General features: G+C 46.6%; 1 long non-coding RNA gene across 1 annotated transcript; it reads left to right on the top strand.

The window, feature by feature from the left end:
- The first annotated feature begins 16,947 nt into the window (after positions 1 to 16,947).
- Positions 16,948 to 47,397, top strand: LOC131403098 (uncharacterized). Its single transcript, XR_009219222.1, has 3 exons — positions 16,948 to 17,732; positions 20,275 to 20,574; positions 46,961 to 47,397. It is a non-coding gene; the product is annotated as an uncharacterized LOC131403098 (long non-coding RNA).
- Positions 47,398 to 72,089: the final 24,692 nt, after the last annotated feature.

Here is a 72,089-nt window from a genome sequence, read left to right as displayed (position 1 = left end):
TCATGTAGTTAATGGTCCTAGTAGAGTCCCCAGCCTGTAGTAGGCATGCTATAAATGGTAGATCTTAGGGGCTGGCCCCGTGGCACAGCGGTTAAGTACGAGCGCTCTGCTGCTGGCGGCCCGAGTTCGGATCCCAGGCGCGCACTGATGCACTGCTTGTCAGGCCATGCTGTGGCGGTGTCCCATATAAAGTGGAGGGAGATGGGCACGGATGTTAGCCCAGGGCCGGTCTTCCTCAGCAAAAAGAGGAGGATTGGCATGGATGTTAGCTCAGGGCTGATCTCCCTCACAAAAAGAAAAAATAAAATCACATGTTCAAAATGAGTGGACATAGGTGGATAAGACCAGCAGCTCCCTGCCTTGGAAACCTCAGAAAAGAGTGAGGCATAGAGAGAACCATGTTTCAAGGAAATTCCAGAAAAGTTCTGTGAAAATCGTGCTGTGGGAGCACCTGCATCGTTTCTGGCCTGGAGATCAAGGACAGGTTCCTGGAGGAGGTCAGGAGGGGTCCTCAAGGACGCCTGGGGTTGTAGACGGGAGGAGCTGGTGGCCAGTCCTGCTAAGGGATAATGGCCTGAGAGCTCCTGCAGGGGCTGGTGAGTTTGCTGGCAGTAGAACCGTGAGAGAGAGGAGGAGAGAGACAGCAGAGAAGGCGAGCTGGGGCAGAGCAGGGAAGGCATCAGAGGCCGGGATACAGGGCCTGGATTTTATGCCGTAGCCTCCGGAATGGCCAGGGACTTTCAAGGCCCAGGTCAGGAAGGTATGGGAACAAGGCTGAGGGCAGATGAGAAGGGAGGGAGTGAAGGAGGCCTGAGTCCCCTCCTGCTTGGCCCGGCCATATGAGCTCCTTAGATGTTTGTCACCTACGTGGGGAAGCTCTTGCAGGGACGACAGGGCCCACGCATGACATGGGAGAGGAGGCTGGGAGGCTGCTGGACCCGTAGCCCTGGGTGACCAGAACGTAACAGGCTGGAGAGCGGGGAACCACACGGTGCCCTCCTCCTCCTCTCTTCACCAGAGCTTCGTGGAGCTGAGAAATTAATGGGGGACACTCCTGAATGTAACTGAGTGGACAACTCTGCTCAGTTGGTTTAAGGGAAAAAAGTGTGTGTATACATATACACGTGTTTATATTTTTTAGTTACATTTTCATTATTGATTTTATTTTGACTATAAAGTGTACAATAATAAATAGTAAGTATGTTGGTATATACCAATAAGTATATATAAAGTCTGTGTAGTATATATAAAATCAGTTAATAATTTGTCCAAAATTGTGTTACTAAAATAAGAGGATTTGTTTTTGAAGTAAGAAAAATAATTACCATTCTCCTGCTAAAGTAAAATCTTAACTGAGGAAGGTGGTGATCGATATTTTCTATTATTTCTATAACATTTAGGAGATAAGAATTCTACTTTTAAAAAAGTTTTTATTGTAAAATCAACACATGCTTGTTGGGAAAAAAATTCACAGTACAGATTTGAAAGTCGTAAAACTTAAGCCCCTTTCTTCCTGCCCATTCTCGCTTGTGGACGAGAGCAGGGCTGGTTTTCAGGTGTGTTCGTCGGATATGTTCTGTGCACACACAAACATCTATGACACAGATAAACGTGCCTAGTGGATGCGTTGAGCGTGCTGTTCCTAAACTTGCTTTTTATACTTGACATTGTTTTGTGGGCATCTTTTGGGAACAACTCAATTAATTCCACAAACATTTAACGCGCTCCTGCCAGGTGCTGGGGATGTGGAGGTGATGGGGGTGCTGTGTAATAGTGACGTCTCGTTTTATAAAGCTTTACACTTATGAAATGCTTTCACTTGGTCTCTGCTTACAAACATCTTCATATATGGTTGGGGAGGCAGGTAACGTGTCCCGTGGGGCCCAGCGAGGTGTCTGCATGAGACGTTAAGCCACCAGGTCCCCTGGGCAGCAGATGGGGAGATGTGCTCTGGTGGGGCGTGTGGGGAGCGCTCCGAGGAGGTGACATTTGCACCTGTAGGGAAGCGTAGAGACAAGTCTTACACTCAGAGTCTTGGCTGTCTGCAGCACCATGCTCTTCAACCGGTCTGTCCCACTCCTCCGACGCACACCTTTTTATTTGACTGTCAGGATAGTCTCATGACTTGGGTCAGGCTGGGCAGATGAGTCTTCCCTGCGGGACAGATCAGAGAAGGGCCACTTCCCGAGGTCAGACAGCTTGGGACCGCCGAGAGGGTGCCCCTCTTTCAGCCCCTGCCTTGTCTCCAGCTGGCCCCTGCGTGTCGAGTTCACATGATGTACTGCAAGAGCAAAGGCCCTCAAGTCAGGACACCAGGCTTCCATCCCAGCTCCCCTAGCTCGCTGAGCCTCGGGCGGGTCATTCTGCCTCCTTGAGCTCCCTGTCCTGTCTGTAAAGTGGGACTAGTAATTAGACCTCTCTCACCGGGTTATTGAGATGAAATCAGGTAATAGGTGTGAAAGTGCATCTTAACTACAGAGCGAAGGGGTTGATTTGAAGAGAAGGGGTTTGAAGGGGTTGATTTGTGGTTAGTGCACCTGTGACCACAGGAGACCCTGCCGAGCCCTGCCCTGCACCCGGGGGAGCTGGGAGCCTTTGCACTGTTGCTCCTCCTGTGTCGGGCCTTCTTTTCCGAGAGAGAGGGCGGCCTGTTGCTTTGTCCCTTCTGGTAGAGGTTGGCGGAGACTATGCCGTCTTCTCCAGCCAGTCCAAGGAGTTCGCTTTGATATTTCAGCCTCTGAAAACACCTGCTGTCAGAACTCTACAATTGATTTCAATTAACTCGGAATGTTTTCAATGAGGTAACTCTGATAATAACTTTGGTAATCCCACGATGCCTCATTAGAGCTCTGGGCCACGACGATTCGCCTCTGATTTAGCAAGTTTTTCCTCCAATGCCTTTGTCTGCTCAGGAACCAAATCCTGGGCTCGCTGCTGCCTTGATTTCACTTGTGGGAACCAGTGCTAACTGTGGCCGCTGCCTGGCCTGCCCACCCGCTGAAGCGTGCCGCTGGGCTGGAGGAGGAGGCTTTCCTCTTCCGCACTGGGGCTCTCGCCAGGGAGCAGTGTTTTGGGCACGCTCTGGTCCCACGCTGGGGGCTTAAGGAGGCCCCTTTGGGGGTGTCTGTGGGCGCTGCCTCCGAGGCCCTTGCCCCAGACACAGAGGGACTTTGGAGAAGAGGCAGGTGCCCAGAGGAAGGTGCAGTGTGGCCACACCATTCGTCTTCCCGACTCTGTTTGGAATTCAGTGTTTAAGGAAATAGGAGTCTGGATTCGATTTTCCTTCCAGAAGAGGGCTGCTAAGAAGGCTTTTAACTTTTGTCTCCGAGAGGCATGTGAGAAAGAGCTTAAGCGTGGGCTTTAAAACTGGGCAGACTGAGCTCTAAGCCCAGCTCCATCCTTCAAGAAGGGCCGGTCCACGTTCAGTGGCTGTAAGCTGGGAATGACGGTGCACCGCACATCAGAGAACGGAGTGCAGGCGGGTGGCAAGTGCCCAAGAAATGGCGTGAAAGAGGTGCTGGGAGGATTAGATGAGATGGTGTCTTAGGTTCTGTGTCCATAGTAAGTGCTCAGCAAGTGGGACTGGGACGTCATCTTCTGGTCCTCCAGGAGTCACAGCTTTCCCATCTGATGCTAACCCTGAGGCAGGCCCCCTTCTAGTGCTCTCTGTGGACCAACTCATTCGCTGTTCACTCAGCCCTTTGGGGAAGGCCTGCTCTTAATTTCCATTTTATTCAGGAGGAGGCGGAAGCCCAGAGAGGTTGACTCTTGCTGACGTCACACAGCTGGCGAGGGGAGGAGCTGGGATCCAGTTCTGGGACCTTGTGGCTTCATGATCTTAACCCCTCCGCTGGAGGGTGTGGGAGAGACGACAACACTTTGTGCCACAAATATGAAAAGTTTGGTGTGTCTTGTAACTCCAGGGCGTGCGTTCAGATAACAGTAAAGGGAGTTAGTGCGAGAGGTGACCGCCACCGGCGAATTAGCCAGTCCGTGATGAGTGGAAATTTTACTCTGCGGTAAAAGGTCCCAGAACTCTGGAGGGAGCCTGGTCTGCATCCAGTCTCTGTGTCTCCCAGGAGGCTGCCTGCTGGCTGGGACCAGGGTGGCGCGTGTGTGGCGGGCCAGGACCAGGGAGGGGTCCCTGCAGCGCGGAAGCCGAGCCAGGGCCAGTCGGGAGGGTTGGACGGACCCAAAGCGGCTTCTCCTCCCGCCCCTCCTCCCGAGGCCCCCTCAGCCCCGCCTGGGCCTGAGCCCCTCTGGCTCTGCTGCCCTGTGTTTCTTATTATTATTCCTGTTATTATTTTACACTTTAAGGCATCTTCTTATTTGGAAATGGCCTCTGTTCTCCAAAGGAACAAATATGCCTCCTTAAGGTTTCTTGTTGGCAGTTACTTATTGTTGGGTGGTGGCGGTTGCAGAGCGTGGTGAGAAGCTGCGATGTGGCTTTGTTGTGGTGATGACCTCTGACTGCGGGCCGCGGGGCGGCCGGGCGGGCTCAGGTGGGCTGCGCTTTACACATACATACGTATATGTATTTTTATTTTATTTATTGATTTTTTTGCTTGGCACCTGTGTTGATCTTACTAAAACACAGCAGAAAGAAGTACGTCCATGGGGGATTTTAATTTTTTGTCCCAGGGTGAGTGGGTCTTCAGCCCCCAAGTAAGATTAGAGAGCGGGTTGGCTGGGTCCTTATCTCAGAGCAGGGATGATGCTGCCTCCCAAGCGAGGTTGTCCTGAGGATTAATGAGGACGCGTGTGTCCCGAGTTGGCGGGCTAGTGGTTAAGATCCCGTGCTCTCACTGCTGCGGCCCAGGTTCGTGTCCCACCCAGGGAACCATACCCCCTGTCTGTTGGTTGTCATACTGTGGCGGCTGTGTGTTGCTGTGATGCTGAAAGCTACGCCACCAGGATTTCAAATACCAGCGGGGTCACCCGTGGTGGACAGGTGTCAGCGGAGCTTCCAGACTAGGCAGACTAGGAAGAAGGACCTGGCCACCTGCTTCCAAAAAGGCTGGCCGTGAAAACCCCATGAATAGCAGTGGAGCGTTGTCTGGTAGAGCTCCGGAAGGTGAGAGGACGGTGCAGAAACCCAGGCAGGGTTCTGCTCTGCTGTCCACAGGGTCACTAGGAGTCGGAATCCACTCAGCGGCTCTAACAACGTGTCCCAAGTGCCAGTTGGAATTCCCGACAGGCAGCAGGGCAGTTGAATTCGAGGAGAGCTGTATCAATATTACTTTACTAACAGCAATGTGAGAAGGAGAAAGCTGGTGGTGCCCCAAAGATGTTATTGCCATGGAGAAGTAGGCTGGCAAGTGTGGCTTTTTGTCGGGGCAGAAACCTCTGGGTTGCTTTTTGTCTCCATAAACTGGCGTGTCCACAGCTGGGATTGGGTCTTAAACTTGGGATTCAGTGGAAATTGAGAGCACAGATGCCCCAGACGTGGCCTGATGGCTTCAGCATAGGATGTGAGAGCCAGGGCACCTCTGCCTACCCCCAGTCTTACATGTGGGAAGCTCAGGCCCTAGGTGGGGGTGGCATCCAGAAATGAGAAGTGGCCCTGGGGACCCTGGTCTTCCTGACCACCACACTGCAGCCACACAAGAAGCCTGTTTTTGTTTAAGCAATTAAATTCTATTCACTGGAGTTTTCTCTCGAAAGCTGCTTGCCCAAGAGGGCATCCCCTGTGTGAGATGTGCTGGGGTCCTGCACAAGATGTCCTTGTGACAACAGGGCCACCAAGAAAGGACCCTGGGGCAGACACCCTAGTGGTTTTCAGGACGGGTGTTAAACTTTCAGAGCAGGTGACTTCCGATTTGCACAGGTGAGGGACAGGCAGCTTTGGCAGGGCACAGCACATTCCACAACTGTCCATTTTATGAAACTTACCGAATCAGATTGACAGCAGATCTCCAGGTGCAGGTAAACTTCAGAAGGAGTACCTGTAGGGGCTGTTTGTCACTCAGCCCACTGTGCACATTTCTGCTTTCAGAGTCTCACTTCAGGGTAGAGTCACCCCCAAAATAGAAAAGGGGCTGAAAGATGGTCTTGGGGGGGCATTTTTAGGGGAAATAATGACTTCTTTTTGATCTCTTGAGTGGAGGCAGCAGAAAGTTACTTGACATGGCAGATGGGGGTCTGCTGGGGCCTCCCTGGGGGATGCCAGCAGGCTGTCCATGGGTGATGCTGTAATCAATTCGAGGAGAGGCTTTTTGCCCCAGGAAAGAGAAGGCAGAGATGGGGCAGGAGAGAGGGGAAGAGAGGGAGCTGTGTTTCTCTTTGATGTCATTCAGGCGGAAAGCCAATCTGCACATGTAAATGAACTTGAAAATGCAATTAAAAATATATACATATTGGAGACTGTGATCCAGGATTTAATGTGAGATGCAGGTTACAAATGACAAGCAGCCTTGTCTTTAATCAGCGATACCAGCTCCTCTCTGTGATTAAGGTGTCCCGGTGGTGATAAACGCACCACGGATAGACGCCGGAATTATTTCTTAAACTATGGTTTGATAGCCCCACTGACTGCAGACTTTGCTTTGCCCACGTCACCAACGTCCTTCTGCCAGCTGCCACTGCTGAGGGGACACGTGCTTAAGAAGGTCCTTCCAAGGGCTTGGCAGGAGAAGTGACAAAACAGTTACCCGTGTCATCGTGGACAGAGATCAAAGGGGGGCTGGACATTGTTACGGCCACAAGCACTGGGAACTGGGCAGAAGTGGGTGCCTTGCAGGGAGGTCGCAAGGAACCAGAGGTGGCCGGTGTCTTAAAGCAGGAGTTAGGACGTGGGGGACCGGGATATTCAGCATAGGGGTCTGGAAGGGAACAGGGCGGCAGAGCTCTCTGTGTCTCAAGTCGCTTTGCATATTCTCGGGGTGTGCCCACCGGCCTGGACAGCTTGAGTGTGTCCAGAAGAGGGCGCTCAGCGGTGAGAACACTGGCAGTCACCACTCATTAGAGAATGATGTTCAGCACCTGCCTACTATGTGCCATCGCTGTGCTGGGCGCTGGGGACACAGCGGTGGATGGAATAGGCCCTGGAGATGTGCTCACCGTCTCAGAGGGGGAGACAGGTCATAGAGGAGAAACATAATAAATGAATTATGGAGTAGGTTAGGAGGTGACGAGTGCTCTGGCAGTAAGTAGAGCCCGGTAAGAAGTGTGTGTATGTGTGTGTGTGTGCGTGTGTGTGTGTGTGTGTGTAGGGCAGGTGGCTATTTTAAATAGGGTGGTCGACAGGGGCCTCATTGAGAAGGCAGCATTGGAGCAAAGGCCTGCAGAAGTTGGAGGAGTGAGCCTTGTAGCTCTCTGCAGAAAGAGTGTTCTAGGCAGAGGGAACAGCCCATGCAAAGGCCCTAAGGTGGGATGTGCCTGCTGTTTCCAATGGAGGCCGGTGTGGCTGGGAGTGAGTGAGTGACAGGTGAATGTGAGGAAGGAGATCAGAGAGCTGGGGGGACGGGATGGGGGCTGTCTTCTCCAGCATGACTGACCCCTGCCTTTAAATCGCCGACTGGCTGTAATGTATTTTGACTAGAAACTGGAAGTCACCAGAAGGCCGATTTCAGCTCCAAGTCGGGAGGAATTCCCTGAGAGCAAGAGCTGTTCGGGGATAGAATTGGTTGTTCTGGGGCCGGCCCGGTGGTGCAGCGGTTAAGTGCGCGTGCTCAGCTGCGGCGGCCCAGGGTTCACTGGTTCGGATCCCAGGCGCGCACTGACACACTGCTTGTCAAGCCATGCTGTGTCGGCGTCCCATATAAAGTGGAGAAAGATGGGCATGGGTGCTAGCCCAGAGCCAGTCTTCCTCAGCAAAAAGAGAGGAGGATTGGCAGATGTTAGCACAGGGCTGATCTTCCTCACAAAATAAATAAATAAATAAATAAAATTAAAACTTCTCAAAAAAAAAAAGAAAAGAATTGGTTGTTCTGAGACCTCTGTCTGCCAAACCACCCCCTAATCAGCAAAAGGGGAAGCAGCAGTTGGGGGGGAGACCAGGCTGGTCCTCCCTATGCTGAGACCCTGGAGTTCAGAAATGCGGAGACTCATCAAGGATCCCGTACTGCCTCGTTACAGTCTGTGATGCTCTAACATAGAATCACAAACTCCGATGCTGCGGGGCCTGCAGGGCCGGCGAGTGGTCCTGCCGAGGGCCGGCCCGCTGAGAGACGGAGCCCCACAGCGGGGCAGCAGGCCCAGCACCACCCTTGTCATCACGTGTCGGGGGCCCTGGGCAACTTGCTCCTTTGACTTTTCAAGAGAAGCCAGAAACCCATGCTAGTGTGAAATCTCCTGAAGTTTCCATGTGGGCTGTGCATTAATGCTTTTTCTAAATTCTGCTGGCCTAGGGAACACTCCTGCAGGCCGGGTCACTCCTGTCTCCTCCGGGGCCCGTCCTCTGATCCCCCTTCCCAGGTCCATCCCCCGTGCCCTCCACACCTGGCTGCCCCCTCTGCATCGTCCAGGCCCAGCTGGGGCGGGCAGTTGCGCTGACCTCGCCCACAGGGACTGGCGTCCCTCCTCCCAGCTTGCGCCCCTTCCCAGTTCCATCACGCTGGGTTGTAATCTAGTAATTTCCTGCCTCCTTCACCTCTGTGTCCCGCACTCACCATCTCGTGTGGTGCCCCATACAGAGCGCCAGATGCAGAGCTACGGGGTGGGTAGCTGATGGTGAGCCCTGAGATCGGCGATTCTGCCGTCCTAGAGACCTCGGCCGCCTCTTAGGGGAAAGTCACTCACACGGCTAGAGGCCCATGAGGTTCTTGAAGAGCCTTCGTCTCTCATTTAGATAAGTAAGTGGAACTCAAATGTATTTCTGTAAATGAAACGGTCCCACAGCCACTCCCGCCCCCGCCCAAGTCGATGCCTTGTTGAAGCTGTTTTATTAACGAGTTCTGCTGAGTGGGCTTCAATGGGGGTCGCCACTGTCATGTTGTGGATCTAATTATAAACACGAGGGACGGTACCAAATAAGCAGGCTTTAGAGGGAGAAGAGTCTGGCAGCTTGGTTTAAAGTGTCCTTTAATGAACTTCTTTGGCACTTGTATCTTAGCAACACATTTTATTACATCCTGGTGCAGCTGGACTCGCGCACAGTAATTTATCCCCCCCAGCTCCCCGCTCTGTCTCTCTTTGGTGAGTGGAGGGAGGAATGTACCGACCCGCTCTCCCAAGGCTGCGTTCGCATCCCTTCTGCTTTGTTTAGTTGATGAAAAAGGCAGACACGGGGTTGGGAGCGGGGACTTTGCCAGTGCAGAGGGCACTGTGGCCCTGGCCTGAGAGGAGGGCGGCCCTCCTGAGGCTGGGCTGCCACGAGTTGGGCTGCCGGCACTGCGAGCTGCCTTGCACATGTGCTGATTCTCTCCCCAGCGCTCCCTGGCTTTGGGTATTTTTATCTGGACTTCTTTCCTGTAATGACACTAATTTGGATGCAGTGGAAGTGGGGACGTTTGCAAATCTTTCATTGCAGTCAACAGCCTGTAAGTGGGGGTGGGGGAGTGTTCTAGATGAAGTGGACGTGGGGAGAGGGCAGTAGAGGAGAGGAAAGAGGGCCGGGGCACTGGGCCGAGGTGGCCTCCCAGCCTGGCTCTGCTGCTCATGAGCTCAGGGACCCCGGCCAGTTACTCACCTTCCCTGAGCCTTAGCTCTCGTCTGCTGTGTACGTTTCCTGTGGCTGCTGTTAACAGGTCACTGCAAACTGGGCAGCTTGAAGCAACAGAAATGTACTCTCTCACTGTTCGGAGGCTGGAAGTCTGAAATCAAGGTGTGGGCAGGGCTGCGTTCCCTCCAGGGGCTCCAGGGGAGGATCCTGCCTGCCTCTTCCAGCTTCCCGTGGCCCCAGGCATCCCTTGGTTTGTGGCCACATCACTCCAGTCTCTGCCCCTGTCTTCACACGGCTGTCTTCCCTCTGCCTGTCTCTTCTTATAAGGACCCCAGTCATTGGATTTAGGGCCCACCCTAATCCAGTATGATCTCAACTAATTACATCTGCAAAGACCCAATTTCCAAATAAGGTCACATTCTGAGTTTTCAGATGGATGTGAGTTTTGGAGGGACACTGTTCAGCCGCCTCCACCTGTCAGTTGACGCTAGTCACGCCTGCCTTGGGGTATGGTTGGGGGTCGGATGCTCGATGCTGACCCAGCGCCAGGCGCACCTCCGGCTCCATCGGTGTCTGCCTTCCTGCCCCTTCCCTGCCGCCGAGAGCTGAGACGGAGGAACTGCTAAATCTGGGCTCCATCGTGAGCAGGACAGCCGTACTTTCTGAACATACTACCTGGCAGTTGGTCTGAATATTTGAAATCAGGACCACTCCGGAAGATCTGGGGTGCCTCATTTATTGAATTTGATGTTAATTTGCATATGCAGTTTTGAAAACCAGTCGCCGATGGTTTCATCCTGGTTGGTTGTCATTCAGGAGCCGGGAGAGGGTGCTTTAGAACAAATAGACAGCAAGTAGGAATGTGCACCTGCTGGGCAGCCTGCAGCTTCTGTTTACCCTGCAGGAAGATGAAGAACCTCTAGGCTGGAAGTCGAGGCCCACTCTTACTGGCTGCCACCTCCCAGAAGATTCATGACTTTGCACAAGTTGCTCATCTCCAGGGGCCTCAATTTTCACATCTGTAAAATGGCTATAATGAAAGACCCTGCCTCTGCAGCCTGCAACGGGAATTAAATGCCTTCTGTGGAAGCACATTTGTAAACTGCAGGTTGCTCTGTGTGTGTGTTGTTTTAGAATTGCTGTCCAGTGGCTATGGCCTGTCCTCCTGGCTGACCAGGAGGCTGGAGTCCGTGCTTAAGTCTCAGGAGCCACATCCTCTCTGGGCTGCTGTAGACTCTTGTGGATGAGAGGATGGAGCCCGCACTTCCTGGTGACAGGTGAGAGTGAGCCGGGGCCCCCACTGCCTTCACTTCCAACAGTAACTTCGAGTCCTACTCCTGTCCCCATTTACAGAGGAGGACACTGAGGCTCACAGGGGTCAGTTACTTGTCCACAGGCTTAGCTCTGGTGCTGAAATGTGAACCTGGTTACCCTGGGTCCCAAGCCCCTGCACTGTGTGTGTGTCAGACTGGCCGCCAGCAGAGACGGAACCCCCAGCCTGCCCAGACAGCTAGTCCCTGCCAGCCCCAGCTGGCACGTGTCTGTGGCGTTTGCGGTTCACCCAGGTCCTCCCTGTGCCTGATGCCGTGCAGCCCTCAGCGTCTCAGGGAGTGGTGGGGGGTGCTGCAGGTGTCCCCATGGGACTGAGTGTGAGGAAACAGAATACCTGCCACGTGCCCAGGGCCCTGCTGGCTAAGTCTTTGATCTTTCTGTGTCAGTTTCTGCATCTGTAAAATGGGAACGAGACTCTGCTGTCTACTTCACAAGGTAATTACGAGGGGGCGTCCGGCCTGCGGGCTTGGAGAGCTGCACAGTGGGCGACAGGGATCAAGTGAGTGGCCAGGCGGGGGTCCAGAGAGACTGCCCACGGGGCCAGGGTCAGTTCACCCTCTTCCTCCTTCCCCACCCCCACCATGTTACCACTTATTTTGCACCTTCTGTGTGCCCAGTTTACACGCATGTGTGGGCCCTGATAACCCTTGGAGCAGAGCTGGGATCCCTGCTGCCGGAACAGGAAGCGGGGCCCGGAGCTCTTGAGTAGGAGGTGGGGGCTCACAGCGCAGAGCCTGGCTCAGACGGAGCTGGGTTTGAACCCTGGCTCTGCCTCTCACGTCCACATTCAGAGGTTCAGTTCGTCGTGTGCAGAGCACGCCTGACAGCGACTCCTGTCTCCTGGGAGGGCTCCGGGGTTCAGTGGGATGACGTGCTCGGTAACCGCCCGCTGTGTCGGTGCCGGCGGCAGAGCAGGACCGGAGGGCAGAGCTGGTAGGAGGGTCGCGGGGCTGCTGTCCCTCCCGCTCCCGGAACGCGGGCTGGGGCTCCGGTCAGGCAGCCCTCAGACCGCCCGGAGAGGCTCACTCCGAGGGGCGCCCCGGCCTGCGCTTAGAGCGGCCTCTCTCCGTTGGGGGGAGCCTTATCCTGCCGCCAGCTCCTGCCACCTGCGGCCACAAAGAAGCAAAGGAAGAGCGCGGCCCTGCGTCAGCGTTCTCGTCCTGTTATGGCTTGACCCCTGCTCGTTACCGCACGTGGAGTTGAAAAGTCCTGAGGGCTAGAAGGTGTCCGTGGCCAGCTGGTGGATAAACAGAACCCAGAATCCTCCTCACGAAGTGGGTGGGGAAGGGGCTGTGTATGCTTTGTGCTCTGGCGGGAAGACCCGCGAGATTCCCCGCAGTTCACGGCCGCCCTGTGGGGAGTGGGCTTTTCTCCAAGTAGCGTCTTGAATGCCGTGATGTACTGGTCAGCTTTGCTGTGGTAACAAACAGGCTCTGTGCTCGCCACGTGCCTTCCCGTCGGGGCCTTCAGACCTCGGGCTGTGGCCTCTGTGGCTCTTGCTCCCTTTCCTTTGGCCAGAGCAGGTCACGTTGCCACGCCTGACAGCAGAGAGGCCCTGAGGGTACATATCACAGGGCGGGGATGGCATCCCCCCAAGTTGTGTAGCTGGTCAACAGACAAGCCGCCTGCCCTGGTGGCCCCTTTGCACACGCACTTCCCGTTACCCCTGTGAAGTCCTGGAGCCGAGGCCGCGAGGCGGCAGGAGGAGCTGGACGCGGGTGGCCTCTGGGTGGACGCAGCTGGGTCCACGTCCTCCCTCTACAAGCTCTTTGTCCCATGGGAGCCTTTCCCGCCTTGTTCCCTGTGCCCCAGTTGTGGCGGGGTCCCCTGCTCCTCAGATGCCCAGCCCTCCCTGCTCCAGGCCTGTGTGCTCTCCCAGCTCCCAAGTTGGGCTCGCCCATCGGCTTGGGGTTTAACCGTCCGTCCTTCAGGTCGCACCTCCCTGACACCCCACGGCCCTGGGCCCCTGTTTTGTGCCCTCGGTACCTGACTGCTCTGGTACCCACTGCTCTGATAGTTACTGTTGAGTGGGGGCTGCGTGAGGTGGGGCCGGGCCTACCCCTCACCCTTCCCTGATAACTATCCCGGCTCGCCGGCTCTCGGCACACATGGGAACTGGACAGGCTGGCCTGGCCTGCGGGGGACACGGCTGCATGTCGTTTGTAATGGAGTCCTTTTCCTCTGGGGCTGGGAGCATTTCAAGTGGCTTTTTCATCGATGGCTCCCGTTTAGATGCACGGTAAATATTTGTTGGGAGACCAGTTGGTCATTCGGCCAGTATTCATGGAGTGACTGGCGTATGCTGGGCGCTGGGCGCCTGTGGCCGAGGCTTGTGATGGGCCTGCGAGGTGCAGAAGAGGAGGTGGCCCGGATTTACCATCATCGTCACCATCATTATTGTCAATAAAAGTCATCTTCACCGCCCAGAGGTGCTTGTAGGTCCTCTGAACCCCACCCCCTCCCTGCCTATTCACCTGGTCTGTGCCATGTGGCAGACCTGGGGGATGTGGATGTGAAGACACAGCCTGAGGGTGAGAATGAGAGAGAGAACCGAGAGCCGTCAGCAGCCGCGTCCCCTCATGGGCGCTCTGGTGGGAGCCTCTGGGTGACGGTGGCAGCTCCAGAGAGGGAGCACCTAGGTCCCTCTGGGAAGCAGTATGATGTGATTTCCTCATTTTATAGATGAGGAAACTGAGGGTAGAGAGACTGAGCGACCTGCCCAAGGCCCACAGCCCGTGTGGGGCCGCACCAGGATTCCAGAAGCATCTGCTTGACTCCAGGAGGCACTGTTATCCCCACTTTACAAATGAAGAAACTGAGGCCCTGAGAGGTCAAGTAACTTTCCCAAGGCACCCAGCTCCTGAGTGGCGGCACTCAGATCCCCACCAGGTCTCTTGACTCCAAAGCTTTCCCTTTCCCCCCGGGTGCGCTGGCTCCCAGGGACCCTGGAAAGTCCCCGCGGCCAGGGGAAGCAAGAACTTGCTGCGCAGTCCTGATCTTGCTTGGCTGGTGTGCTCTGGTGTTTGTACTGCCCTCTCTCCTCCTGATGCCCCCTCCCCTCCGAGTTCACAGCCAAGATGCACTCCTGAAGGACCCACCCCTCACGTGATAGCCACTGTCTCGGTATTCACTACGTGTGTGCAGTTTGAGGGAAAAACGAGGAGCTGGACTGGTGAGGCTTTGGTTTTGGGTCCGAGTCTGGGGCCTGCTCTGACTTTCCGGGCGCCCTCTGGTCCATTTTGAGGGATTGGACGAGACCCGAGGGGAAGCCCGGACCTCGGCCCGTGCGGCAGGTGGGCGATCGCCCGAGAGCTTGGAGACACCGTCAGACACGCTGTGTCTGCTCAGGGTCGGGCAGGCCAGAGGCCGGGGTTTCCTCAGATGCGGGTTCTCGGCCGAGAGGACCCGGTTCCGGGGCCTGTGGGCCGAGCCGGCCGTTGAGTTTCCTCACCGGCTGTGAGGTCCTCCTCAGCACGAGCACCAGCCATGCTTGGAATGGCCTCGGTCGCAGGACTGAGCCATGAGCTTGGCTCTACTGCAGAGTCTCAATTCCTTCTTTTATAAATTTTTATTTTAATCGTATTTTTATGCAATACACATGCATAAAGTTTACCCCCTTAACCGTTTTTAGGGCTCTGAGAATGTGCCCTTGTTCGGCCCTGTCCCCACTGTCCTCCCCACCAGTTCCTTCCGGAGCATTCCCTCTGTCCCGGCATGCACAGCAGTGGTGTCCTTACCTGCAGTGTGGCTTCCGGTGGCTGTCCAAACGCTTGCAGAATTCCCGCCTGGAAGGGGCGTTAATGGTGCTTCCTAAGACCGCAGAGGAAGGGAGTGACGCGAGCTGAATTTTGGCTTAACCTACAGAACTTCCTAAGAGTCAGGTATGCGTGGAGAGAACCGACTGCCCCAGAGGTCACGAGCTCCATCGCTTGACCTGGTCGAGAGCGAGGGACGCTGGAGAAGAGGTGTTCGTGTGAGACCAGGCCCAGCGGGCTCCCCACCCCCCGACTAGGAGCCGGGCCTTTACCACTGCCAAGCAGTCCATCTTGTTACCCCGCCAACAGCTTCATTTAGAAACCCGTTTCTTAAGTTACTCAGTTGACAGGTTTACTAAGTGCTTTTTTGGAGGATACCAAAGAAAGTGAAGATGAGAGTCCTTGGCAACCCCTTTCCCCTCTACACCCAGCTGACCCCCTTGGCCAGCACAGAAGAACCAGTGAGGGCGGCCACTGTCACCTCCTGTGTCCCCAAGTGAGTCCTCCTGCTTACATGCCTGGATGAGGCCAGCAGAGCTAAGAGTCAGGCCTGGTCGGGAGGCCAAATTTCAGGGTCCCTGAGGCTCTGTAGGGAACTGCCCCTTCGTGGGTTTCCTGATCCCCCGTCCCCGGTGGAGAGGGCAGCAGCCATCTCTACCCATCTGGACGCCAGGCCCCCAGCCCATTCTCAGCTTCTTCTTGGTCTCTCCCATGGCTGTGGCTGTAGGAGCCTCCGCCTTCTTCTCCAAGGGGAGGGACTGCCCCCTCCCCAAAGAAGGTCTTGGGGACATAATGAGATGTGACTGGACCCTCTGTGGGAAGTTTTCCTCTGTCATCTTTGTCGTTTTGTGTTCTGTTCATTTCACGTCACCAAAGAATGAACCAGTCGCACACAGTAGGTTTTCAGACGCCCGAATCCCTTCCCCTTTCACGTGTGTCGAGCGCCTGTGACGCACCAGGTTGCCAGGTCTGGGAAGTGATCAGACTGCTTTTTCTTTTACCCGTTTCAGAGAATTTTTGTAAAATGCATGTCAGGCTTTTTTGCCTTCTCGGCTTAGCCCTTTCTGTGCACCAAGGCTGAAATTCTGAGTGTTGATGCTGGAATTGTGCCCTGGCCTGGAACACAGCCCAGCTGCATTTCTCCGGACAGTGTGGTGAGGCTGTCCCCGCCAGTCATGGGCGGGACCCTCGTGACAGCCCTGAGGCGTGGGCAGGCCGGGCTCTGAATCCCAATTCAGGCCCCACGTTGGCTGTCGCAGCTTTCCTACGGAGGCATACGAGCTCGCCCCCGATGGTCAGTCAGTGGACTTGACCTGTTTTCTTCTTGTCAACACAGCATAGATTTATTAAATAATATTGATTAGAATTTTATATTATGGTAAAATATACATAACGTAAAATCTACCACCTTAAGAGTATAATTCAGTGAGGTTAAGTCCATTCACAGTGTTGTGCAACTGTCACCACCATCCACCCCAAACTGAAACTCTCCCCATTAAACACAGCTCCCATCCCCCTCCCCCAGCCCCTGGTGACCACCGTTCTACTTTCTGTCTCTCTGACTCCTCTCGGGACCTTGTGTAAGTGGAATCCTACAGTATTTGTCCTTTTCTGTCTGACTGCTTTCACTTAGCATAATGTCCTCAAGGTGCATCTGTGTTGTAGCATGTGTCAGTGCTTCGTTCCTTTTTAAGGCTAAATGGTACTCCATTGTATGGGTAGACCACCTTTTGTTTATCCACTCATCAGTCGATGGACATTGGAGTTGTTTCCACCTTTTCGCTATTGTGAGTCATGCTGCTCTGAGTGTGGGTGTACAGGTATCTGAGTCCCTCCTTTCCGTTATTTTGGGAGCAATACCCAGAACTGGAATTGCTGGATTGGACTTTTGCTTTTCATCCTGGACAAACCCACGGCAGAGAGGATAGGCCTCAAGGGTTGCCTGGGTCATCTGTGGGGAGCTAGTCTAGGGGTGGCCACCTTCCATCAAGCCTGCGTCCTGTGACCCAGGGATCCATAGTTTTGACATCACCACCTTCTAGGGAACTTGCGTGTCTCCTGGCTGGCTTCCCCGGCCTCTGGCAGATCTCCGCCCTGGGGACATGGGCATGGGTGGAAGTGGCCACCAGCAGAAGCGTCCATGAAGCCTGTTGGCTCTTCAGTGTGCACTTTACGAAGGGGCGTGGACGTGTTCTAAAGGATTTCTCCCACTAGAGATGTGTGTTGACATTAAAAATGTAGCCCGGTTGTGCTGGTTTGTGCAGACTTTATATTATGTGATTTTTTTCCTTTTTTTTCTCTTATGATGATTAGCCAATGCAGGTGTGGGACCGAGTCCCCCGAGTCTTCTTGTTCATTAACAACAGCTAACATTTGTGCAGCAGTGTTTCGGTGTATCAGGCACTGCCACGTACCTTAACCCCTTGGAACGTCACATTTTACAGGTGGAAAAGCCGAGGTCTGAGGGCTGGTGGGCCTCATCCGAGGCACCGTGAGAAAAACCCAGAGGTCGAGGGCCGAGTGGAGTTGGGAGGCCGCTTCTGAGAGCCTTTATTACCTGCTCCCATGCCACAGCTGCATCTCACTCACTCCTCGAGCCAGGGGTTTGGGAAAGGCATTATTGAAAGGTTCCCCAAAGTCTGCTAATTAAGTGGTTCTTTAACTGTGATGCTACTGCTAACTTCAACAATGGAGTCTTTTCCTAGTTTGCAGAAATGTGCAACTTGTAGCAATCGACAGAACTTTTTCAGTTAAATTCTTTTTCTGGCATTAATAATTCTTAAACTTTCGGTATTTGGGCTCTAGCAGAGGACAGAATGTCATAAGGAGCAGACAAAAATTCGCAGACAAAAATTTACAGTTCGTCAACGATTATTTGGAAGACGAGGGAGGACTTCTGAGAGTGGCCTTGTTTCTTATTTTTGCACGTGGATAAGTGCAGTTATATTTTCCATAGTCAAGTTTTTCCTTGATTGTATCATGGGATTGAATTCGTCAGTAGTTCATGGTGTTCTGCAACAATGCCTCTAGGATCTGCTTCCTGGGTAAGTTTGACAAATGCCTACTGAATCCTCCAGGAATTCCCGCTTCATCATTCCCACTGGTTGAGTCCTTTTTCTGACAGGGAACTCACTACCTCCAAAGCAAGTCCATCCCAGGCCTGGACAACTGATCTTAGAGTGGCCCACCTTATTTTGAGGTCCGTCAGTTCCCATCCTTCCATTCATCTCTCTACCCACTGGGGGAGACCTTTATGATGCATGGACCACTAGATGATGGAGTACGTGTGTGAGTTTTGGGGGGGGGGGTCCAAATTAAGAATTAATTAAGAATTAAGAACTAACCGTAAGCCTCAATGCCTGCCCTCAAGGAGCTCCTCATCACCATGGGGAGCAGTTATATAGCAGCCTGGGGACAGCCGTGATGACCAGAGATGGCAGCCATCAGTGCTGCAGGAGGTCAGAGCACAGGGTGGTTCTTGCTGTAAACCCTGACCCTGCACAGCTCTCCATGTGACCTTGAGCATGTTATTGACTATCCTTAAGCCTCCATTTGCTCACCTGTGAGGGGAGATAATGCAAGCACTTGCCTCGTAGAACTGGGAGTATGAGGTAGAATGATGGCCGTTCGGAGCCTGGCACAGGGCCTGGCGCACGGCGAGGGCTCAGGAGAAGTGAGTTCTCATTGTGTCTTGAGACCAGGCCATTTTCTTCCAGCGATGAGCTTCCCAGACATCCATCTCCCGGGTGGCCCGCTGGCCTCAGCTCTCACCTCTGCCCCCAGCTCACCACAATCATCTGGCTAATTTCACCTCCTAAATATTTCCCTCACTTTTTCCTGCCTCAGCTACTCCAGTTCCCACTCAGCAGCTCTTGCTTGGAATATTCTAGCAGCCTCCTAACTGCTCTTTCTGCCTCCAGTGTCTGTCTTCCATGCTGTTACCAAGGTTGTTTTTTAAAGTTTATCCCTTACTTTAATTCTCTGTGCTTAAAAACTGTCTCCCACTCCCCGCTGCCCACAGCAGTACCTTCCAGCTCTTCCTTAGGCTCAGATAGAGCTGCTCTGCTTCAAGCTGGGGTTGGGGCCTGGAGCCCCACCATGCAGACTGCCCTCAGGCCCGACTCCAGAACACCGGCAAGTGGGAGACACCTGGGCCTGCAGGGGACACAGTCTGGAAGCCAGGGACTTGAGGAAGAAGATTCAAAAAATTCTTTGTAATGGATAGACAGGGCCTTTCATTTTCTGGCCACAGGTCACTTCTTCAGCCTCATCTCCTGACATGAAACTATTGACCATTTTGCAGACAGACTAGATGCCTGTGGGTCACTGAGCCTTCTTCACTCAGGGCAGCTCTCCTGGCTGGGCACCCTTTTCTCTTTAACAAGGTCCTGTGCATTCCCCAAGACCCAGATCATCTCCTTACCCTCAAGAAACGCATCTCTGGATTCGTCTGGATTGGATCATAGTGGTGGTAGTGATGGTGGTGGTGGTGGTGGTAAGGATGGTGGTGATGATAGTGGTAAAGGTGATGGTGAGGATGTTGATACTGGTGATGATGATGGTGACAAAGGTGATTGGTGATGGTGAGAATGGTGATGTGGTAATACTGGTGATGGTGATGATACTGGTGACGATAAAGGTGATGGTGATGATGGTGATGGTGATAATGCTGACGTCAGTGATGACGATGGCAAGTACCACTTATTGACTACTTTCTACGGTATGTGTGTTTTCTAAGTTATGTTACTAACTATCACAACACCTCTCCACTCCCACTACGGCCTGGAGGAAACAGAGGTACCAGGAGCTAGCACCTGTCAGTCATGGCTTTGCTACTTTGTGGCAGATCAGACTCCTCAGTAACAAGGAGATAATGAAGGGTGTTACCTGTCTGCCTCTTGGGTGCACACAGTTACGTTTTAATTAGTGAACTGTGGGTGTGGGTGTGCCTTAGAAACTGCAAATGTGCTGGAAATGTTTTTGCTGTTACCTTGTGTCCCTGAAGACAAGATGCTTGTGTGTGTGTGTCAAGGAAAAGCAAAAAGCTTTAAAAGTTCTAAAGTCACTGAGGTTGACACCCAAGCAGCAGAGTCCCTTGTGCACCTAGGATGCCCTCCTGGGAACCCCGTACACAGTTAATAACAAGATGATGTTTCTGGAAACAGAAAATGTTTCCAACATTACTTTGAAAGACTGTGAAGCTCAGACAGTATCTTCCTGGGCAAGTAGATCTTGTGTTGCAGTTATTTTTGTGACATCTGCTCTCACTGAGTAGGTATGGAAACCCCAGGTCAGCTCCTTGGAAGTTGTCTGTTCTTCTTCGGGTCTGAGCCTGCAGTTCTGTTGGCTGCCAGCAGGTCACACTGAGGTTCTGGAAGGAAATCACAGGAATAGAAAAGAATACACAATTTTTCTTGAAAATTAAAATTTTAAATGGAAAAGAACAAGATAAACAATCCTGCCACCCTACAAATGGAATTGATAAATTATGGAGCAAGATTTAAGTACAAATCAGCATACATGTCAAGTACTTTCATTGACATAATTGCTACTTATCATACTTAATGTGTATTTTTTAACTCTCAGGTGGCCCTTTACTTTCAACTACAGTGTTTGCAGGCTTTGCAAAGACTCAGGCCCTGACTGGACCTTCGCTCAGCGTCCCCCAGAGCCTGTCTCTTGCCCGTCTGCATCTGAATCTCCCGGGAGCTCCATTTGCCAGCAGGTGCCTGGTGCCGCCCCATACTTGCGGAATGAGAAGCTCCACCACTGGGCCCAGGAGTGTGTGTGACATGCTCCCCACAAGATCCTGGAGCCCTTGAAGTGTGAGAACCAGGGCTCTGGGTGAGGATGACCCTTTCCCTGGCCGCCTGAGAAAAGGGAAAGGTGTGGACAGCATGATTCTTCAGCGTTTATTGGATCTTTTCCTCTTTTGTGATGATGATGGTGGTGGTTATCGTGGTGATAGAGATGATGGTGGTGATGATGGTGATTATTGTGATATTGATGATGGTGATGATGATGGTAGTGGTGATGATGGTGATTATTGTGATGTTGATGGTGGTGGTGGTGGTGATGTTGGTGATGATAGTGATTATTGTGATATTGATGATGGTAATGATGATGGTGGTGGTGATGGTGATTATTGTGATAATGGTGATGATGATTATGGTGGTGGTGGTGATTTTTGTAAGGATGGTGGTGGCAATGGTTGTCATACCTTGCTGACTTCAGGGAAAGATTGAGGAGATTGGGGTGTGGAAGAGGGGCCCAGCTCCAGGTCCTCAGATTACTCACCTCACACACTTGGGTAAGGTGTGGAAACGTTCTGAACCTCATTTTCCTCACCTGCAAAATGGAAGTAATAATATCTCCATAAGCTATAAGACCTGTGCAAATATTGGTGGTTTTATTATTAAAACTCAGAACTACATTCGATTTTAATTAAGTCTTATGTAAAGGGATAAAAGGGGAAAGAGGGCTAACCGTTCGTCAGTAGTCTGTGATGTTAGACTGTTTTCACTTATATTTTATGACATTGGTATTTAGACGTTTCTGTTTGTCTGCTTTGGTCTTGCTAAGTTGAATTTTAAAGCGTATTTCTTCAAAAATTTTTTTAGAAACAGAAAGTGCAAAAGATAATCTGACAGGCCTCCTTACCTGCCCTGTGGTGGGGTGTTCAGGAATAGGCCTGGGTCCGGTGTCCCACGCCCCGGCTGGTCCAGGCTTGTCTGCTGATGTCTGGGTGGCCCCTCCTCAGTCTTTGCTGCAGTTTCCACGCAGGGGCCCTTGACACTCCTGTGCTGCCGGTGAGCCCCCTGAGCCAGGTGGCCTGGACGGCTGGACCTCCCTGAGAGCCACCAGCCCAGGCTGACAGGCGAAAGGAGCCCAGCTCTTTTTCCCATTTTAGGTTATTGAATACATTTCTCCCCGATTTTGCCTTTGCTTAATGCAGATCAGATGTTATCTTGTCTACTGGAGCAGCGTTTCATCGTTCCGCTGACTTTGATCTCGTCGTCGTGTTTAGACCTCTCCCCTTGCTGGCGTCTCCTCTTAGCCCCGGATGCCTCCTTCCTGACATAGAGTCTGCTGCTCCTGTAATACATACTCACCCCTAATGAGCTACTTAAAAAATAAGCATTGATTTCTAGATAAAAATCACAATTAATTTAAATACCCTCTGTAAACCTTGTTACAAATAATTGCCAAAAACACACAAAGTCTGAAATTAATTAAAATCGACAGCCTCCTTTGATGTGGGATGTGCTTCTCGTTTTTTAGTTATGGATGTGAGCTGTGTGGATATTGCTCGGGCAGAAGCAGTGGCTGCGAGAAGCCAGGTGGGGAGAATTTGCTGGAAGACCCGCTGAGTTGCCCGGCAGGAGGGGGAAGAACAGGGGGTTGTAGTTGTCCAGACCTGGCTGGCAGCCCTCCGTACTCTTACAGTGGTTGGATGACCCTCTGAACCTCAGGTTCCTCATCTGTGCAATGGGTTCAGTCATACCAGCTGCACAGGGTCTCTGGAAGGTGATGGCGAGGATGATGTTCAGAGTCAATGCTCATGCTTTTCCTCGCCCTTCCTTCCTCCCCTGTCTCCCTGCCCCAGACCAGCCTCGGAAGGCTTACCCTGCACATCTGTTGTTGCAGTCTTATTGTTTCATTCATTCACTCACTTCTGCCATGAGATAAACAGAAGCGTGGCAGGAATCAGAAATTGCAGGGACACTGGACAGTTTCTCTCATCTGGGCAAAAACACTGGGGCTGAGAGTGGGGAGGTGACTTTATCTGGGCCAATCCTAGAAGAACCGGGCAAGAACCCGGGGTTCCCAACCCCTAGCTGGCGCCATTTTTGCCCCACCATACTCCTGTCCTCTCGGCAGGTAGGGTGATCGGGGTTGGCATTTGCCGAGGCAGAGGGAGCCCCCTAAGGGCCACAGCTCTGCTCCTGGTGTAACAGAAGCCCCTTTCTCAGCAGTGGGGAGGATGTGTAGGGGCGAGGAAGTTCTTCAGCAGGATTGCTATAGTAACCGATGCATTTATATGAAGTTACATTCATGGTCAACCTTTTGTCAGTTTCTCTTCCACGATGCTCAGAATCACTCAGCGTGTCCTTGAGCAGAGCACCCCGTAGGCTTCTATTCCCTCATTGGTGCCTGTGCAGCTATTATGTGGGGCCACGGAGGAGCCAGGGCCCCCTCCGCCCCCCCACTTCTGAAGGAGCACAGGTGCAGGGCCAGACCTACCAGGGACCGTCCTTAGGTGCTGCTCTTCACTGATCACAAATGCTGGGCAGTTACTCGGCATCTCTTAGCACCCTGGTTTCCTCATCTGCAGGCAGGGGAGTCACATACACCTCATTGTTAGGCTGTTGGTTCCTTTGTCCATTGAGCCGGGGGTTTCCTGAGCACCTGCCGTGTGCCAGGCCCTGGGGGAGGGCTGGGCAAACAGACCACAGCGCAGGGTCCCTGCCCTTGACAAGCTCATGGCCAGGGAACAGATCAGATGAGGGCACCCCAACCTGATGAGTGAAAGGAAGGGCTCAGAGGTCTGAGGGGACCTGAGAAGGAGCCACCAGTCCAGCCGGGGGCTGCAGGAGACAGTGTCCGTGAGAGGTGACACAGGAAAAGTACAGACTTAGTGATGGCGGGTTCTTGCCTCCCCCCTCTCCCCCTCCTCCCCCCCCCACCCCCTTCCTCCCAGTCCCCAGTATTACCCCTCTGTCTCCCCCTGTCTTTGGAAGCTTTGGACAGTAAAGGCCGGTTCCTCACCAGATTCCTTGGTCCCAGAGACAAATAAATGGCAACCTCCACCCCCCCCCCCGCCCCCATGTCCCTGCAGATGGCGGCTACAGAGAACAGAGAACAAAGCTTGGGAGTTATTTATTTCTCACTTTGCAGAAATGTTTATTTGAAAGCAGCACGGTAAGGTGGGATGGTTTGATTTGATTAGCAAGTCTAAATGTATTAGCGGGGAGACAGAAACGCTTTTACAATTAGCGGTAATTAGCTGCGCTGATGACTCTGGGTGGCCTTGCGGGGTGACAGATGTGCTTCCTGGTCCCCGTTAGGCTGGGAGGGCACTTTCCCCTTGTGAAGGGCCTCTTGTTCCCTGGGGGCGTGGGACCCCAGCCCCGTCGCTTCACAGAGACGCGTGTGCCGGACCCGCTTGTGTTGTGTAAAGTGACTTTGTGGTTTTCTGGGGGGGGCAGTGGGCCTGACTTTTGGGGAGCCGGCGTCCTCTAGGCTGCCCTGATTTGGCACCACCGATGACAGCAGCAGTGGATTCCTTTGTACCCTGCTTATCTCTTTATGGGTCCCTTTATCACAGCCCAGCCCTCCAACCCCCGTCCCTCAGGTCTCCCTGTGGGCTCTCTCTCCAAGACTGGGCCTCTGCCGGGTCCAGGCCCAGCTGGCTGCTGCGTGGACGCCCTCGGGTATGTTTGTGGGTGTTGCCGGATGCCTGGTAACACTGTCAGGTGTGGCGTGGACTCAGACACTGGGACTATGTGACCGCCTCTTACCAAGTCAGTTTATCTCAGTGTGTATTGCAGGGACTTTGAGCAAGGGTCGGGGGGTGGGTGGAAGGGAGACACCCATGTCTCTCCTGTCCCCCAGGAGTTCCCGGTCTTCCGATGGGGGCACCAGACACGCAGACATCCTGCAGAAGGAAGCCAAGTGCTTCCCGTGGGGTGATGAGGATGTTTTGGAACTTGATAGAGGTGGTGGTTGCCCCAACTTTGTAAATGTACTCAATGCCACTGAATTGTTCTCTTTAGAATGGTTATTTTTATGTTATGTGAATTTCATCTCAATTAAAAAAAAAAGAAGCAAAGTGCTGAGATATTTTGGAAATGCTGTAGACTGGGCACATCTCAGAGGCTTTAGTGGGATGAAGTTTCTGAAAAACTGAGCTGATAAATGGAGATGATCATGGAATCTGAGTCTGGCTCTGAGGTGGGAAAGAGCCAGAGGGGTGAGGAGAGGAGGGGCGTGTGCAGTGAGTGCCAGGGGCACAGTGAAGCCCCAGGCCCGGGAGGTGTAGCACGTCCTTTGGGCAAGAGTGAGGAAGAGGCTGGAAAGACAAGTGGGCAGAAGGGAAACCATGTTTCCTTTCTGCCTCTGGCTGCCCTCCAGGGGCTGCAGGAAGGGGGCAGTGTGTGCATCTTTATGGCTGGAAGGAGGCTGCCCTGCAGCCCCACTGCCCCACCTGCCCTAAGGTGCCACCCCCGGCTGTCGTGCCCGTTAGAGACCACGGCAGCCTCTGGAGCGTGTCTGCCTTTTCCGTGGCTTCACGGGTGGACCTGGCCTCAGCTGCAGTGTCTGCCAGGGCTGCTTGGAGAGGCAGCCCTCAGACGGCAACTCCTCGCTGTCCCCCACAACCCCAAACGGTCAGGAGGATGCCCTGGCCTCTGGATCTGTGCCAGGCTGGGACCAGGCACTGTGGGTGCAGCAGAGGGAGACGGACATGGTCTGCCCACAGGGGGCTGTCAGTCTGGAACTGCCCGAGGCTGCGTGGTGGGGGTGTCTGAGGGAGCTGGAAAGGGATACAGCTTGAGGAGATGCTTTCTGAACTCAAAGTGCAATTAGAGTGTAAGGGATTATTTTTATCAGGGCTGGGGGGTGGCAAGGAAAATGTTTAGCTGTGAGCTGGGAAAACGTGCACTCCTGCAAAGAGAGGACTCTAGGTGGGTGGGCCTCACTCAGGGCCTCCGAGCAGAGACCACACAGGACACTGGCCTGTCCAGTCCCCCAAAGGAGACGTGTTTGGTTCCTTGGAATGAAACCATGGTCCAGAGTCTTCCCAGGGCATGATGGGCAGACAGGCCTTCCTAGAAAGGGAAAAGAAGAGTCCATCGACATGTGAAAAGATGCCCAGCCCTACCCGTGTCAGGGAAATGCCAGCGAAAACCACAGCGAGCTTCCATTTCCTCCTCATTAGATTACACTAACTGAGGGAGCTGCCGGTGCCCAGGGCTGGTGAGCATGTGGACCAGCCAGAACTCTTATGAAGTGCTCGTGGGCCAGAAATTGGAGAATTTGGAAAACAATTTAGAGTTACCTAGTAAAGCTGAAGATAGATACACGTATCCTGTGACCCCAGAATCCCACTTGTAGGTATATACCTTAGAGAAGTTCTTACACAGGTGTACTAGGAGACCTGCACATTCCCAGCAGCTGAAATAAAACAAAACAAACAAAATGGTGAGGACTGAGATGTCTACTGACGGTAAATAGATAAATAGGTTCATGCGTGCACAGTACAGCTGTGAAAGGGGTGAGCCAGGCCACATGAACCCGAGGAACGTGTCATTGAGTCCAAATAGGAAGTTGCAGAGGAATACTTTGGTATGACGCCATTTATATAAAGTTAAAAAACATGCAAAACAAAACAGTATATTTTTTGATAAACATATTTGGTAAACTATAAAGAAAAGTCAGGGAAGGATAAATATGAAATAGTAGTTACCTGTGCGTGGGAGGGGATGAGGAGGGTGTGCAGGGGTATTTCAAAGCTTAGTTCATTTTCTTAAGCTGGGTGCTATGTATACGGATGGTATTGTTTTTCTTTAAATGTTACACATATTTTATTGTTTCTAATATCTCTTCGGTACTTAATAAAACACATGTACATTTTTAAAGTGAACCTGCATGTATGGGGCATCCTGCCTCAAACCCGCAGAGAGATTCTGGGCTTTAGAGCAGGCAGACAGAGGGGTCAGGGCTGTCCTTGGCCATACACTCTCCGGGGACAGGGCACCTTCCAGCTTCCCAGAGGAAGAAAGTTGTGTGACGTTTGGAAACAAGACAGAACGGTCAACAGTACATGAAACCAGCTGTGTAAATTGTAAGACATAAGTCATAAATTTGCTTTTTTCCCCCTAAAGTAGCGAAAAGGCCACATTTTTAATTTTGTTTCTAACCGAGATACATTCTGGAAATGAAGCAAAACCGATTAGCGCCCTCTCTTGGGCAAGGCGGGGTGGAGCCCTGGCGTCCTGGGCGGGAGGAGCGGCTGGGCCGCGTTGGGTCAGCACCGCGGAGAGCGCCTGCGCTGCCTCATTCTCTGGTGTGGGTGGGCGCGCCTCGGTGAATGGGGCAGCTTTGGGGAAGGAGGGTGACTCTGGAGACCTGGGTTGGGATCCTGCCTCCTGCACGTCTCAGCCGTGTGGCCGTGGGCAAGTCTCTTAGGGACCTGGAGCCTCAGTTCCCTCTTGTTTTCCTTGGAGGAGATGAGGCAGGGAAGGTGCTGCCATGGCACCCAGCACGGGCTCCGTGCTCTGAAGATGGTCGTCCTGGCTAGCAAACCCATTGTGCTGTCGGAGGGGAAGGGGCTCCTTTACACAGCACAAGTGGGTCCGGCACACGTGTCTCTGTGACGTGCCTCATTGGCCAACAGGGTGGTCAAGGGGGCTGGGGTGAGCAGGTCATGGCGGGAAGGGCCAGACCAGTCCTGCTTGTTGGAGCCATGTGACATCTGAGTGGTGACCAGTGTCACTAGGCTCTTCACACACTTTCTAGGCTGGCATAGGGGGTAAGGGGACAGGAGCCCCCTGTGGCTCTGTGAGGTCCCTGCCCGTCTACCACCTGCGCTTCTGCTCAGGACCAGCCTCAAGGTGGCCAGAGCGGGAGTGAGGCCAGGCAGGTGCCACACGTCCTCAGGCACATCCCAGTGGTGAGGCCGGTGGAGGGAGCAGAGGTGTCTCAGCCAGGAGCTTGGAACCTTGACCCTCAGTCCCTGGAGAGAAGGTGACTTGATGCACGTGAGGGGGTAGAGGGATGGTGGTGGTGGCCTCTAGAAGGTTCTCTGCTCTTTTCTCTTTTCTCAGTAAAAGGAGAAGCAAGGCCCTCAGGTGAGAGAGCAGGTGGAGGAGGCATGAAGAGAGAGGAGAAGGTGGGAGTCATTGGCCAGGAGAGCTGGCCAGGCTGTGCTCCATGCTGGAGGAAAAGCAAAGACTGAAGACTGAGGATTCTCTCAGCTTTAAATTCCAGGGCGTTTGCTTCTAATCACAACACCCATTTGTTAATTCATGTTTCTTTTTGACTTATTTATCCGCCAGTTGGGTACTGAGCAGTATTATATGATCTAAAAACTCTGAATAACAGAACGTTAGACCGTTAATTGAAACAAATTGGTTGGCATCTTCATCTCCCTGTACCACCCTGGTCTTATTAAATCTAAATCATATTCGCACTCAGCAGCTCTGATTTGAACTGTAAAGCCAGCAGGGGTGGAAGGAGACTTGCTGTTTGAAGAGCTGTCTTTCTCCTCCAGTCTAGGGCTTGATTTGACATACGCTGTTCAGCATCAGGCTGCGTCCATGAGGGCTGGTGAGGTGGTGACCAGCTGTGGGCACAGTGCATTTGTCTGGCGTTAAAACTCCGCATAAGCTGCGTGGATGAAGGAGTTGGTGCTGTGTGGCATCAGGACACTTGGGGATGTAGGTTGTGTACATGAAAATGCAAGCGTGGGTCACACTGGGGCACGTTTGTGCAGACCCCTATGTCCTTACAGACGTATGTGTTTACAGCATCGCACAGCAACACTCCAGGGCCAAGAATGGAACTGATGTTTCACTCCTGTCTGTTGTCAAGACTGCTGTGGCCCCAGCCCAGAGCTTACAGTGCTTCTGAGCAAGGAGGAGGGGTCAACCTAGTCCAGAGGTCTCGAGACACCCGCTCCCAAGCTCCAAACTTGGATAGCACATCAGTGTCTGAAACATGTGGACCTAGGATGGTTTCTAGTAATTCTTCTGGCTTACTCCTGCTAATCCTGTAAGAGCTGACTTGACAGCTCCTCCTCTGAGAAGTCTGCCCTGACTTCACGGTGCTGGACTAGGTCTTCTTCAGCTGGTAGCACAACTCTGGGAGCAGGGGCCAGACAGTCCCCTCCCGTGGTGCCCCCACCCACCTCCCATGGTGCCCTACAAAAGCTGGGAAAACAGTAGGTGCTCGATATATGTTCGTTGTATTTCAAAATGGTTACTTTCCCCCTCCCCTCAACCAAGCAGCAGAGGGGTTTTCTCCAGTCTTTATTGTGAGAACTTGATGGGGTTCCTGGAGGTAACACTCACAGAAGTGTGCGGGTCCATCCCTCTTAGATTGGGCCCCTTGGAGTTTTTTGTGTGTGTGTGTGTGTGAGGAAGATCAGCCCTGAGCTACTAATCCTCTTTTTGCTGAGGAAGACCAGCTCTGAGCTAACATCTGTTGCCAATCCTCTTCCTTTTTTACCCCCAAAGCCCTAGCAGATAGCCGTATGTCATAGTTGCACATCCCTCCAGTTGCGTATGTGGGACGCGGCCTGAGCATGGCCGGAGAAGCGGCGCGTCAGTGCGTGCCCGGGATCCGAACCTGGGCCACCTGCAGTGGAGCGCGCGCACCCAACCGCCAAGCCACGGGGCCGGCCCCCCTTGGAGTTTTTAACTCTCAAGCTCATCTACACTCAGCCTCCAGCAGTTTGTTGAAGTTCTCGATTAAGTGTTTCTACCAGTTCCTGGTTCCAGCAGCTTCTGTTCGCAGTAAGCCGTGATGCTCTGTAGCCGCCTGTCTCCCAGGCAGCCTCCTGCCTCCCCTCCCTTGCCCTGCCTAGTTACCAGGCCTGTGTGAGGGCCCGAGTTATCTGGCAGCAAAGACACAGTCCCTGCTGTGTAAGGAGCTCCCTATCTCAGAGAGCAAACACACACACAGCTCAGTGCACCCTGCTTTGGGGAGGGAAAGGGCCATATTGGTCCCAGGAGGTGGTCAGCCCCACCAGGGCCAGGCACGCAGGAAGTGCTACTTCAGTGTTTGTAGAATGACTGAGTGAGAGTTTGTGATTGCCAACTCTGTATCTGACTCTGCCCCGAGTCCCCCTGAGCTGACCCATGCAGAGAGTTTGGACTCAACAGTGTGGGCCACCGCCCTCTTCTTCCATCCACTCGGGAAGTCATCTCAGCCAAGACTGGGTTCCAGACTTCTTTGGCTTTTCAAGGTTTCCCTCCCTTAACAAATAATGAAAATGCACAATAGGCCAAAATGCCCAAATGCATAACTCATTATGCATTTTCCCAAAGTGAAAAAAAATAAAAAAAAGAAAAAGAGTTCTCCTTAATCACCTTTCATATTTTCATTAACAACATCAAAGCTACTAGGTCTGGAAAAACCAATCTGAGTCATCGTCATCTCGAAGAAGTTGATGAGGAAAGCAGAGGAATTTGAATTTCAAAGCCAAGCCTTTATCTCTCGTTAATGTTTTCTGCTGTGAGGGCTCCCCCAAGACCCAGCCGTGTCATCCATTAGAGGAGTGCGTGAATCTGAACAAACGTGGCATCCTTGCTCACTTTAAAGCATTCAGGGCCGACAGTGTGGGCAGCCCCACCGTGAGCCCACGTGACCCCTTCTCTCTCCCGCCCCGCCTGACTCGGGGGTTCCAGTGCCGGGCTGCTCAGCCTCTCTGAGCCTGCTTCCTTGTTCGTTTGTCAGCGGCTGTGGGGCACCTGTTGCCTGCCCAGCCCTGCGCTGGACCAGGTGGGGTGTGAGGTGTAAGATGGGACACGCCCTCAGTGGGCTCTCTGCCCAGCGGGGAGACACACCCAACCCCGCGTGGGAAGGGTCAGCACAGGCTCGAGTCAGGGCACACAGTGACGCAGAGGACAGCGTCTCCTGGGTGCGTGGGCTCCTGGAGTCTGGTCTGCGTTCTCCAAGGTGCAGGACAGCGTGGGGAGGACAGGGCCACCCGAGGCCAGGCCTGAGGACACCGGAAGTTCTGGAGTCAGTGGAGCTGTGTTGGGTCCTTGGGACGTCTGCAGGCACCTGGGGACACGACTGGGAAACACACATAAAGGCCTTTGCCCCCATTTTCCTGGCTCCGCAGCGTTGCCACGCTGGTGTGTAGGGAGCCTCGGGGGCGCGTTCCTCTGCTGCCAGCCCTGATTGGCCCTGAAAGAGGCTGAAATCCTGCACAGAGTGGGGCTGTTTACCAGGCACTGTTATCACCTGGAACTGGCAGAAAGAATTCAGGGGAGGATGGAGAAATCCCGAGGATGCCTCGCCGGATGAGGGGTGCAGCCGGACTTCAGAGGCACCACCTCGAACAGGCTCTGCTGGCGTGTCCGGGATGGTCGAGGGTGACTCTCTGTGTCCAGAGCTGTGAAGTGAGGGACTCCCTGCAGGGGCATTAGAAACCCCTCCAAGTCCGGGCGGGCCCTGGGGGCAGGGAGGGGACGTTTGGAGGGGAGGCAGGGCCCAGATCCAGAGGCCCGAGTTCCAGGATAAGGAGCGGTTGCTTCAGAGCAGCCAGGGACTTTGACCACACAGGTGCCCAGCCCCCCTTTGCCCGCTGAGCCCACAGCTCTAGGGAGGGCCCGAGAGTCAGGCCTGGGAGCTCTGCTGTTGCAGGTGGCAGCAGTGCAGAGGCCGTGGTCTGCGCAGTGAGAGGTGGCCTGTAGGTATGGCTGGGGTCACGCTCGCCTTCGTGCCGTACTGGGTTGGCTTAAAGGGTGGGCCCTGGGGGGCCACCGGCGGTTGTGCAACAGCAGATCTGGAGGGGTGGGTGCGGGGCTGCCGTCCTGCACACTTGGCCCTGCCCGGCCCAGCCCTCAGCGGACCCAGGTGCTGCCTTTGGTGTTACAGCTCTGGGTGACCAGCGTCTGCCCAGCGGCTTTGCAGAGTGGACTGGGAATTGCTGGGAAAATAGTGTGCAGAAAAGGATTCCCCCACCTTTCTCCGCAGGGCAGGTCACGTGGCCAGCCCAGCGTCAAGGGGAAACACCGCAAAGTCACATTGCCCAGGGGCGTGGATACGGGACAGTCAGGACTTGCAACTGGTTTTGCCGTCTCAGGACTCTTTCACTCTTTCTCCCTGGAAGTAAACGTGGCCTTGGGCTGGGCGCACAGCCTCTCTGGGCTCTGGTTTCACCAGGTGTCAAGTGCTGGGATGGGGGTGTGATCTCTGGGCCTTTCCAGAGCTCTCCTCCTGTGGTCTCATGAGATGACCGTGCTGCCGGAGGACATGAGGATGACAGAGCAGTGACCCTGAAGGCCCTCCAGGCACGTGGAGAAATGAGGCAGGGTTCAGAGCTCAGCTCCGACACTTAGTAGCTGGATGTCCTTGGGCCAGTTACTTAACCTCTCTGTGCCTCTGTTTCCTCATCTGTAAAATGGGCACAGTATGGGCCCTGATGGGACTGTGGTGATTGAATGAGCTGGTGGAAATCCAGCACTTAGCGCTCTGCCTGGCGTATGGTAAGCCCCGACAAACGGGAGACTTTGTTATTCTCATTAAGCACAAGCTGGCTGCCTGGCCTTTCACACACCTGATCCCCTGTAGTCCTCAAACAGCTGTGTTTCAGTTGGTGGGTAGAGGCCAGGGGGTGAACCCCAGGCCCTCCTGACTCCACAGCTCATGTGCCTCTCCCGCCTCTGACTAGGAGCAGGCGCTGCGGGAAGGGGGGAATGTACGGTGTAAGAACCCCACAGTTGTTTGTGGGGGACCTAAGGTATAAGAACCCACGCTTGTCTGTGCGGCCGACTGCGGGGTATCCTTTGTGATGGAAACGCCCTTTGTTCTCCTGGTAACTGATGTGAGCAGGGCCAGGCCACGTGCCTATCAAGCGGCGACCACGTTGCTCTGCTCCTGTGTCAATTAGCCGTGTGAAGCCAGGGGTGACTCCAGCCACAGGACGTGTTCCTGTCCTTCAGGGCAGTGGGTGTAGGGAGTCCAGGAGCTGAGCATCTTGTAGTGCCAGAAAGTAACAAACAAACAAAATCACAGCACTAGGGACATGTCAAAGGGACAAGGGAGCCTCTCAGAGAGTGCCCGTGGCCACGCTGGGGCCATTTGAGCAGCAAAATGTAGTATTGGATTATAACCCAAAGCATAAAATAAATATCGATCAGTCCCTACTGATTTAAATAAATAAGGGAGAAGAGACAAGTACCCTACTCAGAATTCCAAATAAATTATGTGACGAGGACACTCTGCCCTCGAGGAGGTGGGCTGTCACTCCCACGCCTGAAGTGTGGGCTGTGCGTGGTGACGTCCTCTCAGAGAGGACAGTGTGGCCGGCGGAGAGGAGTGAGTTCACAGTGAGAAGACTGACACACACCTCAGCCTGGTGACCCAGGTCCGCACCACAGGGATCAGTCATGTTGATAGCACGGGCCCTGAGAGGAGGTGACGAGAAGGGCACCTCATCTCTGTGGTCTTCCTCCCAAACCTGTGACCCCGGTCCAAGCCCAAGTAAAACGTGAGGCACATCCCAGTTGAGGGACGTTCTACAAAACCCCTGACCGGCACGTTTCAGAACGGTCAAGGGAAGTCTGAGAAGCTGTCCAGCCCAGAGGAGCTAAGGAGACGTGACGATGAGATGTGACGTGGGATCCTGGATGGGATCCTGGACCAGAATAAGGGCATCAGGTAAAAGCTGAGGAAATCTGAACAGAATGTGGACTTTAGTTAACAATATGTCAATGGCAACGTGTCGGTGTTGGTCCCTTAGTGGAGACAAGTGTACCGTGTTGACGTGAGATGTTAACAGGAGGGACGCGGGGGGTGGGGCATATGGGAACTCTGCTGTCTTGGCAACTTTTCTGTAAATTTAAAACTATTCTCAAATTAAAAGTTTATTTTAAAAAATTAAAATTAAGTAAAAAGGATTCAGGAGCTAGCAACCGTGCTGCTCTTGATGGCGGCCCGAGCCGCCGTCCCCTGAGCAAGGGGATGCTCACTTCAGGGGACTCGGTGACCAGAAAAAGTCCCCGATTCAGCCTACACGGCTCTCCACGGGGAAGCAGAGGGGCACTCGTGTTTCATTGGGAATGCACGGAGACGTGGTCACCTCTGCTTCGTATTTTTCTGTGTGCGCGCAGGAACGTTGTGATGTGGGGAGGGGGGACACGTGGAGCCTCGTGGAGACTGTTAGGAGGGAGAGGCTGGCCTCGCTTTGTAAAGCACTAGTCTGAGAGAGGGCGCCACGCCCGCGCCTGTGCAGCAAAGCCACCTGTCCTCACGTGGCCTCGTGCACCTCCCCGGTTCAGAGCTGTCTCCCGTCACCCTTTTATGTGGTCTTCACAGCTTTGCTCGTGGGTCCGGCGGGCGGTACGTCTGCTCCTGTGCTGGGCCCTCACGCTCACACGGAAGCTGGCAGGGTGGGCAGCCTGCCCTGTGCTGTCCGCAGCTTGCGTGCCCCCCACCGGGGGGTACATGATGGAAGCATCCGGCTCAGAGGCCCAGGACCCGCCCATCTCCTGAAACCCACCTTTACTCTTTCTGACAGTCTTTCTGCACTGTCATTTGCCCTCAACACCACAACCCACCACAGTAAGTTCCTACAACTTCATGGTCATTAAGATACAAACTTACGCATCACCCACTGCTCTTCAGTATCTGCAAAATAAAACTCAAATGCTGACATTCCAAAGCCTCCCTTGGGGCATTCCAGAGCACAGAGAGATTCAGCCCATCTCTCCTGTGTCCGGTGCCCAGCCTTCCCGTGTGGACACAGGCACCACCCAGAGCTAAATGAGTCCTTATTCTAGAAAGAATGGGCAAAGACATCTTTGGGGAAGATGAGTTTTAGGATAGTTGGGGGAAACCGAGGAGCAGAGGATCGAATCCAAACTTGCTTCTTTGGACTCCCACTTCAGGGCCCTGTTATAAGTCTGACTTCCTCAGGCTCGTAGGTGGTTTAAAGCAGCGTTTGGACTTGTATGAGCAGTGTTGGCGGAGTGTACCAGACATTTTCTGCCTTAAGGAAGCAAAGAACATGGCTTGACTTCTTAGGAGAATTACTGCTTTTAACGACTTCTGCCAGGAACAACAAACATCAGCTCAGGGCTTGGGATTGAAGCCAAGTTGCTGTGATGACAACAGGTGAAGGAGATAATGTACAATGTGAGTGCCAATGGCTAGTGTTGCTCAGGTGTGCAAGTGAGCAGCTGAGGAGCATCCTAGCGTCTGGTCCCTCTTGGGACCTTGTCTGGGTCAGCACTGAGCCAGGGGCAGCACTCAGCCCGGTGTCTTTCTGAGAAGGCAGATGGGGCGTGCTTCCTAGATACCATCCAGGATGAGGGATGCTGCTCTCTGCACCCAGCGGTCCAGTCGGGATAAAGGGACCTCCGGGAAATAAGTAAGATCACTTTCTGTAAAAAGGACGTCTTTTAAAGAACATCAGACAGAAACAACACTATCTCCCCCATCAAAAATTTCACACCTTTCACACCTTTGGCCCATCTCAGTTCAGACCCAGATGTCAGGGCTGACTGGCTACTGTGGCTACTGTGTTGGACAGCACAGGTCCAGACCCTCTCAGTCCGGCCCCGAGGACAGCTGTGTGGACTGTGGGGCCTCCTCCCGGGGGAGAGAGAAATGCTGCTGTGGAGGAAGGCACAGGGCAGCTGCCCCAGTTTCCACCTGAACCTGGAACTCTGGTCACTCTCTCCTCACTCACCATGTGGCCCTCGGTAGCTTCCCAAAGGTCGTCATGCCTCGGTGTCCTCACGTGCAAATGGGAGAAGAAATGGTCCTGGTGGGTTCTTTTGGACATTAATGAGGAAACAGTTGCAACAGGGCAGCACTTGGCGTGTGGTAAGGATTCCACCAATTGTAGCTACATATTATTTTCTCACACTCGAGTTTAGTGGCAACGCTTTTCCAAAAGGAAGCTGTGCCGCTCCTCCTGCTGCCGGGCTGGGACGTCGGGATGGACCGACTTCCCGGATCATCCTTTCCTGCACAGCCACACGGGAAGCCGTAAACCAAAGGCTCTCTTCTACCTTCCCCGAATGCATCCAAGAGATTCAATATCAACAACATACAGTTAAATTCTTCCAACTTATTTTTTTCACACTCTAAAAACAATCTCATTCTCATATTTTAAGATTTTGTAAGTTCAGTTTATCTTGCTTTTAATTTTTCTAATTTTGCATATTTCTATTTTTATTTTAGTTTCTTAATTTTTTAATCTTTTTTTTGTGTTTTATAATTATTCATGTTTATTATGATTTTGCTGCATTAACTCCTAGGAGCTACAACTGTTTACACTTCAAATCCCAAATTTTGTTGTGAAACCTCTTCAAAATGTTCAAAAGGTTCTATCCACTGCTCTCCTTTGTGAACACTCTTATTGATGCCTCTCTTTCTCCTTCAAAAGGACTCTAACCAATGAGAAGAATTCTAGGCAACTAGATTTGCTAATTTTCTCTTACAGAAATCAAATTAATTTGACCCAGGAAGTTATGCTGGCTGACCTGATTGATCTTATGTTCTGGTCTCTTTTAATATGACCCAAAGAGGCTCAATAAGGAGAAAGAGTATAACTCTTTACAATACACTGGTCAAGACCCGGCCCTCAACTTTGTGCAATTGACATGACACCCACGGGTCCACTAGGGGAAGGTGGAAGAGAGCCTTTGGGTTATTGGTTCCCGTGTTGGCTGTGCAGGAAAGGATGATCCGGCAAGTCAGTCCATCCCACTCTTCCAGCCCGGCAGCAGAAAGAGCAGCACGGCTTCTGTCTGGGAAAGTTCTGGTACTAGACTCAAAATTCTGCCTCCTTGGGCCAGTTCTTTATCACCATATTGTGAAGTGTTATATTCTTTCTCCTTATTGAGCCTCTTTGGATCATGTTAAAATTGTCCTCAGCATTTGTCAAAGAAAATAATACTTATCATTGAAAGACCAGAGAGTCAAGCTAATGAATTTTACCACCACCCCGCAAAGCCTGGTGTCTCCCCTCATTCTGTGAACACCGCTGCCTTTCCGCTCTGGTGCAGTGGCAGAGATGCTCCACTGGGGGGCACTGGAAACCTGTCTCTGAGCATGTGGCTGCACTCTGGGGAACCAGTCAGATGAGAAGTCACCCTTATGTTTGCTCTGGGCTATAATTGTCTACTTCTGTAGGTGTGTGGCACCTTGGTTATATCCACGAGACATGCAAACTGAAGAAAGGCTAACAAGATACTATGATAATCTCTTGTACATACATTTAAAAAACATTTACACTCCAAAAAAGATTTCGTAAAGCTCATGGTTTCTATGACTAAAATATATGTGTTTTGCACAGGTGTGCGCATGTCCATGTGCATATGTGTGTGCGTGCATGCCTATGTGTGTGCATTTCTGTATGTGCATGTATGCCAGTATATTTACATGCGCACACATGTGTGCAAGTATGCGTACACGTGTGTGCATGCGTGTCAACTGAGAAGGAAGGAGCCTGGCTTTTCTCGGGGCCTGATTTATGCCTGATCTGCTGGCGTCCAAAGCCCATGACCCTTCCACTCAGAATTCTGACTTTTCCATAACAGGGACTAGCAGAGTCAAAACCACATCGTGCTGTTAGATTAAAACTAGAACATTTCCACTGTCAGCAACATACGTTCTGGTCGGCCACCTAGTAGCTGTGTGGTGAGGGCAGGTGAAGTTACTTAGACAGGCCTGTATTTCCTCTCTGATAGGCAAGGGCGATGTTTGGATCAGATGGCCTCTCCATTCTCTGCAAGCCCTGGAACTCCAGGCCTGTCATTCCTACCCCCTCTCTCCCCCTCCCTCCCCCCTCCCTGGCTCTCTCTCTCTTTTTTCCTAACCTTCTCCTCCCCAAGTCAGTATTGGAGGCACCTGCCACAGAGACCTGCTGTCTGCCTCTTTGGGAGCATCTGTTCATAAATGTAAGAAATCAGTCCACTACCTCTCATTCTGCTCACCAACTGGCCTTGCATCTTCCTACACTAAGAAGGCAGACATTTGACCCTTTTTAAACTGTCACATGTTACGGCAGCATCATCCATCCATTTCTCCTTCATCTTTTTCTCAAATTCAAACCTGTCTCTGCACCCAGGATCCAAATGTCTTCAAACATTTCCCCCAAGATTTTCTCCTCTCACTTCCCTTTGCACTTTTCCCTTCATTTTCATCCTCACATCCAAACAGAAAGTCCCATTGCTTCTGAATCCAGTGCTTTTTTGTGTGTCCCACTGCCACTGCTTTCAACTAAGTCCTCCTCACCTCTTGCCTCTAGTGTTGGTCCAGCATGTCACTGGTGTAACTGGTGTCACATTCCTAACTCTGCCCCGTCTGCACCATCCTTCTCACTGCTGAGAGTGATCTTTCTAGAATGCAGACTTGGTGATCTCTCTCCCTGGTTCCAGCCATGTGGTAGGTACACAGCTCTGAAAACCTCCCAGAGGAAGCACCAAACAGAGATCAATATTGTCTTTTAAACCTTTAACTTTTAAACTGCATGGCTCAACGTGGTGAAAGTGGGGTCCTTGCTCTATTGGACAGGTAACGACCGGGGTCTTGTGTTTAGCCTGGAGGAAAGGGAAGGTACCTGCCTGTCAGCCTACATGAGTGGGCATGAAACCTACAGGGGATGTAGAGCCAGGACCACCAAAGTGAACGTGGGAATATAGCCAGGTGGACGTGAGAAGCCTCTCCACACTGCCTGTGGGTGGAAGAAATTAGTTTGCTGTGAGAAACTGAAAAGGGAACCTGTGCCCAAATGGGTTTAGAGTCTGATTTTATACTGCCTGCTTCTTGGGTGTCCCAAGTCAAGAAGGGAACACAGAAATCGGTCCTAAGCTGGTGATATCTCTGGAGTACATGACAAGAGCAAATAAAATTACATTCTGAGAAGATTCTTTGATCATCTGGGTGGAATACTATGCTTTAAAAAAAAAAAAAAGGGAAAAAGAGACCTGAAAAAAGAAAATACAATACACCAGAGTCAAAAGCCAACAGATTCAGTAACGATTATATTTCACAGAACATAAAAGAAAAAATTGAATAGAGACCTAAAATAAATTTCTTTAAAATGATTAAAGAAATAAAAGACAAAATAGAAACTATGAAAAAATAAATTCTAAGAAAATTAATAGGCAGATTTGTAAAAAAAAAACAAAACAAATAGAACTTCAATAAGTAAAAAAATGGAATCACTGAAATTTTCAGTTCAGCGACTGTGAAAGAAGCTGAAGGATAGATAGGCCAGAAGATATGAAGAAAGGGCCTGGAGGTCAGCACTGTGGAGTCACGAAGACGGGATGCTAGGCTCTCCAGCCGCGGGCAGCATAGTGGACTGGAGCCCCACCTGCTGCCCCAGACCCACCCCTGTATTTGTACAGAAGCCACACTTCTCTCAGTCTGCTTTTAGTCAGCAACTGAGCCGGGCGAGGGCACTGAAGCAGGCCCTTTCTGGGAGACACAGCCTGGATCTCTTCCCACCCAATCTTTCCCTCTCCTCCTCCTTCCACGGGAGCCAGACCTGCATCAGAGTCTGACGGCTGAACCTCTTCTGCTCCTCACTTGATAAGTCTCTTGCAACATCTGATGCCATATTATAATTCTTTATGAATATAGTTTCCTCTATGTCATTGAGCATAGTATTAATACTTGCGTTAAAGTCTTAGTCTACTAGTTGCAACATCTGGGTCAGTCCCCACTGATTGTCTTTTCTCTTGAGATTGGGTCATTTTTTCCTGCTTCCTTGAAGGTTGTGTAAGTTTGGATTCTATCTCAGACATGTGAATATTATGCTGTTACCACTCTGGATTTTGTTATATTCCTTTGAAAAGTGTTCTATTGTTTCTGTTGTTGTTGTTACAGCATACTAATAACTCGGTTGGAATCAAACTGCAGACTCTGTCTTTGGATGGCAGCTCAAATCTCAACTCACTTCTTTTATCCTTCACTGGGCTACTTGAGTCTGTCTTGCATATGTAAAGTCTAGGGGTCAGACATTTTAGGGCAGAATTTACATACAGAATTTGTGAATGCCTCTCTCTGCGTCTCCTTCCCAGGATTTCCACCCAATTTTCCCATGTCTATGGATGCTCCAAATTTTAACCTCTGGTTCTTCAGGTGACAAAGACTGCAGGCTATCTATTGGATTTTTAGTTGTTTCACATGGCTGACTGGGGCCTGGCCTCAGATTAGAAACTGTGAAAATGGGAAATTCATTCAGTGCAAATTCCATTTCTCCAGGTGATAATTCCTCTCCAAAATCTGCCCACTCTTGGGCTTGCTATAAACTTGGGCGGCCATCATGTTATCGGCCATAAAAGTGGGAACCCCGCCCAACGGCTATGGAATGCTGGAGCCAGCTTGTATTAGCTCACAAGAACCGATTGTTAAATATTCTGCAATTTTCCAAGTGGATTGTAAAATCGTTCGTAGCTTGAAATCAGACATGCTGAGAGTATTTACTACAGGGTAATTGACAAGCTTCATAAAAGTTTGTCATTTTCTTAGAGTTTATTTTGTTATAGTTTCTATTTTGCCTTTTATTTCTTCAATCATTTTAATAAATTTAAGTCTCTATTTAATTTTTTCTTTTATGTTCTGTAAAATATAATCCTCGGGCCAGCCCAGTGGTGCAAGCAGTTAAGCATGCGTGCTCCACTGCAACAGATCCCAGGCGCCCACAGATGCACGGCTTGGCAAGCCATGCTGTGGCAGCATCCCATATAAAGTGGAGGAAGATGGGCACGGATGTCAGCCCAGGGCCAATTGTCCTCAGCAGAAACAAAGAGGAGGATTGGCAGATGTTAGCTCAGGGCAGATCTTCCTCACAATATACACACACACAGACACACACACACATATGTATGTATGTATATACATACATACAATCCTCACTGAATCCATTGGCTTTTGATTCTGGTGTATTCTATTTTCTTTTTTACATACTTCTTTTCTCCCTTTTTTTAAAACTTAGTATTTCTTCTGGATGATCAGAGTCTTCTCAGAATGTCATTTTATTTGCTTTTATTTGTCTCTTTTTTGGGGGGTGGGAGAAGAGACAACTTTACAAACACACTATTGCCCAACGCCACTTTCTGTTTTATTCCTTCAAATGTTGACTCCCCTCCAGAATATGCCTGTTTTTGATTGTTCTTCATTTCCTCCAGATAGTTGTTGCTGTGTGTGTACGTGTGTGTGTGTGTCTGTAGTCATAGTAATTCTACAAAAGAACAACTACAAAGGAGAGCCTGTCGTTGTTATCTCCACATAAATAGCTCTTTGGTTATAAGAAACACAGTTTCCCAATGCCAGAGGCTAGCCATCAGACTCACGTTTTGGTCAGGAAGACTGAGCTTAACTCCTAGCGGTGAATATATCCTTCATTTGAAAAATATTAGTTGCTTAAATAGCCAATAATCAAGTAAGCAAGCATTTTTATAACTAATTACAAGAATTCATATGTTATCAAGTAAAGGAACAGTGTGATATAGTGACCATAATAAGAAAATCACTGGGGAGAGTGTTTATGAAAGGTCTGGCTGTGCAAGTAATGTTTGAAGGATGAAAACAAGTTAATCATAAAAGAGCTGAAGAATTAAGAAATGAGCATTTCAGAACAGAATGGAACATTATGGAATCCTGTACTTAATTTCCCTAGGATGGGAAAGAGTTTTTCAGCATCTTTAAAGAACTGAAAGAAGCCCATGTGGAGGAAGCTTAATCATCACGTGTGAGGGTGCTATGGATGGGGGCAGGGATAAAGTCAGGGGACGGGTCATGAAGAACACTGTAGACCAAACTAAGAACTCTGGGGGTTAAAGATATGGCAATGGAATGACATTGAAAGATTATAGTCAGGGGTAATCTAATATAACGTATAAAATAAAAAGATAACCCTGACTTCTGAGCTACCAATGGACTAAAGAGGACTATAGAGGAGAATAGAATAATCTAGGAGCTCGGTGGGAGGCTACGAAGTTGTAAGGGGAGAGGTTGCAGTGGTTTCCACCAGGGTGTGGCAGTGGAGATGGAGAGAAGTGGACCATTTAAGAAAGACAGGTCAGTGGACCGCATCCTAAGAAACACTGCTCCAGGATGACAGATGGTACTGGATTATTAAAATCACCTGAATGTATTGATCAGGTAGAAGACAAAGTGCTTGCTATGAAGACATGGAAGGAAAATATCGAAAGGTCAGAGAAAGGGGTATTTGGCTATAGAGTGGTTTTCTGCTCAAGTACAACCTCATGATTTCCATCTGCGCATTTTGGAGGAAGAATCAACAAGATCTGATGATGGATTGGAGGAAAGTGAGAGACAGAAAATGGCTCAAGGGTTTCTGGCCTATGCAACTTGGTGTAAGGCAGTGACATTGAACTTAGAGCTGTTAACAAAAGTGGTTTCACACAAACAACACAAAGATGTGTATTTTTTCTTTTTATTTTTTTGGTGAGGAAGATTGTGCCAGTCTTCCTCTATTTTGTATGTGGGAAGCTGCCACAGCATGACTTGATGAGTGGATGTAGGTCTGCGCCCAGGATCTGAACCCAAGAACCCTGGGCCGCTGAAGTGAAGTAGGCAAACTTAACCACTATGCCACCGGGCTGGCTCCAAGATGTGCATTTTTTGATGTGTCAAATTTAAAATGCTGGAAAGACATTTTAATTGGAAAGGTCAAATAGATGGTTGAATATATATGACTTGAGAATTCTGAGATGCATTCTGGGCTAGAGAGAGGATGCTGGAATCAGCAGCATGCAAATGAGATATAAAGCCACAGTAATATGTAAAATGGCCCTGGCAGTGGTCCCCCTAATTTAATGCATGTATCTGGGTATTTCTTCCCTCTTATCCCCAGTTTGTAATTCACCAAATATAGTGGACTGGATGGTGGCCCCAAAGACAGGTCCACCTCCTAATTCTTGGAACCTGTGAATGGAACCTTCCTTGGAAAAAGGTCTTTACAGATGTGACTAAGTTTAAGATCTTGAGATGAAACCATCCTGAATCATCAGGATGGGCCCTACAGACCGTCACAAGTGTTTTTGTGAGAGAGACATCCAGGAGATTATACACACACAGGAGTGAAGGGAATGTGAAAACAAAGACCACGGCCAAAAAGAAAGCCAAGGAGTGCTGGCAGTACTAGAAGTTAGAAGAAGGAAGGAATGCATCCTCTCCCAGACCCCCCAGAAGGAGCATGGCCCTGCCAGCACTTTGATCTCCGAATTCTAGCCACCAGACTGAAAGAATAAATTTCTGTTGTTTTAGCCCCCAAGGCTGTGTAATTTTTTAAGGGAGCCTAGGAAACGAATACACCAGGTATCAAACAGGATCTGGAAATCTTCATTTTAAACCAAAACCTTAGGTGGCCCTGATTAGCGGATCACATTTTAAAGAACACTGACCTAGGGGGATACTGTGTGACGGGAGCTTGAAGAGAATCAGCATCGTTATAAATTCAGAAGAGGAGGAAGAGCAGGCTCGGACAACAGCCCAAGAAGAGAGAGGAGAAAACCACTATTTGGCTTCTAAGTTGTTTTTGTCTGACTGTACCACACAATTGCACCTTGGAAAAACAGTCCAGAGGTGATTTGATTTGCATAATGTTTCTCAGTTCTTCAAGCTTTATGACTGTCTAAGTTTATAAGTAAACATTCCCAGCAGGTGAAAGTGGTCCCACTGAGTGATCTTCAAAAGGCTAAAGCAGTGAATTCTGGTATTGGCAAAGGAAGAAAGAAAATTTGCGTAATAAAAGTTCCCACTACTCAACACCACAATCCCTCATTGTCCCATCACAACTCTAACATTAGTTTTAAGCCCAGAACATGTTCCTCATCACAGCTGGATGCATTCTATTCTTTTCTTCAAAGGATTTTCTGAAATTCCAACCATCAATCTGAAATTCTGATTAATAAACTGTGTATCACAATTTCATCTTCTCACTCATCCACATAAATGGACTCGCAAATAAGACTTGTCTGTAATGTATGTGCTGTAGCCTTAGCGAATGTAACGAAGAAAACCAGAAGGAAGCTAATGAAAACAGAGCCCCCTAGCTTTACCACAAACAACACAACATTCCTGTTCCTGGCTCATGGAGTTGTAAATTGACAGTGCTGGAGACCATAATATCCTAGTCTAGAATTTTCACTTGGCCTAAACTGGACTGTATTGGAATTTGCCTTTCCACTGCTTCCTGAAATATGTCATCACTGGTTTGGAAAAATGTAGTGTTCCAGTTTCCACTGGAAAAACCCACTACCTTAAAAATCAATGGTTTTAATAAAGATCCTTCTTGGGGTATGGCCCCAGGAAAAGAAAGAGGAAAGAGAGAATTAGTCTTTATTGAGCTTCTGCTGTGTGTTTAAAGCCAGATCTTTTCTTAAGCTTCATTGAGGCATAATTGATATACAAAAATTGCAGATATTTAATGTATACATTTTGATGAGTTTGGACATATGCATACACCCACAGTACTATCACCACCATTAAGGTACTAAACATATCTATCACCTCCATAAATTTCCTTGTGTTCTCTTGTGGTGTGTTTTTGTTTGTTTGTTTTCGTGGTGAGAACACAACATATAAAGCATATTCTCTTAACATATATTAAAATGCACAATACAGTGTTGTTAACTACAGGCACTGTGGTGGACAGAAAATCCCTAGAACTTATTTACTTTGCATAACAGAAACTTTATACCCAGGATTACAGCTTCCCATTCCCTCCTCCCCCAGCTCCTGGCAGCCACCATTCAACTCTCTGCTTGGTGATCTCACTTTCCATCACGTCTCCTGGACTAACACATGGTCACAGAGCCATCTCATGGGTCACCTGTGCCTTCTGCCTTGAAAAGAAGACCCTTTAAGGGACACCTTCCACTGGGGTTTCCTGCTTGAGCCTTTCTAAAGTTTGCCATTCAATACTGACCCCCAAATGCAGGTGTGCATCAAATTTCCATTAGAAAAATAAGACTTTCTTCGAATAAAATTTAATAGAAAAATGCATAAATATTTATAGAGGAGAAAGGAATAAATTATAAGAAGCACACATGTGCACTTATACACACAGATGTTTTCTTGCTTAAGAGGAAATTCAGGGAGATTTTAATTTGGAATGGGAGGGCCCTGACGATTGTGGATGTGTTTATTCGAGCTGCGGCCAATTAACGACATATGCACTGTATTTCTGGGGCAAACATCTACATCCTAAGACTCACTTATCCACTTTTCCCAGCAAGCAGTGAAGAGGTAGCAAGCATTAATGTGCTGGAGTTTAGGTGGCCAGCAGATCAGATGGGCCAGGGTGTTCTTGGAGGAAGCGTGCTCTGAGGGAGGAACATCGGTGACAAAGAGTTCACTTGGAGGCTGACTTCTTAGAAGAACTAGCATCCTGCCTACATAACTTTAAGTGGCCTTTGTGATTATGTTTTCTAATGTTCAGAAGGGGAAAAAAATCCCTTGTTATGTTTCTTCCCACCAACCTGCCTGTAAGGTTTTGGGCAATATGCTGAGAAGGGATTTCATGTAGCCTTTGGTCATTACATTAGACATATTATGTATTATACACATGGTTTACACACGACCTAAGGTTTTATTCTACTTCATAGTCCCTTCCAGTGCTGAGGTCTCCAAAGCACCAGTTTGGATTTAGATCCGGGGTGGTGTGTGGGGAAGGTAGAAGGACTCAGACACAAATCAGTGGATCCTGCTCTCATCCAACCCCTTAACAGCAAAGCAGGACTGTGGGGAGACTCTCAGGGGTGCAAGGGGCAGGGGCGAGAATAATCTAATTTACTGACCACCTGTTTCCTCCTAAGCAGTACCTTCAGCTGATTGGGAGGAAATGCACATGGCACGAAACAAGTCATTCTGCTTTAAACACGTCCTGTGAAATATCTAAGAGAACACAGCCGCCACCGCCCTCTGCTACCACTACTGACATGGGATCCACATCTCTGATTAGTGTTGGCACAGCTACGATAAGAACAGCTGTCTTTCACTGATGTTATGCACCAGTCACTGGGTGTGGTGTTTTACTTATATTATTTTTTCGCTTTCTAATGAGTCTATATGAGGCGTTCACTTTTCTTATCCCTACTTCGGAGGGCTGTAGATCTTGCCTCAAATCGCGTTGGTTGGATGTGGCAAAGCCAGGGTGACAGCCCAGCTGCTGTGCCCTGCTCTCCACCTCTTCCAGCCCCAGTCACCCTGCAGGATCCCCACACACAGCCCAGAGAAGCCCCGTCCTCCAGAATTCCCACAGGGTTGGGAACAACCATGTGCACGTTGCCCCCACACTGCACTGAACTGTACTTCAGCTGCCTGAGATACAACACCAAGTGTTTTGAAACCCAGGGACTCTGCAAAGACTTGCTGTCATTGGACCAGGAATGGCATGATCATGGGATGGGGGGGCTCGTGTCCTGATGGAGCACCTTCAGGGCTCTTGCTGCATAATCTGGGATTCCTGCTTCAACAGAAGCTGATGTTGGTAATAGGGAGGTGCAATTCCCCCTGCACGCCACACTCTCTGAGCACGTTGGGGTGACTCATGTGGGCTCTCCCGGCCCACGTCTGCCGTCAAATTCTGCTGCAAGTGCCTGGAGGTCAAACCATGCCAGAAAGAGTCTCAGCTGGGGTGAGACACAGCGCCGGGGGCAGAGTGGGTCTGGAGGGCCACGTGCTGGGCAAGGGGCCCTGTGCCTGCCGCACGGCCCGGGGCAGGGCCTCCTACTGCCAGTGACACGGCCATCCTCTCCTGGTCAGCCACGCACAGGTGTCTGGTGACACGGCCATCCTCTCCTGGTCGGCCACGCACAGGTGTCCGGTGACACGGCCATCCTCTCCTGGTTGGCCGCGCACAGGAGTTCCCATCTCTCCTGCTTCCTGTTCCAGCTTGGAGACCCTTCGGGAGACTGTCCTTCTTGGCCACTTGCCCTTCGCCTGCTCTACAACCAGCTGTGGTTCCCCTGTTGCTGCCAGCAGATTGGAGTGCACGTCTCCTTCACCACTTTCTCGTTCATCACTGACCTCCAAGCCTCGCTGGCCTCCTTGCTGATTCTCAAGCACCCTGAGATCCTCCAGCACTGGCCGTCTCACCGTGGGCTCCACTCTGCCTGGCCTCCCTCCCTTCTCATCTTAAGTGGACTGGCGCCTTCTGGCCATGTAGATATCAGGTTCATGGCGCCCCTCAGTAAGGCCTTCTCTGCTCACCCCAAAGGGAGTAGCTCGGTAGTCATTGAAGACCTCATCATCCTATTTTAATCCTCTTAATGGAGCACACAGTTATAAGTGTTACAAGAGCACACAGTTATAAGAACTTTTTATTGGCGATCTGTTTGTTTTCAGGATGTGTCCAGCGTCAGAGCGGGAACATCAAATCTGTGAGAGAATGTCTGCTGTTCCCCTACAGCCAGCCCACCGTCCCAGCAGGCCCTCACACATGGTTCTGAATAGACAGATAGATGTCTTTTTGCCTTTCCATTTTTTCTAAGTAACTGCTTGAATATTCTTTTTACTGATATAAACCATCTTTGACATTATTTTTCAGAGTTGAGGAATTTCTTCACGTCCTATGGTTCAGATTTCATCAGATCAGAGGAAGATCGTGGCCACCCTGGGCAGGCAGATTCCTGGAGATGGCCTTTTCCAGTCAAGAGATTTCTGATCCACTGTGCTTGCTTCTGCCAAATCCCCAGCCTTGGAAGCCAGCAGCTGGGGAAAAGCCATTGTGTATCGATTAATGCGTATTTTTTCTAACTTCTTTTCCTCTTCTATCGTTTCATAACCAAGCTATGCCAGGGCCTTGCTTTCAATTTTTAAAGAGCCAAGGGTCATTTTCTCAGACTATTTTAAAAATGAAGAGAAGGTTCCAACCAGAGTTATGTAGTATTTTCTTTGTACAGACATATGGTTTCATTCCAAAATCATAGGCATCTTTAATGAACTCTGTGTTCTCCTGTTTTCTATAGCTAATTAGTAGTAGAGATTTTGCATTATTAAAATGGACAGAGATTGGATTGGTGGTTACCAGAGGGGAAGGGGGGAGGGAGGAGGGTGAGAGGGATAATTCGGTACATGTGTGTGGTGATGGGATGTAATTAGTATTTTGGTGGTGAACATGATGTAATCTATGCAGAAATAGAACTACAATGATGTACGCCTGAAATTTTTACAATGTTATAAACCAATAAAAAAAAATGATGCCTCATTCTTAAGGAGACATTTATTTAACTTTGGGAACTTTCATTGTTGAGTACATTAAGAAAAAAACATTTTGTGATAATGATATGAGAAAATTGTATTTAATTATAACAACTAATATACTGAAGCAGATTTACAATTCTGCACATGCAGGCAAAAAGTATGACTTCCTAATTTATTTAAACAATTTAAAATGTATCTATACACATATACCTTAATTTTATATATATATATGAATATATAAATATATATGCATTTCGTCCTCAATAAGTAATATTATCTTTCCCCAATGAGTAATGTACAATCAGTAAAAGGTACAGCATTTTCCCAATTAGCAGACATTTGGTCCTGTCCAAAACATCCAGAAGACATTTGGTCCAAGCCAAAAGGTCCTTGATATTTGGTCCTGTCCAAAACATCCATCAGAGATTTGGTCCATAGGACATTTGGTGCATGTCCAAAACCATTTGGCGTGGACCAAATATGCTCATGGATGTTTTGGACAAATGTCTTGTAAGGCATTTTTTTTCACTATTTAAATGAGACAATGTATATTTAAGAGAAGAAGTTTTACATTTCTGTCACTTTTTGGATCTCTCTGCTTGGTTATCTAATTTACTTTACGGAGTCTAGAGACCTTAATTCTCATTGAGACTAGAACATCTTCCAAAATATTTTCTAAATCTATAATAAGAGTAAACAATGGTATCAAGCAAAATCATTGCATTTCTGTTTTTTAATAACAGTTTTATTGAGATATAATTCACATACCATAAAATTTACCCATTTAAAGCTACAGTTAGCTTTTAGTATATTCACAGAGTTGTGCGACCATCACCATAATCAATTTTAGAACATTTCATCACCCAAAAAAGAAGCCCCGTTCCAATTGTCAGTCACTCCTCACTTCCCCATCCCACCTCTCCCCCTGAGGGAACCCCTTCTACTTTCTGTCTCTGTGGATTTGCCTATTCTGGACATCTCATAAAGTGGAATCATACCTTAACTCAGGGACAGAAAAGAATAATTAGTTAAGGTGAGTTCAAACAAGAGCTGTGGGCTCCAAACTTCTACAGCTCAGGGGCCTCCCAGCCTGAACTGAGGGGCTCGTGCCCACCCAGGGCTCATATTCGAAGACAGGGAGCTGCTGTAATTTTGAATGTTCTAACATGTCGAGCAACATGAAGCAGTTTGGTCTGTAGTATTACAAGCCACCTGTTAAAAAAATAATTTAATGCTCACTAGATATCTATTAGTAGGAGTAGCTCAGATCTGTGTCATTCTTGAATATCAGAAATTTAAAAATTAATTTAGTTATAAGTACAATTAATATTTGTTTAGGAACTTAGGAACTTCCGAGCATTTCGTGGGAAGTCTTAGCCTTGCACCCGTCCTGTGGACACTGCCTATTTTCAGGTAGGAGTATCAAGGGCGGGCTGCCAGCAGGGCCTTTCTTTACTTTCTTGAAACGCAGGGGTTGCGTAAATTCAGATTCCAAAAGGTGAAAGGGTGAATGCGTTTCCATCTAGAATCCAGGCAAATTGGTGTGGCAGAGAATTTAGCAACTTAGAAATTTGCATTTTTTTCTTTGTAGTTTTTTTCTTTTCTAGTTTCATATGTGAATCAAACCATTTGTAATTTATTGCCTTCGAGTTTTTTGGTGTTTTTGTTTTGTTGTGTTTCAGGACAGAAGATATTTGCTGCTTGAGCTTGTGAATAGGTGTGGTGAGGAGCTTGTGCTGGATGGTTTAGAGGCAGAGAAAGGACAACAGGTGCTTCACGAGAGGAGGAAAGAGAAGAAACCTTCCAGAAAGGGAAGTGGAGACAGGTCACTGGCTCCCCAAGCAGTGGCACCGGAGGCTAAGTCCTTGATCAGGAGGAGAGTGCCAGGGAAAGAGAGGACCCGAAAAGGAGGGCACTGGAGACCCCAAGTGCATCTAGATCACAGGACAGAAGTGTCCATCTAACCACCCATTGTTCTCTACCAAATATTGGTCCTGAGAGATCACCCAAGCTCTGAGCACGCAGAGAGCTCACGAAGACCGGACAGGGGGTTTTGACGTAGTTACCAGTGGTCACTTGTATTAGCCAGAGAAATAGAATCAATAGGATATTTATAGGAGATATATTTCTTTATCTTTATCTATCTATCTACCTATCCATCTATCATCTCTCTATTAATCTATCATCTATCTCTATCTATCTATCATCTATCTATCTATCTATCATCTATCTATCTATCAATAGAGAGAGAGATTGAGATTGATTTTAAGGAATTGGCTCACATGATTGTGATGATTGTGGATGCTGGCAAGTCTGAAATCTGCAGGCAGGCTGGGAATTCTGGCCAGAGTTGACTTTGCAGCTCGAGTCTGAAGGCCGTCTGGAAGCAGAGTTCCTTTCTCTTTAGGAAACCTCAGTCTTTTTCTCTTAAGTCCTTCAACTCACTGGATATAGCCCACCACATTATGGAGCGTCGTCTGCTTACTCATAGTTCAATGATTTAAATGTTAATCTCATCTAAAAATACCTTCACAGTGGGCCGGCCCTGTGGCTTAGCAGTTAAGTGCGAGCGCTCCACTGCTGGCGACCCGGGTTCGGATCCCGGGCGCGCACCGACGCACCGCTTCTCCGGAAAATGCATAATAAACACGAGTTTGACACAAATAATGCATGTTTTCAAATAGTTAGCTCAAGGCTGCAGTGTTTTTTAAAAGAGTTGAACGACTTTGTACTTTTAGAGTATATTTGAGTGGATCATTTCAAATGATCACATTATGATGCAAAGCTCTTTGTTAAGAGCCAAGAGCAAGCTTGTCACTGCAGAAACCAGAGCCTGAAGGGTCACTTGTGGCAGTAGGGGGACACCCTGCACACTACCTTCTTTAGGAAGGACTCCGAGAGAATACACACAATTTGATCCAGCCAAATGCTTGAGCTGGTTGATAGTGCTCTCCCGCTCCCCAAGTCAAGATTCTTTGGAAAAGTGCATTTGTAAATGTGTTTCTAAATTTAGCCACTCTTCTATGTCCAGGCCAAGTTTTCATGGTGGAATCCAAAGCAAACCAGCAGTTGATGGAAAATCTGTATTGTATAAGTCCCCCAAACTGTTCAAATGGTCACGAGAAACTGCAAGGTGCTTATGCCTTGTGAAGATGCTGCATTCAGTAAGTGTTCAACATACACAAATGGCACATTTTATAAACCTTTACCACTTAGTCAGATCAAGGATAAGGATGGGCTCGCCTGGACCATTCTCCTTGCCGGGGTAACACCTTATATTCATAGAGTAAACACGTGCCAAGTGAAAAGCACAGGATCACTCATTCCACTCATGTGACTTGAATTCCTCCTATGAGCCAGCTGCTGTCCCCAAAGCTTCAGGGCACACCGTGAAACAACAGAATGCCTTCTCTCAAGTAGCTCACATTTCACCGTTCCCCTAGGGGAATAACTGAAACAATTCTTGCAGAAGTACTTTATACTCAAAACGTTTTATCTGGGGACTTGAGGGATTCTGATACAGCCGACTTTGCTCATTGAAGATGAAGAGACTGAGACCCAGAGAGGTGAGCTCAACTCAAGCAAATTCCTCGAAGCCAGTGAAACAGTTAGTGTCATTACAGTGCTTTATGGTTATAACTTTGAAATAGTTGCAGAGGATCTAGACAAAGCAGGCTCTCACACCACTTCTGATGGTGCAGTTGATGCAATTACACAGCACAGCACCTTGTGCTACCTAATAGAACTGAGCATCTGTGTTACTATTTGGTGATGCCAGAGATCCCACTCTAAAGGATGTACTCTCAAATTGCAGCTTTCAACCTTTTTTTATTATGAGGCACGGTTAGAAATACATTTAATATCATAATCCAGGACACAGAGCTCCAATATAAAAGTTTCACAAAATGCTTTTGGCTCTTACTTTGTGCAATGGAATCTGATATTTTTCTTTTTTCTTCCCTTTATTGAATTTCATTTTTTTTTAAAAGGATATTTTCATCATTGAGCACATTGATCTAATGATTTACTAACGGGTCAAACTTCAGTTTGAAAAGCACTACCTTTGGAGAATTCTCGTCCTTGTACCCAGGAGGCACTGCAAGAACGCGTGAAGCACCAGTGTCCATAAGAGCAGAAGTGGGAAAAGCCCAAATGCCCGTCAACAGGTGAGCTAGTAAGAAAGGATAGTTCTAAAATGGAATATTGAACGTCAGTGAAAGTTTCTAAACTGCAGATTTACCTATCATCGTAAATGATTCTCAAAAGCCAAATGTGTGAAAAACAGTTCTGGAAAGAAATAGACAGCACAGCTCCATTTATTTGTTGGTCAAAACTAGGAAAGCTGAGGAGCAAATTCTTTTGCAACAACATATGTACATATGCAACATCATTAAAAAAGGGGGAATGACGAATATAAAATTTAGGATAACTTCTCCCCGGGTGGAGGAGAGTGTGGAGGAAAGTGGATGCATTTGGAAAGATGAACATTGAGAGTCTCATATGTATAGAAAATATTCTGTGTCTTAAGCTGTGTAGTGGGTATATGGATATTCTTATTTTTAAATAAATATATTTTAAACAATATTTATAAATTTTATTATTTTAAATAAAATTCTAAATATTTTTTATTTTTACAATTGTACATATATGCATTTTACATATGCAATATAATATAAAATAAAAATATCAAAATTACAAGTAATAAATGGCAGAGAGATAGTCAATATTTTAAATATAATGATTATTATATTAAATAATAGGGTTAGAATTAGGTACAGTGACAAACTATCCAAGAGAGAAGAATATAATCAAATTATCATATATCCACATAAGAGTCTTATAAATTGTGTTTGGAGTGAACATTAAGTGGTAAATTAAGTAAATTAAGTGGTAAATAAATTAAGTGGTAATGACATACTTTGCATAAAAAGTACATATACGGGGCCGACTTGGTGTCATTAAGTTCAAGCACTCCACATCGGCGGCCCGGGGTTCTCGGGTTTGGACCCTGGGTTCAAACCTAAATACCGCTCATCAAACCATGCTGTGGTGGCATCCCACATACAAAATAGAGGAAGACGGGCACAGATGTTAGCTCAGGGACAATCTTCCTCAAGCAAAAAGAGGAAGATTAGCAACAGACATTAGCTCAGGGCCAATCTTCCTCACCAAAAAAAAAAAGTACATGTAGCTATATATGCAGTGTGATGTAATTCTGTGTGTATAATTTTATATTTATATAAAATATTTTTGGGAATTATACCAAATCTCAATTTATATTGTCCAAAATATTGTTGGGAATTATACCAATGTCATGACATGATGGTGATTTTTATTTTTTTCTATGGGTTTTCAAATTCTAAAATGAGCATAAGTTACTTTGTAAGTCAGAAATGGTCAATAAGTCATTTTAAATGAATCAAATTTAGAAGAATGGTCTTGCTCTCTGTGTTAGCTCAGGCTGCTACAGCAGACACCATAGACCGGGCAGCTTAAACAGCAGACGTGCATTGCTCACAGTGCTGGAGGCTGGAATCCAAGGTCAAGGCACCTGCAGATTTGGTGTCTGGTGAGAGCTGCTTCCTAGTTTGCAGAAGGCCACCTTTTTGCTGTGTCCTCACATTCTCTTATAAGGGCATTAATCCCCTCCTGAGGCTCCACCCTCATGACCTTATCTAACCCTAATCACCTCCCAAAGGCCCCACCTCCAAATGTCATCATGTTGGGGATTACGACTTCAGCATATGAACTTGAGGGAAACACAAACATTCGGTTCAGAGCACTCTCTCTTCTCTAACCCCTCCACAAAGTATTAATGAAATGGTAGAGAGACTTCTACTGTACAGGATAATCTAGCAGGGTCTTTAATGAAGACACCCCATTAAATGAAGACAGGAAAGAACCTTGGTCAGTAGTAGTTCAGCCTCCATACTTGGTTATGTCAACTCCCTGGGATGAAAATAAAATAAAAATTCACCAAGTGGGAAAGTGGGAATACAGTTTTTGATCCCAGTGCAAAAAAGGGACAAAATGGAAAACTGTAGCACAGGCTAAGAGATCCACTGAACGTGTACTTGCCCACTCAGCTCTCATTTCTGAGAAAATGAAGATAACGAGTGGGGCAGGTGTAGACTCTCCTCAGGGAAGATCTGCCAAGCGAAACTGTAAAAATGAAGGTGGTCACACCGTGGAGGAACTTGTTACCGATGAGCTCCGTGAAGTGACTCCAGAGATGCTGAGTTCTCTGCATTGCTAATCAATCACTCCAGCTCGCACAGCACCAATCTCCAGATACCCACATTCTGTCTAACATTCATGTCACTCTTGAGAAAAAGACACAGAAAAATTATTAATGGAGATTTAAAGTGCAAAAATATTAAAAGATGTTATGATCAAAGTAAGTTATTTTCTAGGAATGGTCTCATGACTACGAGTCTTGCTTATTTTAATCCATCTGACCATCTCCATCTTTTAATTTGAATGTTTGGCCAATTCATTTGTATTATAATTATTAATTTAGCTTGGTGTAAGTCTACCTTCTTGGTATTGCTTTTCCATTAACCTCAGATCTTTTTTGTGTGTGTGAGGAGGATCATCCCTGAGCTAACATCCATGCCAATCCTCCTCTTTTTTTTGCTGAGAAAGACCAGCCCTGAGCTAATTGCCAATCCTCCTCCTTTATTTCCCTTTTTCTCCCCAAAGCCCCAGTAGATAGTTGTACGTCATAGTTACACATCCTTCTAGTTGCTGTATGTGGGACGCGGCCTCAGCATGGCCCGACAAGCAGTGCGTGGGTGCGCGCCTGGGTCTGAACCTGGGCCGCCAGTATCGGAGCACACACTTAACCTCTAAGCCACGGGCCATCCCCAAGCTCAGATCTTTTTTATTTGATCTTCATTTCCTGCTTTCTTTTGGTTTAATTGAGTATTTATAAACATCCCATTTTATTTCCTCTATTGTATTTTTAACTAATTCTGCTTGAATTACTTCCTAGGCGTTGCTCTAGAACTACAGTGAGTATCTTAATTTGTCGCAGCCAATCTTGAGTTAATATTTCAAAATGTAGGTACAACATAAGATGTTTACCAGGGTTTCCATATATTTCAATAGCACATATGAAATAAACCCCACAATACAATGTTGCAGTTTTTTATCTTAAAGTCAATTTATTTTTTAAAAATTAAAAAAAAATAAAAAGTAATGTTTTCTACGTATGTCCACATTTACCAGTCCTGGAATTCTTTCTAAAGATCCAGGTTGCTACCTATTACAATTGCTCTTCAGCCTGAAGAAATATTTTTACCATTTTTTACAGTGCAAGTCTGCTGGCAACAAATGATCTCAGCTTACATTATTTGAGAATGTTTCATGTCTCTTTATTCTTGAGGATTAATTTCTTTGGTAATAGATTCTGTTAATAGGCTTTTTCTTCCCTTTCATTTTTGAAGAATGATTTCTCTGGTAGTGGATTCTAAGGTAACTGACTTTCTGCCTTTTCTTTCAACACATTAAAGAAGTCCTTACATCGTCATTCGTACTATTGGTGCTTTATATGCAGGTGTTTTCTCCTCTGGCTGATTTTAGGATTTCTTTTTTATCTTTTATCTTTCACAGTTGGTGATATGCACAGGTGTGGGGCTCTTTGTATATATCCCACTGGGTTTGCTGAGTGTCTTGCATGTATAGATTGTTTTTCATCACATTTGCGAAAATTTTTCCCTTTTTCTTGGAATGACTTTCTGCTCCTTTCTCTCTCCCTCTCCTGATGCTCCGAGTTCTTGGATGTTAGACCCTCAATATTGCCACAGGGGTCTTCTGAGCTTCAGTTTAGATAGTTTCCATCTAGATCTCTTTTCAAATTTGCTCATCTTTCTTCAGCATTCTTCATTCTGTGGTTGAGCCCGCCCAATGTATATTTTTAATTCAAATATTGTAATTTTGTGATTTAGAATTTCCATTTGGTTCCTTTTTCTAATATGCCTTTCTCTGCTCTCTTTCCTTATCTGTTCACTCACTCTTTCCTATAAAGCCTCAAATATATTTATAACGGTTGTTTTCAAAGTCTTGTTTGTTAGCTCCAGTTCTGGAACCAGCAAACCATTGCATCAATTTCTCTCTCTTGCTTGTAAGCCTCTCATTACTTTGTATGCGTCATGATTTTTGATGGTATAGGAGATGCTGTATGGAAAGGCACTGGAATATGGAATAGTATCATGTTTTAATAGGGCTTGTTTGTTTGTTTCCAGAGAATGTGAGCTTCTTCCTGTGTCTGCTGGATAAACTGAGGAAGTGATCATATTTCATCCAAAGTCATGCTGAACTAGGACCACTCCCTTGCTTTGATAGGAGTGAGCTCGCCTCCACTGGTCCACAGCGGAGGGACCCGTCTGCCTTGATTGTGTACATGTTTGGTTCAGAAGGAGGCTGGATTTGACTGTATCAGGGCCTCCAATCGTTGGCTCCATGAGAAGAAGCAAAACTGTGCAGATTCTGTTTTTCAGCCTCTCTTCACTGCTTTTTTCTTTTCTCTCCCAGAATGTTGGGGTTGGACCAGGGATACTTTTCAGAAGAAGCAAATTATTGTTTCATTTGGTTCTCTTCCAGACTCCAATCCACTCCAACATCTCCACCATTGCTAATAGCTTGGCTGAACTCACCTCAACCTTGAAGAGTCTGATGTTCTTTGAGGGGCTTCTTCCTCCTGCTGCCATGACTGCAAGACCTGGGCTCTGTCCCCAGGAGGCTTCCACTGCCCTCAGACCACCCATGAAGGGCCCCTTTATTCTAAATCAGTTCACCAATTTCTTCTAGTATCCACCACTCAAGAATATTCTCATAGATAAAGAGATCTTTTTGTACCTATTTTTCTTTGATGTTCTTTGTTACTTCCATTATCAAGTATTATAAGCATACATTATATTAAAATATCAATAAAGAATATGAGTAAGAATATATACTAACATTAAATATTTTATATAATAAATTTGACCTTTTATGAATATAGTCAATGATTTTAACCATCTGCTTTATATTTAATATTCTGGATACTGATCAAGAAGGAATGCATTTGAGTCTCCTGGTCTGTACAATGTTACTAACCCTAGACACTGTGAGGTTGGTGGATGATAACATAGACTGTGTGGTTGCTATTAAAATAGACTCTAAATAATCATAGATGACTATGAGTGTGTCAGTATTTACCAAAACAGCTGTGGCTGGCTAACTCAATTTGTTGTCACCATGGTGATAAGGTCAGGGTTACGGTTCCATCACGTGTGGACAATTAGCTTTACTCTGTTCTGAGATCAGAGATGACATTCCCCTCCCTCCCACAATCTTGGCTGACTTCTCTACAAAGACTTATTGGGTGACAGAATGTAGATGAAGCAGAGCAAATCTATCTGTGAATCATGCCTTCCTATATCCGTGTCTTTACACAAAGGGATATTTTTGTCTGTCGAGTTCTAACTCATCCTTCAAGACTCCAGTTCTACATTAAACAGCTTGCAGAACGTGATGGTTGGTGAAGAACCACATCAGTGACACAAAAGACAGCACTTTTGTCCAAAGCAATATTCCCATTGTATAGCTAAATTGCGTTTGTGTTAAAGAATGCTTGGGGCTTTGTTCACAGCAGACTTTCATCACGTATTGGTTGAATTGATGTTGTTTCTCTTGGTATGTACACCTATGATGAATTCATCATTTCTCTTTGAAAAAATATTTTAAATGATTGCTGAGCTGGTACTTGACTAGAATAAACATCAGAATATTAGTGCTAAAACGAGGAAAGTTATTATAACCTACAAGATAGTATAACTAATGTGCTACCAAACGTTTCAGAAAGTGCAGTACACAGATATTCAAACTGAATCTTGCTTTAAAGAATTATCATAGAAGTTTAGTATTTCTACTATGCTTAGAAAAAAGTGAATGTGAAGATACATTTTCTATCTCATCTTTGACACTTTTGATGACGTTAAGTGATACACAGAAAGATTTTGGTAGAAGATCCCAAACTCTGGTATATTTTCAAAAACTTCTTAGTGGAATGTTCTCTCTCTCTCTGTCTCTTCTGTAAACACACACACACACACCTCTAAATAAAATGGAAAAAGTCCTTTTCTAGTTAGTTTACTAGGATTATGAAAAGAAAAAAATTACACAGACATACTCAAAAATATTCCCAAACTTCAACCCTGAATAATGACTCTGTGCTTTAGATATGAAATATTTGCAAAAGTTCATTGAAAATTGATGACCCTTAGAATAGACTATTAAAAAAAAAAAGGCTCTGCACATGGCTCCAGTTCCCAAGAGATGGATCAAACCCACCTCCCAGAAGTTTCATCCAAAAATGAGATTGGAATCTATAATGAGAATCAAAACTGAGACTCTTATCTACAATTCGATATTTTTCCACTGAGCTCTGTTTTTCTTTCTGGGCCCCTCTGGCTTTCTCCTCTTAGATTTTTGTTTTGTGTTGTTTTTTTTTTTTTTTTTTTTTTTTTTTTTTTTTTATTGATATTTTAATGGTTTCTAACATTGTGAGATTTTGGGTTGTACATTTTTGTTTGTCCTTCACCCCATATATGACTCCCTTCACCCCTTGTGCCCACCCCCCACCCCCCACCCCCACTTCCCGGGTAACCACAGTCCAGTTTTCTCTGTCCATGTGTTGGTTTATATTCCACATATGAGTGAGATCATACAGTGTTTGTCTTTCTCTTTCTGGCTTATTTCACTTAACATAATACGCTCCAGGCCCATCCATGTTGTTGCAAATGGGACGATTTTGTCTTTTTTTATGGCTGAGTAGTATTCCATTGTATATATATACCACATTTTCTTAATCCAATCGTCAGTCGAGGGACACTTAGGTTGCTTCCACTTCTTGGCTATGGTGAATAATGCTGCAATGAACATAGGGGTGCATAAGCCTCTTTGGATTGTTGATTTCAGGTGCGTTGGATAGATTCCCAGTAGTGGGATGGCTGGATCATAGGGCATCTCTATTTTTAATTCTTTGAGGAATCTCCATACCGTTTTCCATAGAGGCTGCACCAATTTGCATTCCCACCAGCTGTGTATGAGGGTTCCTGTTTCTCCACATCCTCTCCAACATTTGTTGTTTTTTGTCTTGGTGATTATAGCCATTCTAACGGGCGTGAGGTGGTATCTTAGTGTTGTTTTGATTTGCATTTCCCTGATGATTAGTGATGTTGAGCATCTTTTCATGTGCCTATTGGCCATCTGTATATCTTCCTTGGAGAAGTGTCTGTTCATTTCCTCTGCCCATTTTTTGATCGGGTTGTTTGTTTTTTTGTTGTTCAATTGTGTGAGTTCTTTATATATTATGGAGATCAACCCCTTGTCAGATGTATGTTTTGCAAATATTCTCTCCCAGCTGGTTGGTTGTTTGTTCATCTTGATTCTGATTTCATTTGTCTTATAAAAGCTCTTTAGTCTGATAAAGTCCCACTTGTTTATTTTTTCTTTAGTTTCCCTAGTCTGGGTAGGCATGTCATCCGAAAAGATTCCTTTAAACCCAATGTCAAATAGTGTGTTGCCTATATTTTCTTCTATGAGTTTTATAGTTTCAGGTCTCACCTTCAGGTCTTTGATCCATTTTGAGTTAATTTTTGTGTATGGCGATAGCACATGGTCCACTTTCATTCTTTTGCATGTGGATGTCCAGTTTTCCCAACACCATTTATTGAAGAGACTTTCCTTTCTCCATTGCATGTCCTTAGCACCTTTGTCGAAAATTAGCTGTCCGTATATGTGTGGTTTTATTTCTGGGCTTTCAATTCTGTTCCATTGATCTGTGTGTCTGTTTTTGTACCAGTACCATGCTGTTTTGATTACTATTGCTTTGTAGTATGTTTTGAAGTCAGGAATTGTGATGCCTCCTGCTTTGTTCTTTTTCTTTAGGATTTCTTTAGCTATTCGGGGTCTTTTGTTGCCCCATATAAATTTTAGTATTCTTTTTTCTATTTCTGTGAAGAATGTCATTGGGATTCTGATTGGGATTGCATTGAATCTGTAGATTGCTTTAGGTAATATAGACATTTTAACTATGTTTATTCTTCCAATCCACGTGCATGGGATATCTTTCCATTTCTTTATGTCATCGTTGATTTCCCTCAATAATGTCTTGTAGTTCTCATTGTATAGGTCCTTCACCTCCTTGGTAAGATTTATTCCTAGGTATTTTATTCTTTTTGATGCAATTGTAAATGGTATTATCTTTTTGAGCTCTCTTTCTGTTAGTTCATTATTAGCATATAGAAATGCAACTGATTTTTGTAGATTGATTTTGTACCCTGCAACTTTGCTGTAGTTGTTGATTGTTTCTAACAGTTTTCCAACAGATTCTTTAGGGTTTTCTATATATACAATCATGTCATCTGCAAATAGTGAGAGTTTCACTTCTTCGTTACCTATTTGGATTCCTTTTATTCCTTTTTCTTGCCTAATTGCTCTGGCCAAAACCTCCAGTACTATGTTGAACAGGAGTGGTGAGAGTGGGCAGCCCTGCCTCGTTCCTGTTCTCAGAGGAATGGCTTTCAGTCTTTCCCCGTTGAGTATGATGTTAGCTGTGGGTTTGTCATATATGGCCTTTATTATGTTGAGGTACTTTCCTTCTATTCCCAATTTATTGAGAGTTTTTATCATAAATGGATGTTGTATCTTGTCAAATGCCTTCTCTGCGTCTATTGAGATGATCATGTGGTTTTTATTCTTTGTTTTGTTGATGTGATGTATCACGTTGATTGATTTGCGGATGTTGAACCATCCCTGCGTCTCTGGTATAAATCCCACTTGATCATGGTGTATGATCTTTTTAATATATTGTTGTATTCGGTTTGCCAATATTTTGTTGAGGATTTTTGCATCAATGTTCATCAGCGATATTGGCCTGTAATTTTCTTTCTTTGTATTGTCTTTGTCTGGTTTCGGTATCAGGGTGATGTTGGCCTCGTAGAATGATTCAGGAAGTGTTCCATCTTCCTCTATTTTTTGGAATAGTTTGAGGAGGATGGGTATTAAATCTTCTTTGAATGTTTGGTAAAATTCACTGGAGAAGCCATCTGGTCCTGGACTTTTATTTTTTGGGAGGTTTTTGATTACTATTTCAATCTCTTTACTTGTGATTGGTCTGTTCAGATTCTCCACTTCTTCTTGGTTCAATTTTGGGAGGTTGTATAAGTCCAAGAATTTATCCATTTCTTCTAGATTGTCCGATTTGTTGGCATATAATTTCTCATAGTATTCTCTTATAATCCTCTGTATTTCCATGGTATCCGTTGTAATTTCTCCTCTTTCATTTCTAATTTTATTTACTTGAGCCTTTTCTCTTTTTTTCTTAGTTAGCCTGGCTAAGGGTTTGTCTATTTTGTTTATCTTCTCGAAGAACCAACTCTTTGTTTCATTAATCCTTTCTACTGTTTTTTTGGTCTCAATATCATTTATTTCTGCTCTGATTTTTATTATTTCTCTCCTTCTGCTGGCTTTGGGCTTTGTTTGTTCTTCTTTTTCTAGTTCTGTTAGGTGTAATTTAAGGTTGCCTATTAGGGCTTTTTCTTGTTTGTTAAGGTGGGCTTGTATCGCTATGAGTTTCCCTCTCAGGACCGCTTTTGCTGCATCCCATATGGTTTGATATGGCATGTTATCATTTTCGTTTGTTTCCAGATAGTTTTTGATTTCTCCTTTAATTTCATCAATGATCCATTGGTTGTTCAGTAGCATGTTGTTTAATCTCCACATTTTTGTCACTTTCCCAGCTTTTTTTTCCTGGTTCATTTCCAGTTTCATAGCCTTATGGTCTGAAAAGATGCTTGTTATGATTTCAATCCTCTTAAATTTATTGAGGCTTGCTTTGTTTCCCAACATATGGTCTATCCTAGAGAATGTTCCATGCGCGCTTGAGAAGAATGTGTAGTCAGCTGTTTTTGGGTGGAGTGCTCTGTATATGTCTACTAGGTCCATCTCGTCCAGTTTTTCATTTAAGTCTAATATTTCTTTATTAACTTTTTGTCTGGATGATCTATCCATTGCTGTAAGTGGGGTGTTAAGATCCCCTACTATTATTGTGTTGTTGTTGATTTCTCCTTTTAGGTTTGTTAATAGTTGTTTTATGTACATTGGTGCTCCTATGTTGGGTGCATATATATTTATAAGTGATATGTCTTCTTGATGGAGTGTCCCTTTTATCATTATATATTTCCCTTCTTTGTCTTTCTTAATCTGTTTTATCTTGAAGTCTACTTTGTCTGATATGAGTATGGCAACACCTGCTTTCTTTTGTTTGCCATTAGCTTGGAGTATTGTCTTCCATCCTTTCACTCTGAGCCTGTGCTTATCTTTAGTGCTAAGATGTGTTTCCTGAAGGCAGCATATTGTTGGGTCTTGCTTTTTAATCCATCCTGCCACTCTGTATCTTTTGATTGGAGAGTTCAATCCATTTACATTTAGGGTAATTATTGAAATATGAGGGTTGAATGTTGCTGTTTTGTCACTTATTTTCTGGTTCTTTTGCATTTCCTTTGTTTCTTGTCCCATTTGTTTTGGACTGCCAATTCAGTTTGGTTGTTCTGTCTTATGATTCTTCTAGTTTTCTCTTTGTTTATCATATGTGGTTTTAATTTGATTATTTGTTTAGTGGTTACCTTGAGGTTTGGGCAAAAAATCTTCTGTATGAGATAGTCCATTATCTGATAGCCTCCTATTTCCTTATACTAAGTCAATTCAGTCACTTTCCTCTTCCCCTTCTAAGTTGCTCTTGTTATACCTTATTCTATCTTGTGTTGTGGCTGTGTGTTTACAGTGATGAGGTTAAATTTATTTTTGGTGAATTTCTTCCTTTGATCTTTGAGTTTAGTATTTAAGTGGTTGCTAACCTATTCCGGTAAAGATCTACTATTTCTCTGATTTTGTCTGCCTACTTTTCTCCTTACTCCAAGCTTTGTGTTCCCTTTCTCTTCTTGTTTTCGGGCCTGAGGGCCTTCTTGAGTATTTCTTGTAGTGGCGGTCTCGTGGCCATGAACTCCCTTAGCTTTTGTTTATCTGGGAGAGTTACTATTTCTCCATCATATTTGAAGGATATTTTTGCTGGATAGAGTATTCTTGGCTGAAAGTTTTTGTCTTTTAGTATTTTGAATATATCATTCCAGTCTCTTCTAGCCTGAAAAGTTTCTGTTGAGAAATCCGCTGAGAGCCTGATGGGAGTTCCTTTGTACGTTATTTTTTGTTTTTGTCTAGCTGCCCTTAATATTGTTTCTTTGTCGTTGACCCTGGCTAGCCTTACCACTAGGTGTCGTGGTGAAGGCCTTTGTCTGTTAATATATATAGGAGTCCTGTTGGCTTCGCTTACTGGTATTTCCTGCTCCTTCCCCAGATTTGGGAAATTTTCAGCTATTATTTCCTTGAATAGGCTCTCTGTTCCTCTTTCCCTCTCCTCTCCCTCAGGAATACCTATAATTCTTATGTTACATTTTCTAATAGAGTCCGATATTTCTCGGAGTCTTTCTTCATTTCTTTTTAGTCTTAGTTCTCTCTCTTCTTCCATCTGGAGTATATCTGTATTCCTATCCTCTAAAGTACTAATTCTTTCCTCCATATTGTCAGCTCTGTTCTTTAAAGATTCCAGATTCTCCTTTATCTCCTCCATTGTGTTCTTCATCTCCATCAGCCCTGATAGGTTTTTCTTTATGATTTCAATCTCTTTTGTGAAGAAACTCCTAATCTCATTGAATTGTTTGTCTGTGTTGTCTCGTATTTCGTTGAGTGTTTTTATGATAGCTATTTTGAAATCTCTGTCATTTAGTTTATGGATTTCTGTGTCTTCGGGGTTGATTTCTGGTTGCTTGTCATTTTGTTTCTGGTCTGGTGATTTCATATATTTTTGCATTGTGGTTCCTGTGTTGGTTTTGGTTTTCCTCATCCTGGAAGTCTCTGGTTGCACTTTCCACCTGCCGCCACTGTGTGGTGGTAAAGGGCTGTGTAGTCTAAGCCCCCTGCGCTCTGCCCCAGTTTTTCTGCTGCGATCCGCAGTTTTGTTTTGTTTTGTTTTGTTTCTTTTCCCCACTGCGATCCACGGGTCCAGTCCAATTTATTCAGGTCTGCCTCGGACCGCTAGATCTGGTCGAGCTGCAGACTCCGGGTTGTGGGGAGGGGGGAGCTCTCTCTTTTGCCCTCTGGGTCCCTGACGTGGGAGGCTTCTCGTTTGCCCCTCTTTATCCGCTCTCTGGGTTGCTCAGATGTTGATGGTAGCCCTGTGGCTCCTCTGAGTCCTCTGTGCGGGAGTTTCCCACTGGCTGAGAGCGCCCGAAGAGCTGCAGTTTCCCGCCGAGGGCCGCCCCTCCCCCCTCTCTGGGAGCCGCGCGGACCGGATCGCTGATCTGATGGGGAGGGAGCGGAGTTCTCCTTACCTCTCCCCACTTCCTCCGGGGGCCCAGCACGTTCCGCTCTCAGATGTGCGGCAGTGTGGATCCCTCCGCTCCAGCTTTTGACTGTCTGGGATTCCGTTGTTTGTCTGTGGCTGTTACTTTTGTTGTATTTTGTGGGGGAAGAATTCACGGGAAAGCTCACTCCGCCATGATGCTGACGTCACCGTTTTGTGTTGTTTTTGATGTCATTTAACTTGGTTTTGTTTTATTTTTGTAAAATGTCCGTATGACGTGTGGTCGTGTTCTAGTCCCACATCAAGGGTCTCATGTCTGAAGCGGCTTCGCCACTGTAGTCACCTGTTTTACCACATCCCTTCCACCTGAACCTTGGGAGGAGATGCTATGTGATGTGTCAGCTCTATCTGTGATCTTCCTTAGACAATTTAGTGAATCTCATTATCCTGAGAAATTAAATAATAGAATATATTTTCCTGTGTCCTGGAAAAGACAAGGGAGTGATTGACGAATATATTCAAAGGAAAATAACTGATTTTTTAAGAATTTTTCCAGGATTGTTGCCTTTGGGTAAAACCATGAGGCTGTGAAAGTATTTTCTGGCGCCGCAGCAAATGAAGTGGCGGCTAAAGTGCTCTGCATGAGGGAAAGTAGAATTTTAAAGACTGGGGAGAAGCATGTTGGAGGAGGCTAAAAGGCAAAGAATCCCAGTATGTGGTTCAAAGACACATTCCAGGTAGAAGGGAGAGTTAGAAAAAATTCACTTCTAAGAGCAAAGATGTCTGCTAGTCTATACTAAACTACCCAGTTTTAATGATCTGCTTAGCTGGACGCAATACATGCCTCCATCTTTGAGTCTGTGATGAACAGGTGTTATAAGGGGATAGAGAGTGGTAAGAATTGAGCAAGGCTTAGAAAGAGGTGAGAGGTATATTACAGATAGAGGAGAGAGAGGGAGTAAAGATACATTTGAGAATAAGTACCAAGCATCAAATGTTAAAGACCCGTGAGCAGATTGGATCGAGGAGTCTTAAGTGTGGCAATGAGATGTGATGGAGATGAGGGTCAAGGGTTTGGGAAGGACCAGGTCATGAAGGGCCTTTCATGCCATGTCGTGAGCTGTTACTTTATCTTGAAGATTGTGGGAAATTGCCAAAAAGTATGAAGGAGAATATGTGGGTCAGACTTGTAGTTTTGACAGATTATGACACTGTGTCTACAGAAGCACAATTTGAGAGAGATGAGATTCGGTTGGGGAGACACAGAAGGCTGTTGGGTAGTCCAGAACATTACAATGAATCCCACGTAGTAGTGGGGATAAAGATATAGAGATGAATTCAAGAAGTACATGGAATACAAAATTACCAAAACTTGGTCCTTTATTGGCTATGGAGAGCAGGCAAGTAGTCAATGATAACTCATAAGTGTGAAGTCTGGGTCATACTATGGATGGGAATATGATCAACTGAGATGCATAATTCACTAGGTGTGCAACCACTGGAGGATAATGATGAATTTAACTTGGGATATATTGAGAGCAAGGTGCCTCTGGAGCATCCAAATTGTGAGCTGTTGTTATTAACTATGTGCTAGGTGCTTTTCCCAGTAATTTATATATAGTAACTCATTTAATCTTCACAAGAACTCTCAGAGATGAATAATATCATTAACCAATTTTATGTTAGAGGATACTGGAGCCTAGTGTTGCATTCTGGGAGAGGGTTATAATAGAGATATAGACTTGGGAGAATGAGATATAGGTCATAACTGAGACCATTGGAGTGGATAATATTAAGTAGGGTGGGGAGTGTGGAGTGAGAAAGACAATGTGTGAGTTTGGTATCCTGGGATGTAACAACACTAAATGTAAACTTCCTGTAGACCTCTAGTGATAACATGTAGGCATGGGCAGTGAGAGGGCTAGGATTAGGATACACACAAAAATAGCTGCTATTAGAGGCTCCACCACTATCAAACATGTGTGACATGAACCAGAAAACAGAAATTTTTAAAAAGGACAAAGTTAGGAGCACAATGACATCACTTTGAGACTTGCCAATGATTTGTATTTATTGAGAAAACAATTCCATTCATCTTACTTTCATTCAAAACATACCAAGTAAATTATATCAGATATTGTATATCACACACATTTCTTGATTCAATTCAATAGATATAGTACTAATTTCCATTTTCCTAAAATTAGAAGGGGGTGTGAAATTTCATTTTGTTATGCTTAGACATCTCTGACAGAGGTGGGGCATCTTCCCATTCTTTCCACCGCTCTTCTTTTTACTCCACCCTCTGACTTTCACCGTTTGGTTCTTGCAGCAAATGTTACAGAGTGTCTGTTTCATGCCTGATTTTTGTCCTACAAACAAAACAGATAATGAGTGTTGCCCATGTGGATCTTGTACTTAGCAATTGTCTTTGCCTCACCATGGGCAGCGAGGCTGCTCAAAGAGGTCGAGGGCTGAGATGGGTTTGACCATGGTCCGTGGTGGTCTCGCTCATGCTCAGGTCCTCTTCCTGTAAACAGAGCACCTATTAGGAAATTTTCAGGCATGTCTCTTACTCCAGGGACTCAGTTCACCTCAAGAAGAATTTAAACACTTTCCTACACATTCAAAATGGTCAAAATTCCTGTAAATGCTTAACTAGACTGAGCCCTGAAGAGATCCTTGAGTGTTCTACAACACATGACAAAATTAAGGAGGCTTTGGCTTTCTTACAGTGGCAGAAAACACTACAGTACTCCTCTTCCTGGTTCTTGAATCTTCAGTTAGACCTGAGATTACTCTGGATTTTTGCATCTGAGTTCACTAGCACATTTAGTACACACACACACACACACACACACACACACACACACATATATATTCTCCACATCTTTAAGAAATCCTCACTTTGTTAGTGAAGTGAGAAATTCATGTTTTGTTATTAATGGCCAAATCCATTTTTTTAAAAACTTGATCGTTGAAGTATTTTTTGGAGTACAAATGGTCACAGATCACATTGAAATTTTTCTCTAAATTTGCAATAAACTAATTAAAAGACAATGCTTTCTTCAACTGTGAGGCAAATAAGAATTTATAAGTCAAGAAGTTTGAGCATTAAGTAATATAAAGCATAGAAAGAAGCCAGCACAGTAACCAGACTAGAGGAAGCACATACAGTGTATTATTATTACATTACTATTAATATTGGGAGTATTGATAAACTCAAAATTGCCTTTCACTTTTATACTATATGCTTCCATATTTTACATTATGTAGAATCCATTTGTCCAAAACCAATTCTGACCTGAGTTATTTTCTGTGTGAATAAGAAGCAGTTTCATCCTCTTAAACATATATTGTATCTTCCACTAGATATGAATACCTCATAAGACTAAGTGAAGTCAATTGACCATTTGAATTATATTTCAACCTTTTGAGGAAATTCATGCTCAAATATCTCATCACTTTTACCCACAATTTAGTATAAACTTATCTATTTCAATAAAATGATTTTCATAAAACTGAAAAAAAGCTTACAAAACAACAAGAAAGGAATTTGACTTGATTTGGCAATGGACTAATAGTTTTTTATGATGACAGGCCACTGGACAGAGCTCCAAGATACTGAATGGGCGATTATAGAATTTTGAAAAGTGATACTTTTCCTTTAAAACAAAAAAGATAAAATGCCATTTCAAATATGTAACAAACCTGGAAGTTGTCATTCCCATCCTTACAAGAAAAACACTGAACAAGCTGAAAATCAATGACTTTTCTTGTACTAACAGAGAATTAAAGTCACAGAGCACACTGCCATCTGAGTCTGGGAAGACAGGTGAACACAGTGACTCACAGCTGAGATCAACTTATCTGCAGCAGAAGTAGCAGGGCCATCAACAGTAGCAACATTTAACTGAAATTTTGATGAACTGTTTGAGGCTGAATACGGACCAGCATGAAAGAGAGCATCCAGGTGACTGCAGGCTTAGGGAGTCCCCAGAGCTTTCCTGGGCTTACTTCCAGGAAGCAAACCAGCTTCTCATGGTGAAGATTTAGAAAAGAGCTCCTCAAGAAAGACCCCTCTTGGCTCTGTCAGGGGGATGGGAAAAGTAACAACAGTGAGAAGCATTCAGATCCTCTACATAACAAAGCCTACTCTCTGGGGTAAGGACTTTGCCAGAGTCTTTTCAGAGCTGGAGAAGGACAATTGCCCAACTCCAGCCCATTCTAGCTTTCCTGTCTCACCTAAGGAAGAGGGGAGACAAATAAATACTTGAGAACATCACAGACCAGGAATAGAAGTCTTCTAAAACTTGTAAGATAATACCACACTTCCCCTCTCCCATAGCTTACTGCCACACTCGCAGGGCTCCAGCATAATAACAGTGAATTATAGTTGAAAGAGCTGCAAATCTCAGACTCCCAATGAGGAGGAGTAGTTAGGGAAGCCTACAGTATACAATGAAGACAAAACATAAAAACTAGAAGAAATGGAAAGATCTACACCTACAACTGTAGAAAACATTAAACACAGCCCAACTCCTAGCCAGATTAACATAAAATCTCACATTAAAGTCCTATTTACCTTAGTTTCTATTATCAGTCATGTTGAAGTCATGTTCAACATTGAAGAACAAAAACAAACAAAAACAAACAATTATAAGGCATGTGAAAAGGCAAGAAAAAATAATCTAAAGAGAAAAATTAAGCATTGTAACCACATTCAAATGTAACACAGATTTTAGAATTATCTGACAGCAAATTTAAAATAAGTATGACTGATATGCTAAGGGCTCTCATGAAAATGTGACAACAAGCAGGAAGTGATAGATATTCTAAGCAGCGAAGTGGAGACTCTAAGAAAGATTCAAAGAGAAATTCTTCTTCTTTTTTTTTTAAAGATTTTATTTATTTATTTATTTTTCCCCCAAAGCCCCAGTAGATAGTTGTATGTCGTAGTTGCACATCCTTCTAGTTGCTGTATGTGGGACGTGGCCTCAGCATGGCCAGAGAAGCGGTGCATTGGTGCACGCCCGGGATCCGAACCCGGGCCGCCAGCAGCGGAGCGTGCGCAGTTAACTGCTAAGCCACGGGGCCGGCCCAAAGAGAAATGCTATAAATCAAAAACAGTATAACAGAAATGCATAATGCCTTTGATGGACTCATCAGTATAATGGACAAAACTGAGAAAAGAATCAGTGAACTTGAGGATATGTCAACAGAAACTTCCAAAAGAAGACATAACAATCCATTACATCCATGCACCTAATAAACGAGAATCAAAATATGTGAGGCAAAAACTGATCAAACTGCAAGGAGAAATGGACAAATCCATTGTTGTCTTAGAGATTTAAATATTCCACTTTCTGTCATTCATAGATCAAGCAGGCAGACTATTAGCAGAGATGTAGTTGACTTAACCAGCACCATCATTCAACTTGATCTAATTGACATTTATTAAATACTTCATCCAACAACAGCAGAATATGCATTCTTCTCAAGCTCATGTGGAAAAGTTACCAAAAGAGACCACATTCTGAGACATAAAACAGTTTAACAAATTTGAAAGAATAGAAATCATACAAAGTATGTGCTCAGACTACATGAAACTAAACTAGAAATCAGTAACAGAAAAATAGCTGGGAAATCCCAAAATATTTAGAGATTAAACAACATACTACTAAAAACACATATGTTAAACAAAAGTCTCAAGACAAATTAAGGCAAATTTTGAACAGTGAAGATGAAAATACTCCTTATAAAATTTTGGGGGATTCAGCAAATGCAGTGCTCTAAGGAAAATTTATAGTATTGACTGTATGTTTTAGAAAAAAAGAAAGGCCTAATGTCAATAATATAAATAGATAAATCAATAATCTAAAAAAATCAATAATCCAAATATTTCACCTTAGAAAACTAGAGAAAGATGAGCAATTGAAACATAAAGCAAAAAGAGGAAACAAAATTTTAAAAATCAAAGCAGAAATCAGCAAAATGGTAAACATAAAAACAATAGAAAAAAACAATGAAACCAAAAGCTGATTCTTTGAAATGATTGGTAAAATTGATACAATGCTAGCCAGGCTAACCAAGATAAAAAGAGTAGTGATACAAATTACCAGCATCAGATATCAAAAAGTAGTCATCACAGCTGATCTCACGGACATTAAAAGGATGGTACAGGAATACTATGAGCAATTCTACACACGCTGAGTCTATAACTTTGAGGAAATGCACCAATACCTTGAAAGACACAAACTATCAAAACTCACCCAAGGAAAAATGATCTGAATATGCCTACATCCATTTCAAAAATGGAATCAATAATTAATAACTTTCCAGCAAAAAAAGTATCAAATCCAGATGGTTTTACAGGTGAATTCTACCAATCCTTTAGGAAAGAAACATTACGAAATCTCTATACTCTCTTCCAGAAAAATAAGAGCAGAAGGATCACTTTTTAACTTAATCTATGTGGTTAGCATTACACTAATACCAAAACCAGATTAAGACATTACAAGAAAAGGAAACTATAGACCAATACCTCTCAGCCCCTATTGATAGGGATACCTTAAACAGATACAGGAGACAACTGAAAGAGCCTCCAATGGTTAAAGCTAAAGCAATTTGAGCAAAAAAATAAAGTACTAATGGATTATAATCAAAAGCATAACATACGTATATTCATGATTGCATACTGATGTAAATAAATGATTGAATAAGAAAATAAATGTGAGACAACAGCTAAATCTCCCTGCAGAAGAATTCCAAATGAGGTGGAAATAATTCCTCTCTCCTTAAGGAGGGACTACACATGGTTATTTCCTTCCAAACAGTACATTATGGTAAGTCATAAAAATTAGTAGCGTTACAGCAGAGAAATCTGACAAACAGGACCTCAGCCAGGTGATCAAGGTCAACATCAATACTAAAAAGTCATGCTGAGAGTATGTAATTCTGATATAATGCAATGGAAATAGCGTTTTACCTCTGAGATCTTCCTCTCAAAAAACAGTAATCTGTGTCCAATCATGAGAAAAACACCAAGGCAGATTCCAGTAGAAGGTCATTCTACAAAACATCTGCTCAGTATGTCTCAAAACTGTCAAAGTCATCAAAACCAAGGAGTGCCTGGGAAATTCCCAGCCGAGAGGGGATCTGACAACTAGACATTATGTGGTGTCCTGGATGGGATCTGGAAACGGAAAAAGATATTAGAGGAAAACGAAGGAAATTTGAATAAAAGATGGACTTTAGGGGCTGGCCCCGTGTTTTAGTGGTTAAGTTTGTACACTCCGCCTCGGTGGCCCGGGGTTTGCAGGTTCGGATTCTGGGCGTGGATGTACGCGCTGCTTATCAAGCCATGCTGTAGCAGCGTCCTACATACAAAATAGAGGAAGATGGGCACGGATGTTAGCCCAAGGACCATCTTCCTCAGCAAGAAGAGGGAGATTGAAAACAGATGTTCGCTAAGGGCCAATCTTCCTCAAGAACAACAACAAAAAGGTGAACTTTAGTCCATGAAAATGTATCAATATTGGTTCATTAATTGTTACAAATGTAATATACTAATATAAGAGGTAGAAGAAACAGAAATAACTAATACACAATGACCTTTGACAGCCTCTGTGCTGCATACATTTTATGTTATAAATTTTACAAAAAATAAGATTATTAATATCTTTATTCTTTATATCAGAGAAAATTAGGCTCAGAAAGAGTCATCGATGTGCTTAAAGTGAGTAAGATTTGCGGTTAGGACTTAGTTCTAGTTAACACCAGGGTCTACACCTTTAATTTCTCCTATTATCTAAACCCCAAATTTCCTTTGAAAAAATTCAAGTTTCACCTGGCCAGAGCAAAATGATTGCTAATATTTACCACAAGGCTTTACTGTGTGCAAGCACTGTTCTAAGTATGTGCTCATTTAATCCTTCAAAATCACTAGGAAGTGGTATGATGATTTGTTCCACACTTCAAGCCATTAACCACAGGGAGATTAACTTAATGGTTGTAAGTAACGCAGAGATCATAAAGTGCTGGGATTCAAACCCAGTCTGTCTGGCTC

Source organism: Diceros bicornis, unplaced genomic scaffold (genome assembly GCF_020826845.1).
Source record: "Diceros bicornis minor isolate mBicDic1 unplaced genomic scaffold, mDicBic1.mat.cur scaffold_55_ctg1, whole genome shotgun sequence".
Lineage (NCBI taxonomy): Eukaryota > Metazoa > Chordata > Mammalia > Perissodactyla > Rhinocerotidae > Diceros > Diceros bicornis.
This window is presented reverse-complemented; position numbering and strand designations above follow the sequence as displayed.